This window comes from Rhinolophus hipposideros, assembly GCF_964194185.1.
Source record: "Rhinolophus hipposideros genome assembly, chromosome: 15".
Lineage (NCBI taxonomy): Eukaryota > Metazoa > Chordata > Mammalia > Chiroptera > Rhinolophidae > Rhinolophus > Rhinolophus hipposideros.
In genome coordinates this window covers 15406617-15478705 of record NC_138061.1, presented here as the reverse complement: position 1 = coordinate 15478705, position 72089 = coordinate 15406617, and the positions used below count along the sequence as shown (strand labels likewise).

General features: G+C 43.7%; 1 protein-coding gene across 4 annotated transcripts; it reads right to left on the bottom strand.

Annotated features, from left to right (window-relative positions):
• Nucleotides 1-27720: 27720 nt before the first annotated feature.
• On the bottom strand, nt 27721-61110 carry GPAM (glycerol-3-phosphate acyltransferase, mitochondrial). 4 transcript variants are annotated; one of them, XM_081075385.1, is made up of 23 exons: nt 60171-61110; nt 59797-59891; nt 59163-59329; nt 58200-58329; nt 56922-57044; nt 54752-54825; nt 52090-52203; nt 50361-50507; nt 49667-49763; nt 48884-49020; nt 46182-46281; nt 45648-45860; nt 43551-43664; nt 42038-42123; nt 40874-40989; nt 38837-38907; nt 37818-38082; nt 37098-37240; nt 35853-35930; nt 35072-35212; nt 33527-33716; nt 32244-32302; nt 27721-31558 (listed from the first exon to the last, which is right to left on the bottom strand). In XM_081075385.1, the coding sequence occupies exons 4-23, from the start codon at nt 58299-58301 to the stop codon at nt 31442-31444; spliced, it is 2487 nt and encodes an 828-aa protein (XP_080931511.1). In that variant the 5' UTR covers nt 58302-58329; nt 59163-59329; nt 59797-59891; nt 60171-61110; the 3' UTR covers nt 27721-31441. The 4 variants fall into 4 exon arrangements, with proteins under 4 accessions (XP_080931511.1, XP_080931514.1, XP_080931512.1 ...); XM_081075388.1 differs by lacking the exon at nt 59163-59329 and having other exon boundaries at nt 60171-60309; XM_081075386.1 differs by lacking the exon at nt 60171-61110 and having other exon boundaries at nt 59797-59903.
• Between the last annotated feature and the right edge of the window lie 10979 nt (nt 61111-72089).

Genomic DNA, 72089 nt, shown 5'->3' with positions numbered 1-72089 from the left:
GTGCAAAGCCAGCTGCAGGTGGTTTCTCATGGTTGCCATCAACGTTGTTAACAGGACCTGATCTTCTGTACATCTCATTTTCCCATCTGCTGCGCAGCAGCTGGGCTACTGCCGGCTGGGGGTTGATTTTTCATTACTCATTCTCTCTCTCTCTCTCTCTCTCTCTCTCTCTCTCTCTCTCTCTCTCTCTCTCTCTCTCTCTCTCCTCCCTCCCTCCCTCCCTCCCTCCCTCCCTCCCTCCCTCTCAGCATTTTTATTCCAAGTCAACTTTCTAATCAGTTCAAAACCTCATACCCCATTTTGTCCCCGTTTTCAAGCCCAACCCTGAATTTGCATCAACCAGGAATGTGAAAATTCTCCTTTCTGTCTACTTGGAGGAGTGGAAGAAGATCCGCTAATTCAGGCTCACCCTGCTTTTTCCCTGAGGTCACACAGAAGGTTCGGGAAGGCCACTGTAACGCTGAGGTTTGGTGGGGGGAGAGAGAAGGAAAGGGCATCTGGACGTCGACGTCATCTGCCCGTGCAGGTCACTCCAAGTCATCCCCACCCCAGCCCCTGAGGCCCCTGTGGGTCTCATGACCCCTCGAGAATCTTCGACTGCTCCTTTTTCATTTTAGGTTGAGGATAGACTGCGGGTATCCAGGGCACTCTTTATCAAGACTTGTTAGGAAGCCATTCTCTCCTGAGGTCCTGCTGCCTCCCTGGCAAACAGACACACGTCTCCTCTGCCCTCAGCTCCCACAGACACACCTGGCAGTGTTGCTACTTCTCCAGAGCTCAGCCTGGAGAGCAGGAAGCCAAGTCCCTCATGGGGTCTCTTCATGTCTACACCTTCCTCATCCCCTCCAAGTCACCTCCCTACCTGTAGCCCCAAGAATCTTTTTCTGGTCAGAGATAGGGATGGAAAGAATGCCTTGCTGTCATATGTCTTATTTTCTTCTAAATAGTTTTCCTCTGGTGTGAGTCCTTTCTGTGCCCCAAAGGGTCCAGGACAAAAGCCAGGACAAGAGTTCCTTTTTTCTCCTTTCTGCTATGATAGGGAGGGATAGAGAGAAAGACAGGACTCCCACTGATAAATGGAAGGGAGGGCAAAGAAGGAAAAAGAAATAACCCTTAGTATTTTCGAAATATGATCCTACTACAGGTTAAGAGACGGGCTCAGAGACGTGTGGCATCTTACCCAAAGACACAGAGTAAATGCTTATGAAAAGCACTTAAACCAGAAATTAACATCAGGAACATACGATAGGGAGAGAATCCAGACACCTTTAATCCAGTGGGTCTAGCTATGAATCAGAATCACCTGGTGTCGCACGGGAAAGCTGACTTTAGCAAGAACTACTGGAAATAAAGTAGTTAATTCTGTACTCTATGGCCCAGAAAGATGGGCCAACTAACTAACATGCCTAGTTAGTTAGTTAGTTAGTTAGTTGGTTAGTTAGTTAGTTATAACTGATAATCCACCTACTTCCAAATTAACAATTATCATGACATCAAGACTAAAACAGCACGTCTGGCTCAGGTTCCTTCTTCCAGAAACCAGCCTGTTGCCTCTTCTCCATTCTCCTGGCAAGGGAGAAGTTTTCTCCACTTTTTACTATTTGCAACCAATTCATTCCCAAAACCTATCTATGAGGTCAATAGGGTTGGGAGAGAGCTAGAAGAGCCTGTGCGCAGGTGTGACTGCCATGAGCAAAAAGTGACATAAATACGCAGTCGGCCTTCATGAGTCCCACCTGTGTCCGTGTGTTTGGGGCAAGACGTCAATGGGAATCCAAAATGCCTCGTCTGACCGGTAATGATTTACTCAGACCCACGCATGCAGGGCCTGCCTATGGGCTGTGCAAGGAGTTGGAATTGTATTCCAAATGCAACGGAAAGCGATTGACAATTTTAAGTAAAGAACTGCTATGATTTGAGAGACTTTCAGCTGAAAAGCAATGCCCCTTTTAAAACTGCTTTGTGAAGTGTGGACTCTCTGGGAGGCAAGGGTGTCCGCAAGGACCAGTAAAAAGGCTTTTTCAGGAGCCAGGTGGTGGGGGGCCTGCACTGAGGTGGTGGCCATGACGACGGAGAGCTGAGGGGCATCCAGATGCATGACAGAGACAAAGCCCAGGCTCTTGCAGATGGATTGCATGTGGAGGGAGAGAAAGGAAAGAGTCAAGGATTGCCAGGCTTCTCACCTGAGCAGGTGGGTGGGGATAGGCTCCAGGGTCCCCTTAGCTCTGAGATGCCACATTTCTGTAAATGAGGGAGACGATGATGACACAGTGGGTGAGGTAAGTCACAAAGATCATCTCAATTGCAGGCGCTCATGCCATCCCTGGCTGTTCACTACCTCAGCCATCTTAGGTAGGCACCAACTGTGTGCCCGGCACAAAGCCAGGATTTTAGGTCCCATCGGGATGGGGGAGGGGCAGTCGCATGAGCAGTCAGGACAGGGGAATGAGGTCCCAGGCCTCCTCTGTGCCCATGCAGCTCTGTGCTCCCACCACCCCCATCTATCTCAGGTCCCCAGACACTAACGAATGAAAAGGGCAGTGAAGGCAGAGGCTGCAAAAGGACAGGACTGACCTATCAGCATGGGCTACGTTGGTGGAAACGCTGGGAGGTTTTGAAAAGTTTAACTTGAAAGAAAATAGCAGTGTCACCTTTATTATCTTACGTCCTAGCTGGGCCAGATCAAGCGATGCAAGGCCAGCCGGCCGCAGAGCGTGAATGGGGTTCTCCGCTTGGGTTTACTCAGAGGAAAAGCCTCGGGCAGCCCCGCGAGGCCCGGATTCCATCCCATGCTGCCCCGGAGGGGAGGCCTGCAGTGGGCCCTAGCAAGTCACATGCCCTGTCGGGCCTCGTTGGACCTGTCTGCAAACTTGGATTTGGGGCAGGTGCTCCCCCAGGCCCTGGCGTCCTGCCTGTGCATAAATCTCCTCTGTTGGGTGACGTAATTCACCCTTGTCACTGGCCCAAAGGGTCTGTGGCTCATGTAAATGCCGTCAACGTGGTTAACAGTCTGGGACCCATAAGTCACCACAGAGAGACGAAAGGTCTTTTCTGCTCAAACCCAGGGCACTCGTCACCGGCAAGCAGAGCCAAATTCTGTCCATTTGGCGGAGGAGTCTGGCACATGGTGACAGCATGTGTCACCCGTAGTTTACAATGAAATATAGAGAAAGCTGGTACCGACCCTCCGTCATCAATCTACCCTACCCCAGGGATGGTCTTTGGGTCATTTTTCATCTCCCCCAAACTCACAGGCTTCCCCTCCTCTCCACGCCCCACTTATCCTGATTTGACCCTCTGTACTGCCTCAGCCCAGGACAGATTTTCACTCCTATATGCCGGGCTCATATATGCTGGGCTCCTAGCAAATATTTATAAAGCAACTACAAAGAGTCTCCAGACGCGGTATGAAGAGCTGGGGATACAGGACAGACAGGACAGACACATGGGCCCACCAGGAGCCCACCATCTGGTTAGGCAACAGCATCACCGCCTAGTTAAACTTGTAGTAAGTGCTATGACAGAAGTTAAAAACAGAGTGACATGGGAGAGACTGACAGGGGGGCCTAGTTTTTATTAGAGCAGGGTCAAGGGTGGAGGGCTGTTACGGGAAGGCCCCTTCGGAACCAACATGGGAGATGAGGCCTTGGGTTGATCAGGAGGACAGGTAGAAGGTGAGGCATGGAGAGGGCACAGGCTGGGATGGCAGAAGGGAGGGGGCCAGACTATGCCGGGCCTGGCGGGACATGCTAATGGTTTGGGATTCATTTCTAAGTACAATTTTGAATGCCATTTATTCAGGGCCTGTATTAGTTTCCTAGGATGGCCATAACGAAGTGCCACAAATTGAGGGGTTTCAAAACAATAAAAACATATTCTCTCACAGGGTAAAATCTGTAATGAGGTGTTGGCAGGGCCAGGCCCCCTCTGAAGGCTCCAGGGGAGAAAATGTCCATGCTTCCTCCTAGCTCCTGGCAGTCCTTGCGTTTCCTTGGGTTCTGTGCCTCCTCCCTGCCCCCATGTGCCTCTGTCTCCATGTGGCATGCTTCTTTCTATGTGTTTCTGTGTGTCCTCTCCTCTTATAAGGATACTGCCTGTGTTTCCAGGGCATCTGAGGGGACCACTGGCTGGGCGTTTGGCTGAGCTGTTGTCACTGCAGTTTTCATGTCAGTCTGCTCCATCAGCCCACCAGACCTTTGAGGCAGAGGCAGAGATCACGCCTAACTTCTCAGATTTGGCAGAGCTGGCACTGAACAATGAGAGGGAGCTGGAGGAGCGTGCTGGGTCCTCAGGAAAGACCCTAAGTCAAAACATGGGCAACAGAAGGAGGCAGCAAGAGGAAACTGGGGTGCAGACATCAAAAAGAATTCTGTCTTCTTTTTGGAAGGCTTCTTTGAGGCAGCATCCAGGGGACTGGATTTAAGAAGGTGACACTTTCTATTTGCTCCTTGCCTGCTCTTCAGCAAGTAGCCTTGACGCAGTGTTGTAACCTTGAGAGGAGCTGGTGGCCATTGGAGAGCAGTGGCTTCTGGGAATTGGTCAAAGGAGAAAGAGAATAGCCCATAGGCATATATGCACATGTGTGTGTACACATGGGCGTGCACACACACATACACACACTCACCCGTTACCCAGCAGGCTGCGTTTTGATTTTGTGCTTTAAGAATAATGGCTCTACAAAACTGAATCAGATCAAGCCTCCAGATCCAAGTTCTAGCTGACAGGAGGTTGCAGGGGACAGAGGAACGTGTCACATAGGAGGACCCTGAGGGCGCCAGAGCAAGAGCCTGGGGTGGGAAACCACAGAAGAACTGACCAGATTTCTTAAACAAATACATTGCAAGGTGAAAGAAAGGGGGGGGTGCAGAAAAACTACAGCTCAAAAGAAACTTAAAAGACTAACCACTTGCAATGTGTGACTCTTACTTGGATCCTGACTCGAATAAACCAACTGATAAAAAAAAAGCAAACAATGAGACACTTGAACATTAAACACTGACTCGAATGACAGCTGATGTGTTCGAGTGTGATAATGATATTGTGATTTTTCAAAAAGAGTCATTATTCTTTAGAGCTGCCTACTGAAATATCCCTGGACAAAATGCTACAATGCCAGGGACTTGCTTTGAAATCATCCAGAGATAGGGAGTGGAAAAGATAGAGATAAAACAGAATTGGCCCTGAGTTGGCAATTGTTGAAGCTGGATGATGGGAGCATGGGGCTTTGTTACACTATTCTCTCCACTTCTGTACGTGTTCGAAATTTTCCATGATGAACAGGAATTTAAAAAAAACAAAACAAAAAGACCTCTGGCCAGCAGACTCCTAGCTCTGCCAGACCAGCTGGGGCCCTCTGGCCCAGCGGGCTTCTGGCTGTTCCCCAGCCACAGTCTCCTCTGAGTAGGATTCCGGCCTCACAGGGACTGGTGTCTAGTAAGTCACTTATGTCAGTTATTTCTGTTATTTGTTTGTTTGTTAGTGTTTACTGTCTGTTTCTTTTGGGACATTCTCAACAGGGCATCGAATTACTGGATTGTCCTCCAAGAAGGGCTCACTTCCTCTAAGAAGTCTTGTTCGACCCCCAATCAGCCAAAATGAGTCCCTCCTCTGAGTCACCTCGACACTCTGCAAGGGCTCACTATCCTTATGTCATAACAGCCTCTTATCTGCATCCCCCATTAGACTCTGAACTACCCTCAGCACTCAGTAAAGATTATTTGACCAAATTTATAAATGAACTCTGAGCCGCCAACCCTGCAGTGTCCCATTTTGCAGAAAGAATCCTGAAAATCGTGATGCAGAATTCTGTCTTCTCAGCCTTGCTCTGTCTCTACTGTGTGACCCTGGGCAAGAATCTCAACCTCTCTGAGACTTTTCCTCCTCTATAAATCCATGCTTCAGCCACACTGCAACACAGAATGGATGGAAATCTGGCTGTTGCCCACAGCCTCCTGGTTTCTGATGAACCTGCATTTACAACACAACCCATCTATCCATCCTTGCCTTCAGAGGCATCAATTGCCACCTTCAACCCACCAGTCTCCCCCTCCATGAGACTCCCTCATGTTCCACACAGGCTCTGCATGAGTTCTCAGGCTCTGGACAATTTCCATCACTAAGGCTTTTGTGATGATGGAAATCATCCACAAGTGACATTGCACCATGCTCCTAAGGTCACCAGTTCGATTCCCACATGGGCCAGTGAGCTGAGAGCCCTCTACAGCTAAGATTGTGAACAACAGCTCTCCCTGGAGCCGGGCTGCTGCCGGCTGCTGAGTGCAGCTACGGGCGACCATGTACCACCATGATCGGCCAGTATGAGTGTCCAGCAGCCATTGTGAGTGGCCAACTGACAACCAGCAACCGACTGCCTCAGCCGGGGGGAGCACAAGGCTCATAACACTAGCATAGGCCAGGGAGCTGTGTCCTACACAACTAGACTGAGAAACAACGGCTTGAACAACGGCTTCAACCGGAGTGGGGGGTGGGTGAAGGAGGAGGGTGAGGAGGGAGGCCAGCAGGAGGGAGGCTAAAGAAGGGAGGAAAAAAAAAAAGCCAAATATATTAACACTCAGACAAGCCCCTTACACAACAAACCGAATGTGAGATTATTTCATACAAAAATGGCTGCTGCTGACCAGCAAACAAGCAGTGGCCTCGGGGACAGAATGGCAGCTGAATCTGCTGAGAGGAGAAAATGCAGCAATGTGCGCTTATACCCATGTCACTGAGGCGGAAAAGCCACACCGGGACTGCACAGAGCCCTGGGCCCAGGTTGGTAGTGTTCAGAGATGCTGGTAGCATTCAAAGATGCAAACTAACGGAAACCATGCAGACAGGACCCCCTGTGCCTGCAGCTGTGGGGGCCTCTATGGACCCTGGGGACACACAGGCCCCCCACAGCCCAGATGGCAGGTCTCCCTGGCTCCTCCAGAGAGCTTGGCCCCAAGGCTGAAGGTCAGGGCAGAATGAGGAAAACCTTCACCATTGGTTCCCTGGCCTGGAGAAGCCTAGAGGACAGGGCGGTAGAAGCCGGGAGCAGAACTGGCAGCCTGGGCTGGTTTCCTGGTTCTAGAGCAGTAGCAGGCCCAGGTGGCCATTGGGCCAAACCTTCTGCCTGTCCAAATCCTCCTCGGTGCTTCCAAGAGCAGCTCACTGCCCTCCTCCTCCTCCTCCCCTTCCTCCTCCTCCTCCTCCCCTTCCTCCTCCTCCTGCTGGCCTCCCTCCTCGCCCTCCTCCCTCACGCAGTATCCCCAGATTGAGCCCGGTCTACACCGCCTTCTCACCCACTCATTGTTTCCCAGGGCACCACCACCACCACCCGATCTGCAGCTCAGCGAGAGCCGATACCCAGTAGGCACACAGGTCCCGTGGATGTCCCGTGGATGTGATGAGCTCCCGTGAGTGCGGGATCCAGCTAGGCCCTGATTCATGCCAAAGACAGATTCTCTTTCCCAGGAAACTCACCGTCTAGGGAGGAGGCCGTAGGTACCACAGGCTCCTCTGCAGGCGACCGGACTACACACCCTGGGGCCAGCTCAGGGAGACCCCCTGATGTTCATCCATCCCAGCAGCCCAAAGCCCCTGGGCCCACTCCCCCCTCCCCAGGGTCACGCCTGCAGTGGCGGCGCCAGAGCTGATCTGTGAGATGCCCAAGAAAACAGCCGCCACATTTGGGGAGGGGGTCCAGGGTGTGTGAGGCAGCAGTTCCAGCAGTTCCTGAGACACCCCAAATCTCTCCCACTATCAGCTCCTTTGAAACCGGCACCAGCAAATCCAGGCCGCCCAGGAGGGTGCGGGCGCCCTCTAGCGGGCGGAAGGGTCTTTGGTCTTAGTCTCCACGTGGAGCCTTCAGCGTTAGGACCTTCTTCCTCCCGGAGCCCCCTAGGACTCTTAGTCCCCAGAGAGGCGCTGCCCCTCCTAAGCGGTTCCCCATTTCCCCCTAGATCCCAGACGCAGTTATATGTTCTCCCTACCGCCCTGCCCAGCTTGCTCTGTGGATCTCAGCTTTACTGAGGCGCAAATTTTACACTGTGAACAAGACTTACTGTGGTAGCCTTATCAGAGGGAAGTCAGTTTACAGCTGATAAAGCCTTTGTTAGGAGTGACGTTCACTACGATTCAGGCGTACAGGGGGCATTTCCGGGTGATGTGGGAGGCCCTCACTCTCCCCTCCTGCGAGGCAAGCTGAACTAGAGGACTCCTGAAACTATGAGCACCCCACTTTTCAGAGGTGAAGCAGTACACAGGTAGACCACAAAGGGCAGTAAGAGGGACCCAGCACTGACTGCTTCAGCAGTAGCAGTGAGGGCCAAGTGGGCCTCCAGTCCCGGGGCACAGAGCAAAGGACAAAGGCGGTGGCCTGCCCTGGCCTTACCGCCCTCGGCAGCCACTGCAAGCATTCCTAAGGGCTCCTCGGACAGCAGGTGGCAGCAAGAGGCTGCTTCAGTATCTCTGGCACCACATTTCCAACAGCATCAAATCTTTATGCTTGTTTGGCCAAAGGGAGCCGCCCAGGAAATCCTTTTTAGGGACACAATTAATCAAGCACAGTCCCTGCCCTCAAGGAGTTTTGAGTCCATTAAGCAAATCTAAAACAAATTATCCAGGCCACACTGCCCCTCCTGTGCCCACGGGGCTGGCTGCTCAGTCACAGCACTCTTTACCTCTCCGACTGCACTAGGACTTGAACCCCACCCCCACAGCACTCCAGGAGACAGTGACCCCACTCCCACCCCACCCAGAGCTATTGGAGTTGGTAGTCAACTGGAGACTTTGCGGCAGAGAAGGCCTGCCCATCCATCTCTATAACATACGTAAGTCCACCCACTGCCCCACGCCCTCAAGCTGTCCCAGACACCACCCTTTCTCTCTGCACTGCGGTTCCTTTTCTTCCCCTCCCCAGAGCACTGTACACAGATCGGCAACAACACCCGTTAAAAGGCTGAGACCTTGACGAGGTCCCGTCCATGGCTCCCTGCCTTGTGCACTGACACCCACTCAGCTCCATCTCTGCATTGCAGCCTCCTTGCAGCTTCTCTACCGTCCAGTCTCTTCCCTGTCGTAAGTCAATTCTCATGCTGTTCCCTCTGCTGGAACGCCCCATTCCCAGGCACCCACTCGCCAAGCTGGCTCTTCTCAGCCTAAGGCTCTCCGCTTCAGAGAAGCCTCCCCCAGCCCACACGCCTCAGTCACCCTCTCCCACAGCTCCCCATGGTTTCAGTCACTGCGCTCATGGCAGTTAGTCCTCTGTTGATGCTCCTGTTTGCTCCCTTTAGACCCATCTCACCAACCAGCATGTGAGCTGCATGAGCAGCGGGACATCATTCGTCACTGTATCTCCAGCATACATCATTGTATCTGCTGCGCACAGTAGGTGCGCAATGAATACTGGAAGGAAGGAATGACCGGGTCCAGGGTCATAAGAGAGATGAAATGAGACTTTATAAAACAGAACAATCACTTCCAGATGACTCAAGGCCAAAAAATCATACGATTTGGACATGCGGAGGTGGGGACAGAGACTGAGAAGCAAAGTCTCAGAGGGGGGAGAGGAGGGTGTATCTGGGGAAACCTGGGCTGGTCAGGTCTGACCGTAGTGAAGAGTGACGGCAAATAAAGAAGGTATCTCAGGGGCCTCTGGCTGCAATGAACAGAGGAGCAGAAAGACTGGTGGAAGGAGGACTGCAGCCAGAGGTGAATGGGGGACTGGAGAGGAGTTAATATCGTCATCCCAGAGAGTGTGACAGGGTGGCCAGAGCCTGGATCAGCACAAGTGCGATGGGCAGGACAAGGCCACAGAAATGAGACCCGGAGAGAGGCAGAACTGTGCTCTCAATTCACATCCTTGTCCCACCAGGACGGAAGACGGGAAATGGAGACCACGACGATGGAGACAGGAGACCTGGAGCTTCACTGCTCCCCCTAGTATTCCATCCTCCCCACTTTTGTCTCTTCTCTTCCCTTCCCCCACTTGGATGATCCAACCTGAGGTCTTCTGTGTCAGCGAGAGGCCCCGTTGCTAAGGAGCACCCCAAGGCCCTCCTAGGAAGCACACAATGTAGTCCTCTGGTCTGAGCGTGGCCACTTTTTCCAGCCTTGGGTCTAGGAGCCCTAGATGGAGTTCTAGCGCCACCTCGTGGACAAAGCTGGAATGCGCGGCGTGGCCACACCCTGCAGGTGGGGCCGGATTGAAGCCAGCCTGTCTGAGCAACTTCCTGACCTCAGGCAGGCTGAGCAGGCTGGGGAAGCACAAAGCCCTAATCCTGAACACCGCTGCCCCTGTCTACACGGTGGCTTGCAGAACGTCGGTCAGAATATTCCAGAAACCCAGGCCCAGGGACCAAGCGGACAGGTGGGGGCATAAAAAGCAGAGCTTCCTGCGAAAGTTTTCTGAGTCACCAGAAAAGGGCAAACCTTAACAGAGCTAACATTTATAACGCATTTACTATGTGCCAAGCTTAGTGCTAAATCTTTCCTGAACATTCATTACTTCACTGTATCCCCTATTAGGTGGTAGAGATGGTTAATCAAGAAACAGAGGCACAAGATCGCTTAGCTCGCGAGTGCCAAGCTGGGATTTGAACCCAGGCTGCCTCGGCCAGATTCTAGGCACTTAATCACAAAGCAACAAACACCTCGGCTGCAGTCATGTCACAAAGACAGTTAACCCAGAAGCCCCCAGACTCCTGCATAGGACCCTACCTGTTTAAAACTCTCGTGTGTTGAGTTTGGGGCTCTATACCCAAAGAAAACTGCATAAATGGACGTACCCCTGACTTCTGGGCATGGCCTCCGTTTCTTCATCCAGAAGCCCAGCCATGGGATTGGCCCATCCATCACGCTCAACGTCAGCCCTCTCTTCCCCTCTTGTAACAGGTGTGGCCTCTTCGTCCGGATTGGGCTGATTTATCTCCTGAGACAGATACGTGGGGCCTGGGAGGCAGGCTTTAAATGATGGGGGTAATCATAAAGCCCCAATTCCTAGGACATCACCCCCTTTCTCCCTCCCTCCACCTTCAGTCCTATTTCCCCCAAATTGGTGACGATGGAGAGACTTAACCACCTAGATCATGAAATCCAAGCACTCAGGAAGAAGCCAAGGAAACCCGCGGGTCCAGAGCACCAGGCTGACCATGCTTTCCTTAAGAAACTTGAGGCATTTCCCAAGCCTTTCACACCTCCGCTCCCTCATCTGTGAAATGGGGAGTGGCTGGTTGTGCCTGCAAAGCTCTTAGCTCAGTGGCTAGCAATTAGTTCACACTCCATATGTGCAATTTTATTCTCCCCTGAAACAGCAAATTGCCCATCTGCAGACGCAAATCGCCCCCCCCCCGATTTTAAACAAAGACATGCATTTAGAAACATTGCTTTCTATTTTGATTAAAAAGCACAAAAACAAAAAAACATGAAACAATAAGACTATGTGCGCCCAATGTTTCAATGACCCTCTTGACCCTTAGCCTTGGTGCAAGGGGACAACAAGGCAGGGAACACCATAGCAAACTTAAAGGCCCACGCCCCATCTAAATGGCCTGTTCTTTTTTTTACACTTTTTTAATTATTATTTTTTATTAGTTTCAGGTGTCCAAAACAATGTAATAGTTAGACATTTATCATTTATATCCCTCACACAGTGTAACACCCCTCCCCCATCCACTACCCCTCTGACATCGCACACAGCCATTACATTTCCACTGTCTCTATTCCTAATGCTGTACTCCGCTTCTTATAACTGTATATATATATATATATATATATATATATATATATATATATATATATATAATATATATATATATAAACTTGTAGTTGACATTCATTATTGTTCAGCTTCAGCTCAATCCATTTTTCCTTGTGGAATACAGACCCAGTGCTGCCAGCTCTTCTAATGGTTTTTAACTAAAGCTAGAATTTTACTAGAACTGCAGATTTTAGAAACACCTTCTGACATCTTAAGCACTGACTTCACTTCTTTGATCATTCAAAGTTACCAAAAGAGGCAGGTCTGTGGGCAGAGTTAAGCTAATGGATCACCAGTGTGCACAGCTCTGGCACATGAGCCCTTGATAGTTTAGTCAAATTTAATTATCAGGTGAAATTTTGAAGGGAGTACACAAGCTGGTTCTCACCCCCCGCCTCCAGATCCAGTGAAAGGCCGGCTCTGCCTTGCGTCCCCTCCTTCACCACCAGGAGCTTCCACAAGGAGTTCTGCCTTTGCCTCCACCAACTACAATCTAATTAGATGGCTTTTCTGGGGTAAAATCCTGTGTCCCCTAGGAGACAGCCAGCTGCCCCAGGACGACCACCATGCTTTCCCCTTTGTCTCCTCTCCCCTGCCTCACCGCAGCCCCTGTCAGTTGCTTACTGATAACAGGAACACTCCCTGCACTTCTACCATCCTGAATTCTAATCTCTCGAGCCATCCTGTTTATCTTTCTCACTGGCAACCAGCAAAGGAGACAAGGTTTTCCGATCATTCCTCATCACCATCTTTACATGTGGATCTCAAACTGGGAATTAGAAATGCCAGGTTTTCTCTCTCTTTCTCTCTAATTGTTCGGCCACTTGGTATGACAGTGCATTGGTAAGTCTAACTTAACAGTCTTTGACAACACTCAGTAGTTCAATGAGTAGTCAAGAAGACTGTCTTAGTGTGGGTTCCACGAAAAGCAGCTCCTAAGACAAGAATTTGGCTACAAGTCAGGGGTGTGTGAAATGATCCCAGGAAGCAGCAGTAAGGGATAGGCAAAGGGAGCCATAGAAGGGGACAATCCAAGGAAAGGGTGAAAGGGTGGTCTTATTTTACTATAATATAAGACCGGTCTCAATCTAACATAAGGCCAGGTCTTATATTAATTTTTGCTCCAAAAGACGCATGACAGCTGATTGTCCGGCTAGGTCTTATTTTCAGGGAAACATGGTTGTTCCAATGAGGGGCAAAGAAACCAGGTTGTTTATCTTCCAGTTTCCACCTCTCACTGGTTCAAGGTCATCCCTGGGGCCTTATCTCCCCAGCACTTCTGGCATGCTCTGGAGACCCACCTGCTCCCAAGTCAGAGAACGCCCTCAGCAGGGAGGTCCAGACAGACAAGCAAGCGGTGCAGGCACACCCTCGGGTGACCCCCAGGGGGGAAAGGGGATATAGTCAGGATCTTACAGTATCTTCTGCAAGAACTCTGCCCCCGGAAAACCCAGTACCGTGACAGAAACCTGTCTTGACGCTTAGAGAATAAATTACACTTTCAAAGCACCGCCCACTGGCTCAGTTCAGGTTTCCCAACAGTCCTGTGATAGACATGGGGTCCTTATTCTTTGTCCTAATTTACAAATGGGGGACATGAAGTGTTTGCCCAAAGTCATATAACTTCATGAACTTCGTATTACCAAAGACCTTGCCCCAGGGGCTTACTTTCATTAACAAAGCATGTCTTCCTTTAAAAGTACTTTATACTTTTCAAAGTTGATTTCCGTATGTCTTCTCAGGCATTCATCTGGTTCTTGGTGTTGCCTGTCTGTGCGTTGGTGTGGTCGGCTTTGCTGCAGTGACCCCATGGTCAGTGGCTGCCACCTCCTGGCCCCTCACAGTGTCGTGATGCCCAAATGCCCCTTCTGACAATTCCTCCTCTTTCAACCTCTACATTTCACCCTTTTTATTTTTAATGTGAAATTATTTTCTGGGCACTGAGAAGATTTTATTGTTAATAAAAATCAAATTAAAACAGCAACCATGGACACACCATTTAAACTGACCCTCCCGGTTCAATAGATCGAGAAACACAATGAATCTTCATGGAGAATGACCTCAAGGCAAGGTTGTTGCCAATAAACATAAGTTGTATCCTGATCAAAGATAATGGCTGGGTTCCAGTACCCATTTTAGACATACTTTCCAAATTAATCTACTTGCTCTGAGCCTGCACAGAGAGGAAACTTCTGTGAGGAAATGTTGAGGAGGCTGGAAGGCGCCAACAGAACAGATTCTGTAAGAATTCCCCATCCAGACATGGAACAAACTTTCTCTACAAAATGACTTGAAGTTCAGAGCCTTGAAGCAGAATGTAGCTGTGGCCCTGTTAGTACCTTATGGTTCCAGGCTTATGATTTAGAAGTGCTTTATTCCGTGCCTTGGAGGGGATGGGATCCCTCCTGACCCCAGTGGGAGGGGGGGCTTGGACCACAGCCTGAGTGTGGGAGGACCGGGAACAAGGTGGTGTCTCTCTTCCCTCTGCACAAGAGGCAGACTTTCCAACCCAGTGAATACAATAGGAGAATTCAAAGCAAGCCCGACTGAAGCCTGCCTTGTGCTCAAACCGCCTCCCAAATAAATGCCATCTGCAGATTCTGTTTCAGGGTTATTTGTTCTCTCTTCCAGACACGAACCCACCGGGGATGCTGAGTGCCTCCACGGAGCATTTGTGAAACAGAGTGTTGGAGATCAAGTCTAAACGCCAGCCCTACAGCTTGCCAGCAACGTGACCTTGAGTAATTGCTTAACTTCAGGTTTCTCTTAGGGTCTTTAGGACCACCGCCAAGTGGTTAGCATGGGGCCTGGCACATACAATAATAAAAATATGACCATATTGCTGGGTCTGAAGCTGGCCCTCAGATAATATGGAGAGCAAAGAGAGAAAGAAGCAAGCAGTAGCCCGCTGCAGATGGGAGGCGGCAGTCTGAATAAGCAAGGGGCTTAATGAGCAAGGGGCGTGACCTGGGCAGCCACAAGATGAGCTGATCTTCACACGCACCTACTAGAACCTTAAAAGTTTATAGAGAGGCCTTAACTGGGTTCAGTCACTACACAGTCCAGATAGATGGTCTCAGCAACACCTTACTCTCTCAAGGCTATGTTTTCGGAACAGCTGCTAGTGCAGAAATAGTAGCCAGGATGAAAGACTACGTTGCAAGGGCAGGGAGGGGGTGAGGTACTTCCCGTTGCAGGATCCAGCTCTCCAGTCAACCGGTAGTCTCGTCCTTTCCATGACTTCCTTCAACACATATGCTAACCACTGCTGAGTTTTGGCTCTGTACTTAACATGCAATAAATGGTAGCAAATTCTAGCCACCTTCAACCTCTGAGGCTCTCCTGCTCAACCCTGTGCAAAGAGAACAGTCTAAGAGGAATTCTGTGAAATCCTTTGAGCTTGACATAGCGCCTCAACGACCGTGGTTGTCCTCTATATTCTACGCGGACAGCCTCACAATGGATTCTTGAAGAAGAAAACAGGTGGAATGAAGGGAAAGAATCCTTACATTCTTCTGCCCGTCCTGACGAGACATACTGCTTTCTGCCCTATTCCCCCATGCCTCTGTCAATTGTTCCAGGAAGAAGGCAGAGTGTGCAAACCGCAGGAAGAAGGGTGTCACCATGGTCAGGAGCAAGTCTGACCTTTGCCTTGGCAGAAGTCTTCAGCAAATGACTTCACCCTGAGCCTGTTTCATCATTGGTAGGACGGGGCTAACAGCAGCTACCCCGTAGGACTGATATGAGGCCTATAAAGTGCTTAGCACAGTGCCTGACTCTATACACACAAATACGCTCGTACATCCCAGGTATGAGTATGTCTCGCACGTCGTTTTTGCTGGAGCCAATTAACTTCCTTCCAGTTTCACATCACTATGTAATTTTCCACATCAAACGTACGGATTATCTCTACTTCACTGGCTGAGAGCATCATTCTGCTTACTTGTTCACATTCCATTTGGCTGGTGGTCATGGGACTGAAAATCAAAGGATCATACTTCTGTCCTAGACTATTATCCCCTTCCTGTGCAAGCACGGGTGATTTTCTCTTCTGCGAAACCTGAGGACAGAATACTAGGTGTCTCCTAATTTTCCTTTCAATTTTCTGTCCTAAATAGGAAACAGAGAAAACCGAATGCTGCACAGTTGCAACTCTTTCGAGCTTACAAAATACATTCATTCCACCTAATTTCTCCTCAGAAACCCACGGTGAGGCTGTCCCCATACAGGACAAAGGACAGCCATGTGCACTGAGCTGATGTGACCAGCTCAGACTTCCTAAACACACACACGAGAGCTGGACTCAATCCTAGGTGTACCGCTCCCCAACCCCATGCTCTATCTGTTTTATTCCTTTTATTAAAAATAATAAAAACTGGTTTGAAAGGCTCTATAACACCCACAGAACACATCTTGTGCAAGCCCTCCTTTTCATAGATGAAGGACTGAGATGACAAGTGACACCATGCAGGAGCTGTGGCATCATCTACAGAGATGTCTCAGCAATGACAAGGCTCAGGACTACCATTTCCCAATGGAGAAGCATCTCAACATGCATAGAGGGCCCAAGCACCATTATCTTCAAGACCACTTCGGTCACGTTACCCTGATGGCTTTAATACTTCTCTGGGAGGAAGCCATTTTGGAAAGGGTGTTTATTACCCTCCGTGCTCCCTTGTTTTCCTGAATACACTGTGCAGAACTGTGAAACTCCAATTTTTGCCAAGGCAATGTGTCTAGAGCAGGGGTTCTCAAACTTTATATGCACTAGAATCGCTAGGGGCTTATTAACACACTGGGCATCGAGGTGAGGCCCAAAGTATTTGCTTTACCAACAAGTTCCCAGATAGCACTGAAGCTGCTGGGCTGGCAATCACACTTGAGAGCCACTGGCTACAGATAGTAGCCATGTTCAATCCGTCCCTGAAGTCTTGTTCTCCTTTCTTTTTATGAGGTGAAGGGAGACAGGTGGCTCTCTTTCCCACCACGCACACCCAGAATCCTACAAATAGAAGTGGGGGTGTGTTGCTCGCCATCTCAACAGGGAAATAATGAAGCATGTGAATCTGGCCTCAAATCATCCACAAGTAACAGAAGTGAGCTTTGTGGGATACTGAAAGGCTAAGACAGATTACATGGGGGTCCTCTGAGGGTTTCTCTGCTGTCTTCTCCTAAATGGTGCAAGAAGCAGCACTTAGATATTTATAAAACTTTTTCACAAGTAAATTTGAAGATGGTGAAAGTTTCAGGTAATAAACACCAGAACATATGAATTAGCTTCTTGGTCAACTCCAGGAAGACGCTCCCTGTCCCCAGTAGCTTCATTCCTCCCTGAATACAGTGACCACATAACCTATGATCCAAACCTAGGCTCTTCTGATAGTCCAAGGGGGCGTTATTAATTATGAAGGGATGGTTGCAGGCAAACGGGGGTCTAGGCATAGGGTCACCCCACCAACAAAGACGCCAGAAAGAAGCAAGGAGAAAGGTTATCTACATCGCTCTTGCCTTATGCAGCCACCTCAAGTCTACCAAGTTCTGTACCTTAGCTTTGTAAGCGGAGGACTTTCAGCAGGCATTTGAGGGGCTGTCTGTCTGTATGAGGTCTTTTCCTTCTAATTTTCAACCAACCTGCAATATAAAATGGCAAGATGTGTTCCCATGAGGCTGGGCATTGACTTTGCTCCCTCGTTTATTCCAATCGCTTCATGTCACAAGTAGCTTTTACATTAGTATCAAGCCACTGACAGCAATGCTGGCTTGTTTTGCTATATGCTTTCCTTAATACGGCTATGGCAATGAAGCTGACATCCAAGGCTGCCTCAGATGCCCATTGCCCCACGGTCCTCATCAAAGCCTTGCTTCAAGATTTCATCCGGGCTTAACTCAGAGAACCATGGTCAACCTTCTCCCCACAATGCGGTGCCTCTGGCTCCAGGAAAGGAACAGGTCCTTTCATTACCTTCTTTTTCCTCGGTCAGAACACATGAACTAGAGGCTAAGACAGAAATGGCCCAGAGAGGCAGTTGTCGGAAGCCATAGAAATCCCCAGGCCTTGCCTAGGCAGAACTTCCTGGTCACAAAACCCAAAGCCCGCGCGCGCCAAACCCAGAGCCCGCGCGCGCCAAACCCAGAGCCTGCCCATTTCCTTGTACCTCATATGGCATCGCCCTGTCCTAGCCTATCAGCCCGCGACAAGTACCTCGCCACCCTATGACATAGCATATCCCACCCCCATCTGACATAGCTATATATATAACCCGCCATCGTAATAAAATTTTGAGGCTTGATCAGATCCCTGTCTTGCCTCCATTCTTCGCGTCTCCTGTCTCCCCCTTTTTTTTCATCCTCAACAGGTTTCTTCCCCTCGTCCCACGTTGCATTGTCCTGCCGGTCGGGACATTTTGGCGCCCAACGTGGGGCCCGAGGTACGAAGATTCTATGAGGACACCTACTCTGGAAACCGCCGCGGCCCCCCCCCCTCCCTGAGCCTCCACGGGCTGGCTTCTTTCGAGCCCACGCAGTTTTCACTCGTGGGACAAGACTCGAGGGCCTCCCCGGCGCGAGTGTGGCTTGTTTCGAGCCCGTAAGGGACAAGACTCGACAGCCCCCTCGGCAGTAAAAAGGCTCGTTTGGAGTTCACGAGGTATTCACCCGTAAGAAAAGACTCCAAGTTTGCCCGACGTTGGAGTAGCCGCCCAGCGAAGGACGAGAGATTGGTGAGTAGGTGATTGACATGGGACAGGAGTTGAGTTCACATGAACTCTTCCTTAAGGGTATTAAGGAATCTCTCAAGATGCGGAGAGTTAAGGCTAGAAAAAAAGATTTACGTGAGTTTTTCAGTTTTGTCTCTGATATCTGCCCCTGGTTCCCCCAAGAAGGAACGATTGATCAAAAATATTGGAAGAGAGTTGGAGACTGTTTTAATGATTACTATCGGGTTTTTGGACCCAACAAGGTCCCTGTATCGGCATTCTCATATTGGAATCTGATTAATGATATCCTAAAAATACATTCCTCAGACCCAGATGTTAGAGAGATCTTACAGACAGGGGAAACAGTCCTAAAAGAGAGTTCCCGCCCCCCTTCTGTCTGCCAATCTGTTTCAATAGACATGCCAGAGGAACCTAAAAAACAAACTGATAATCAGGAAGCCTCTGCCTTAGAGAATCACCCATTAAAAGACCCCCCTAAAATCTACCCTTCCCTTTTGGCCTTTAATAATCAGGACCAGCTCTCCCCAAGAGACCAGATAGATTTAGAGGAACAAGCTGCCCGCTATAATAAAAAAGAAGATCCCTGGGGCCTTGCCGCGCCAACCTTGCGCGCCCCTTCACAAAAAATACATACCCCTCCCCCTTATGTCCCCCCTCAGGAACTCCCAACATTCTATAACCCAGTCTTAAACCCAAACCCACCCCTATTCCCTCAAGACACCCTAGTTCAAAACACCCCATCCTTAACCGATCCCATTAGGCAGGCAAAAATATCTTTAACCCAAGAAATTTCTTCTCTTAGAGAGACACTCCAACAAAAACGCGAACATATGCAACTCCTAAAGGAGCTGCATGCCCTTGAAAAAGAACTTAAAACCTTAATGCCTAACCAAAACCCTGAAAAACCTCAAAAAGGCCCAATACTTAATAAAAAGACCCTAATGACCTTTCCAGTTACCCGCAGCCAAAACCGTGGCCCACCCTCTCAAGAGGATACAATGGAAGAGACTGACAATGAACCCCCCGACTCTCATAATCCCCCCTCGGCCGATGAGGCCTCTGACACAGAAGACCCAGAAGATAACACTCCCAACTCCAATGATCCCACTGGCCAAAAATATCACCGGCTAGGCATCAAACATATTAAAGATTTAAAAGGTGCAGTAAGCTCTTATGGCCCGACAGCGCCCTACACCTTGGCAATTCTTGAAGGTCTCAGTGACCGTTGGCTCACACCCAATGATTGGTTTAAATTAGCTCGTGCCACCCTTTCTGGGGGGGACCACGTCCTCTGGCACACAGAGTTTAAAGAAAACTGCCGAGAGATAGCACAGCGCAATAGTGAAAATAGAACAACAAGATCATGGACTCGGGATAAATTACTAGGAGAAAAACCCTATCATACCAATGAAATCCAGGCAACTTTTCCCCCGGGGCTGTTAGCTCAAATTCAGAACGCTGGTCTCAAGGCGTGGCGCCGCCTACCTCCAAGAGGCTCCGCTACCACCTCCCTGGCAAAGATTCGTCAGGGCCCCGAGGAGCCATATTGTGAGTTTATCAGCAGACTCACCGACGCCGCCGAACGGTTGGTCGGAGAAGGCGAGAACGACAGCGCCTTTGTTAAACATTTAGCCTATGAAAATGCTAACCCCACTTGCCAGGCAACCATTCGCCCCCACCGTGGAGGCAACCTTGCTGACTACATTAAACTATGCTCAGGGGTTGGAGCCTCCCATACCTTGGGACTCGCTATCGGAGCCGCCCTCCGAGACTTTGCCTCAAACAAGCCTCCTAATCAACAATCTAGGTTATGTTTCTCCTGTAAACAACCTGGACACTTTAGTCGAGATTGCCCAATAAAAAATAGAGGTCCACAACCCCAAAATTCATCACAGCCCCCACCGACACCCTCCAGACCAATGCCTTCCACCGTGTGCCCAAGATGTCGACGGGGCAAACATTGGGCCTCTGATTGTTATTCTAAAACAGATATTGAAGGTATCCCCCTTTCCAGGAAACCGGGAAACCCCAGTCGGGGCCAGCCCCTGGCCCCTCCATCGGGACACAACCTAGGGGCTGTCAGGTTTGTTCCCCAACAACCAAGTCCTCAGATCCTCCCAGCTCAAGTGTCGGTTCCCTCCACCGGGCTACCCCCGGAAGCGCAGGACTGGACCTCTGTGCCGCCGCCGACTCGATACTAACCCCAGACCAAGGGGTCCAACTCGTTCCCACCACCACGACGGGACCTATGCCCCCGGAAACATTTGGACTTATATTGGGACGGGGCAGCTCTTCCCTCGCCGGCCTGAATATAATCCCAGGAGTCATAGATAATGATTATACAGGACTCATACAACTCTTAGCCTCGGCCCCTCTGGGCCCTGTATCCATAGTAAAAGGCCAAAGGATAGCACAGCTTGTGCTTCTCCCATTAGACACCTCTAATAAACAATATCTGACACCAAAGAGACGGGAGTCCGCCTTCGGCTCCTCAGATGCCTATTGGATACAACAGGTCACTTTAGAGAGGCCACTTTTAACCCTGTACTTAGATGGAAAAAAATTTCAAGGTTTAATAGACACGGGAGCGGACGCAACAGTCATCTCAGATAGATACTGGCCTTCAACATGGCCCTCTAAAGCCTCATATACCCATCTACAGGGCATAGGACAATCAGCCAATCCCAGACAAAGCTCTAAAATACTCTCATGGGAAGACGAAGAGGGCAATACTGGTAAGGTCCAGCCATATATTATTTCTGGAATTCCCATTAATCTGTGGGGCCGTGATATCCTATCACAACTCAAACTTATCATGTGCAGCCCCAACGAAATAGTTACTCAACAGATGCTTAACCAAGGCTATCTCCCTGGACAGGGACTGGGAAAAGCTGGTCAAGGGATAAAAAATCCCCTCTCTATAAAGCCCAACCCTAACCGACAAGGATTAGGCAGTCAGGATTTTTCCTAGCGGCCATTGATCCTCCTGCACCCCATGCGGAGAAGATAAAATGGAAAGATAATTCCCCCGTTTGGGTGGACCAATGGCCACTACCTGAGGAAAAGTTGTCCGCAGCTTCTCGGTTAGTGCAGGAACAATTAGCGGCAGGACATATAGAACCAACTACTTCGCCATGGAATACACCCATTTTTGTTATTAAAAAGAAGTCTGGGTCTTGGCGCCTCCTTCAGGATCTCAGAGAAATTAATAAAACCATGTTCTCCATGGGAGCCCTCCAACCAGGCCTCCCTTCCCCGACAGCTATCCCAGCTAACTATCACAAGATTATTATAGACCTTAAAGATTGTTTCTTTACCATTCCTTTACACCCCCTGGACAGAGAGCGTTTCGCATTTAGCCTGCCTGTAACCAACTTCAAGGGTCCTATGCAGCGCTTTCAGTGGAAAGTCCTCCCACAAGGCATGGCCAATAGTCCCACCCTATGCCAAAAATTTGTGGCACAAGCTGTGGATCCTGTTAGAACACAATGGCCCACTATTTATATTATTCATTATATGGACGATATCCTTCTAGCAGGAAAGACCACCACAGAGGTACTCCAATGCTGCCAACACTTAACTCACAATCTTACCACTTATGGACTCCAACTTGCCCCCAATAAGATCCAGCTCAAAGACCCCTACTACTATCTGGGATTTGAGCTACATAATCAGTCCATAACCACCCAAAAAGTCCAACTTAAAACTAGTCATTTATACACTTTACATGACTTTCAAAAATTTTTGGGAGATATTAACTGGCTTCGACCATACTTAAGGCTCACTACAGGAGACCTCAAGCCCCTCTTTGATATTCTTCAGGGAGACTCAGACCCTCTCTCCCCTCGAGAGCTGTCGCCTGAGGCAAAGGGCTCTCTTCAATTACTAGAAAAGGCAATTCAACAACAACAAGTCACCTTTCTATCATACAAACAGCCCTTCTCCCTCATTATTTGTGCAACCCCTCATACACCTACTGGGGTCTTATGGCAAGATAATCCCCTCTTCTGGGTTCATTTACCCTCCTCCCCGTCTAAGGTCCTAGTCACATACCCATCCCTGGTAGTCAAACTTATTAAGATAGGAAGAGAAAAAAGCCGACAACACTTTGGCAGGGACCCTGATCAGCTCATTCTCCCCTACACTAAAGAACAGCTTAATTGGCTAACCCAAAATAACGATGACTGGATCATTTCCCTTACATCATTTCAGGGCAAGATAGATAATCATTATCCCCCTAATAAACTCCTACAGTTCTCCAGACTACATCCCTTTGTTTTTCCAAAGATAACAGCCACTAAACCATTACAAAATGCCGCCTTGGTTTTCACGGATGGGTCTTCTTCTGGCGTAGCAACATATGTCATTAACTCACAAAGATTTCAGGTGCAGTCTCCATTTCAGTCTGCCCAACTTGTTAAACTTTATGCCGTTATAAAAGTGTTTAAAAAACTACAGGAGTCACCCTTTAACTTGTACACTGATAGTGCCTATATCGCCCTGTCTGTGCCCCAACTAGAAACAGTGCCATATATCAAGCCCTCTACCAGCGCTGCCAAACTTTTTCAACAACTACAACATCTCATACTACAAAGACAGACCCCATTTTTCCTTAGTCATCTTCGGGCTCATACTGACCTCCCTGGACCCCTTTCACAGGGCAATGCTATAGCAGACAATCATACCCGCTTAGTATGTCCCTTAACCTTAGATCCTATAACGCGAGCCACCCAATTCCACAACTTACATCATGTCAATGCCCACACACTTCGCTTGTTATTCAAAATTACCCGAGATCAGGCTAGACACATTGTTAAAAGTTGCTCAGGGTGCATAACCTTTCTGCCTCTTCCTCACCTAGGAGTTAACCCAAGGGGCTTACTCCCTGGACAAATCTGGCAGATGGACATTACACATATTCCTAAATTCGGCCATTTAAAGTATGTACACGTAACTATAGATACCTTCAGCGGCTTCATGGTTGCCACCCTTCATGGGGGCGAGGCTACAAAAAACATCATAGCCCATACCCTCCAATGCCTTACCACACTAGGAAAACCTCAAACTATAAAAACAGACAATGGACCAGGGTATACCTCCCAGGCATTTCAAGCCTTTTGTGCTCAATTCCAAATCAAACACGTCACTGGCATCCCTTACAATCCCCAAGGCCAGGGCATTGTAGAGCGAGCCCACCAGACACTCAAAAACACCATCAACAAGTTAAAAACCACCACTGCCTATCCGACCAAAGGATCTCCTCGTAATGTTCTCAGCCATGCATTGTTTACCCTTAATTTCCTACAACTTGACGCTCAGAGAAAATCGGCTGCCGATCGCTTCTGGCACCAAGAAACAAAAAATCAATATGCTACAGTTATGTGGAAAGATCCATTAACCTCCAAATGGAACGGCCCCGATCCAGTCCTCATTTGGGGACGTGGGTCAGCCTGCATTTATGATTCTCAGGAAGGCGGCGCGCGATGGCTGCCAGAGCGTCTCGTTAAGCCTGTCAACACCCCAAATCCAAATAACACATAAAGACTCCAGGGATATCTTCCCTGAGAAAATCTCTCTCTCTTTTCACAGGACATAAAGTTCTTCATGGAGTCCTTCACTTTGACACTCTTCACATTCCTCATCATCCCCGTTTACGGAGGGTTTGGGCCCCCCGTAAGCCGCGAGCAGCTATACAGACAGCTCTATGGCAACCCATGTGACTGCCCGGGAGGCACAGTGCCCAGTGGATACCTCCGTGCCCACACCGAGGAGCCAGCCCCACAAGGACAGGTAGATTTAGCATACTTAGCATCCACTGATTGCGGTAATAAAGTAGCCTACCTCGCCTATAATCCTAATATAAAGGGGGGATTCGGACTAGGAATAGATGAAACACAATGGACCTGTACCAATAAGCCCCGCATTATTCCCCCCATTGCAGGACTACCACCGCCCTGCCCCAGCGAATGCAGCTATTTTGATCAAATGCATTCTTCCTGCTACACAACCACCCAAATTTGTACTGGCTCAGACAACCAAACTTATCTCACAGCCATGTTATTGAGACGTAGGTCCGCCACATTCGGAGGCGATTGGGACTCCACCTCCCTCTCTGACAATAACAAATATAGTCAGGCGGGCTGCAGTGGTACAATTGGAAATAAAGTCTGTTGGCCAACTAAAATGCCTGTCCACATTTCAGATGGCGGAGGGCCAAATGACATATTAAAAGAGACTCTTGTCACTGAGCACATTCAAAAAATACTCCACCACCTATTCCCCCCTTTAACTTACCACCCCTTGGCTCTCCCAAAATCCCGGGATATGGATTTAGACACACAAACCAACAACATTCTCGAATCCACCTTCTGGGCCTTAAATCATTCCAACCCTTCTCTTGCCCAGGACTGCTGGCTTTGCATGACTATGGGAACTCCCATACCTACTGCAATCCCCTCCAATATCACAGTAAACACACAAATCTCTAACTGTTCCCGTCTCTCCCTTCCTCTTAGAGTTCAACCTGTAGGATTTAATACCTCCCCCTGCTATCAGGGACAATTTCAAAACAACACTTTTGATGTAGATCTAGGGTTTGTCACTTTTACTAACTGTTCTGACATCATTCAAGTTAACGGAACCTTGTGTTCTAGCCCTGGACAAGTTTTCATATGTGGGAACAGCCTCGCTTACACCACGTTACCCACCAACTGGACTGGACTTTGTGTCTCAGCTAGTCTCCTCCCTGATATCTCTATTATCCCAGGAGACACACCTGTCCCTCTCCCCAGCCTAGAATTTGCCACCGGGCGCCACAAGCGTGCTATTACAGTCATTCCCTTACTCGTAGGGCTAGGAATTACTGCTGGAATAGCCTCGGGTACCGCGGGAGTAGGTGTTGCAGTCCAGTCCTACAATAAACTATCACGCCAGCTGATAGATGATGTCCAAACACTTTCTGGGACCATCAATGATCTCCAAGATCAGATTGACTCTTTAGCTGAAGTAGTCTTACAAAACCGTCGAGGCCTAGATCTTCTCACTGCAGAACAGGGAGGTATCTGCTTAGCTTTACAGGAACGCTGCTGCTTCTATGCTAACAAGTCTGGGATCGTCCGAGACAAGATCAAAAAACTACAAGAGGACCTAGTAAAAAGACGCAAAGAACTCTTCGAAAACCCACTCTGGACGGGTCTCAACGGACTTCTCCCCTACCTGCTCCCCACCCTTGGCCCCCTCCTATGCATCCTTCTCTTAATAGCCTTCGGGCCATGGGCTTTTAGGCGCATTACTGACCTCATTAAAAACCAAATCGATGCTGTTTTGGCCAAACCAATCCAAATCCATTATCAGCGGCTAGCAACAGGGGACGGCCTCGAAGAAGGCTATCTTGGCTTCCTCCCCACGGGGACGACATAATACTAAGGGTATGTCTACTCCCCCCACGAGTTGGGGAGGGGTATGGGCACCGAGGTGAGTGCAAAGCAAAGCATTTGCAAGGAAAGGGCTCGACTCACAACGGTCGGCTCCCTTTAACTTTCCTGAGAACATACCTGGTTTGCATAGAGGTTGGTATCAAAAAATCTCTACCTCTCCTCCACAAAAGATACCCAAAACCATCCAATAACGAGCTCCGCTCGTTGGAGGAACCAGGCCTCTGTTCCCTCACTCGGTCAAGGCCCACCTCCTTAAAACAAACAAAAAGGGAGGAGATGTCGGAAGCCATAGAAATCCCCAGGCCTTGCCTAGGCAGAACTTCCTGGTCACAAAACCCAAAGCCCGCGCGCGCCAAACCCAGAGCCCGCGCGCGCCAAACCCAGAGCCTGCCCATTTCCTTGTACCTCATATGGCATCGCCCTGTCCTAGCCTATCAGCCCGCGACAAGTACCTCGCCACCCTATGACATAGCATATCCCACCCCCATCTGACATAGCTATATATATAACCCGCCATCGTAATAAAATTTTGAGGCTTGATCAGATCCCTGTCTTGCCTCCATTCTTCGCGTCTCCTGTCTCCCCCTTTTTTTTCATCCTCAACAGGTTTCTTCCCCTCGTCCCACGTTGCATTGTCCTGCCGGTCGGGACAGGCAGTTTATACGATCCATAGTTTGTTGTCCCAACATGTGAAAATTGGATGTTTTCATACAAAAATTATTTCAGACAAAAATTGACATTTTTGTTTTTCAATCAGAGGATCCGACACTTGTGCATAAAGGCCTGCCCGTGCGTAAAGGAAGGGAGGCAAGGAAGAATTGGAGAACGGAGTCATGAAGGACAGAAGAGGAGCCAGGTCGGCTGTGGGAACTAAAGGTGCTGCAGCAGCATCTCCAGTGAGGCCAGGCTGTGGTGCAGACATCACGGAAGTTGTGGCCAAGTTACGAAAATATCTGGGTTTTTTTTTCAAACAAGTACGTTAGAATTTTACTAGATGTACATGTAGAAGACAGACTGCAAGTCTTAAAAAAGGGAATGAATAGGACTAAAATTAGGGAGTACAGGACTAAGCATTAAGAGATTAGGCTTCAAAAGCAATACCCACTTAAAGAGAGTGTCTATAAAAGTTTGAATTTTGCTGTGGTGAGGTTAGGTCATGTGTGGGGGCAGCAAGAGAGCTGCTCAAGCAAAAGAAAGGATGAATGGCATGGTCATGGCAACAACATCCCAGAGATCAGAGCGGTTAGAGCAGAGAACCAATGGGACGGTCTTGGGTGCCAGGTTCACAGCCAGTTCGTGCACACAAAAGGCACGGACGGCATCGCCAGGCACGTGTTTACCACCCTTTCCAGAGAGCACGCCCTTGCGAGAAAGCTGCACTGGGACGCTTTTGCAGGACACAAAAAATAGTGCTCTCATCATATACTTGTCTTACTGCTCAACAAAGTAAACGAATATTTCTTGAGCAATTATTATGAACTAGTAGGAAAAACCCAACACTTCAGTACATACTTTTATAAACTTAAATATATAAAAATATGACAGAAGCTCCAAGTTTGAAGGGGCCCAAAGAATATGACTAACGTTAATATTTACTAAGAACAATAGCTAAGATAGAGATATCTACATCTCCAAATGTTTGAACAAAGTTGAAGAGCTCTGAGTCAATAATAAAATCATGCACTGCAGGTTCATAAATTTAGGTAAGACTATTTCTTATATGCATTTTAATAATGTTCTATGGAAAGTCAAGCACGCACAATTATTTGTGTAATGAATTATGTAGGGAACTTTTAACTACAAATGCAAGACATCAAAAAACATATTCATTTTTTGGTTTATTAAAACAAAACTACACTTCTGTGCTTCTTACAATACATTAACAGGCATAAAAATCAATCAATGTTTCCAAAGAAGTGTCACTCACAAAATCACACAGTGTTATTTCACAGTACTTTATACTAATTCTTCTTACAACAATTTAATGTTTCTTTGTACAACGGGCAAATAGTTTAACACCTTCCATCAAGACATTTCAGAGGTTTAGGTGTTTCGAAATCAAATCACAAGTCTCTTTCAAATGCAATCATTAGTTTGTATTAAACTAAAATGCCAAATGCCAAGTCTCAAGTTTCCAAAAAAAGTGTTTTAAAAAACAGACTTACATCCCAGTTAAGTCTTAACAATCTTCAATGATCAGTCCTGTCATTTCTAAACACTAGAACTATCTGTGGATAAAAATCTACATTCAATTGTGCAAACTTTTTCTTCTAGATTGGAATTAAAATCTTAATTATTTACCCCAGTTAATCTTTGTGTTAATTTTGCTACTTTAAGTGAAAAACCCAGGATCGTTGACAGCTGACCTTTCCATCAATGGAAAGAGCTCTGACCACCTATATTACAGTTTTCTGTGCTTAATGTCTCCTGGGGAGAAAATATACATCCATTGAATATAACATTTGATTGTATAAAATGCATACAAATTTTGCCTCAATGCCATCTGTTATTGTTTTGTTCCCTTAAAGAACTACCTAGTGTTTCCCAAAATGTACTTTATGGGATACTACTATGAGAGGTTCATAGATGTCCCAAAGGGGAAAAGGTCCCCGGGTCACATGTTTGGAAATGCTGGGTTAAACGACCTTAGTACTGAATCCTTACTGACCTAAAGTGCACTGTGAGTTTCTAGGAAAGAGGATCCACGTCCAAATTTACTTCGCCAGCAAGTAAAGTACAAAACACCTATGAACATCTCACAGAGCACTCCGATTACTTGGAGAACTATGGGAAATGCTTTTCCCCTTCGAGTGACTGGAAATCCCGCCTCGGAGCTTACATTTATTGCAATCCCTCAAGTATTTTCTCCACTCACGCCCATGACTTCAAGAGCCTTAAGAGCTGAGAAGGAAGACTCACAGTACTTTCTCCATTACTAGTTCTACACATTTCACACTAGGTCTTTTTCCCCTTTGTTTTTCTTAAAATTTAAAAGAGCGAAAATCCCTTCCCCTCTTCTGAATCACTTCGGACATTCTCATTTTGAAAGTGTGCAGTTTCATATTGCTTATTATTGGGTTTTTTGTTTGTTTGTTTAACTTGATTCACAGTCTCTCCCTGGAGGGCATGCACTTCAGTTTTAGAGAAATGCAATAGAGTAAACTGTAATAAATTATTTACAAGCACCTAGTTTGTTTAATCTTACATGGAAGCCATTCGCTTTTGGAAAACAATGAGAATAAATCTTTAAGTAAAACAGTGCTATCTGGAAGCTTTATTGTGATGACGTATGTTGTTTTCAGCAACGAGGCACTAAAGAAAGAGTTATGTTAGAATGAACTCCAGGGTCAGCTTGTCCGGATGAGCATAACTTTGGTTGAGATTTTCCTTCCTTAAAAAAGGTTTTCAAAGCACCAGATAATTACAAAAAGCATGCATATTTATTCTCACAGTGAGTTAAGTGGCGAGAGAGCTCATGAACCATACATTGCATTCCTCAAAGCATCTGATTAGATTTCTAGCAAACAAACCAACGGAAAGGAAAATAAAGCCAGCGCAGCCACTGCTCCCTGCTCAGGCTGGCAAAGCAGCAGCTCAGCAGAAGTCGTGAGCCGGGCGGCAGTCCCCACTAGGACGGCAGCTCCACCTTCACGTTCCAGATCACTACACAGAGCCGGAGTAATCCTTGACCTTTCATTTAGAGGATGCACAAAAGAGACTGGTGAAATGTTTGCTGGCCTAGATAAGGAACGACAAGGGGGAAAATGAGCCTCCCAAACAGAGCTGCAGCCAGAAGAAGCAAAGTTCTTCCACCCGAGTTAGTAAAAAGAACCGCTCCAAGGTGAGGGTCCCACTGAACCTCGGAGCCACTCCAACACAGACAATGGCTTAATGGTGCCTGAGTTCCTGGGAAGAGAGAATGTATTTCCAATGGGGAAGTTGAGGAGTGGGAAACCACCACTGCATAGCATCTCTGCTCTGAGTTTCCAACGAGATGTTTCATAGCTTCTTACAATGTAAAATATCAATCAGTAGCCTTCCCTCTCCGAACACACAGAGTAGTCATGAGATACTATTAGTGTTTAAAATCCGAGCTTATGAAAGTACAAACTTAATTCTCAGTACTTGTATATTAAATTCAGGGATTATTGCAATATTCATCAGGAAAAATTCCTCATTCCATAATATCATGGAGAGAAGGAACAATGAGCTGTTAGAAAAATGTTTTAATATTACATGATCTGTAAGAAATCACAATTATCACAATTAACTAACACGTATGCTCCCTGCTCACAAAAAGGCACCTACCCATTATGGACAGACAAGTTTTCATAATTATTTGCTGCTACATAGCATCAGGGTTTAGGCATATCACCCATGAAATTTGTAAAGAACCATGTTTTTCCCTCAAAGCTAAATATCCATAAATGCCTCCGACCATTTACCAGTCAGTAGGGCCACCACAGGTATTGCACAGGTTGTACACTGCACAACTCAAGTGGGTACCAGTCACCTGGACTAGGTGCAGTGCACAACCTGGATGCAGTACACGACACCCTGCAGCCAGAGCACTTTCTGCTAACAGTCTAAGGCCAAGCGAACCAAGCTAGGACAGTGGCTATTTGGTTAGAGGATCTCCAAGAAACAGCTGTACCTGTGAGAGGCAGGTACCACACAAGGGGTGGGGAGAGGTACAGACATAAAACAGAAGTTGTTTTTAAGTACTTGCCGGTCATTTAAAACTCAATGGCACTTTTTTGTATGAGCAAACTGTTTCAAAGTCGGTTTTCTGGCCAAGTTTAGCTTGAGTTCTGCCAGCCAAATTTACGTCCTGGTGTTAGCTGTTTGATCCCATTATCTCTATTCCTGACCTAAACTAATGTTGTGTTTGCATGTAGCGCTTAACACGCTTTCCAAGTCAGACTTGAAAGGACAGCACAGTGATACCTGGCCGTGATGCACCAGCCCATTGTTTTGTAAAGCACTTTGGGATGAAAGGTGTTCCTTTTAAAAGTTAAAAGTTAGCTACTATTGACAAAGATAAAACTGGAAGAAAAAAAAAACAAATAAAAAAACACAGCAAATGGATGACTCAATTATTTTTAAAGGAAGCATTAACTGTTAATCAGAACACATACCAATGAATTCCCGACTGCACTAAGTACACTATACAAGATTCAGTTCCGGAATACAACTAATGACATTTCTGTGTCCTTCACAGTAATTAGTCCTTAACAGTTATACTTAAAAGGTAAATCTTTAATAAACTCAAAAATAATTGTGTGCGATTTCATTTTGTAATCTATTGATTCGGCATTGCAAATGGAGGCAGAGGTCCCCCCACAGGGTTCCTGTAGGCTGCTGTGTCACCTCAGAGTTGGGATGAACACAGATCCATGGAGGGGAGAAGGCACTTGTCTTCCAGGAGGTCACATCAGGACAGGTCTGGCCTGACCACACAACGGCACCTTCAACTCTCGAGCCTGAGGATGGCCCCCGAGGGACCCGTCCCGTGCCCTTCAGTTGCCAGACGTGCCACACGTCACCTACAGCACCACAAAACTCAGAATATATTCTAGGAGTTTTTGCCGGTTGCACTGAGGTAGGAAAGTGCTGCTGAGCTCTAAAACAGACACTCGCTTTTGTTTGGTCTCTTTGAAAACCTAGAGAGAAAGTTTAGATTAAATTAAATACAAAGCAGAAAAAAAGGGACATTTCTGTCTCCAACCCTGACCTGTGTCCTAGACCCCAAGAAGCAGTAAGGCATATAAAACCATAGCGTGGCTTTAAGTGCATATCCATGTGGGAGTCTGAGTGCAGCGTGGTGGAGAAATTATGGGTGCAGGTGTGGGGTTTCTCAGGGTGGACTTCAACCAGTAAACTACACATTAAAATTTATGTTAGTATAAAGTTACAAATAGTCCAGTAAAAAGACCACTAGTACCTCCTTGGAAGTCATGTCCCACATGATACATGAAAGTAAAGGGTACCTGAAGACACTTCTAACAATATCGGTAAAAACACAAGAAAATAACTGAAAATCATATGGCATAATTAATATCCCTGCCAAACCGTAGCAGCAACTTGAAACACATTGACACCTATTATATATAAACAGTTTTGGAATGAAGATGAATACCAGGAAAATTCTGGAACATTCAAGTAAATCTATTCAGATGGGCCTCACCTTCAACATGCCCACCCACCCCCAGAAATGTGTTCACGATTAATCCAGCAGAAACTGCTTCTCTCGAGGTCCACCCCAACACAAAGGTGGCTCAGGTAGACTAGATCTAAACAGAAAGAGAACAGAAGTGAACGTTTATACCACAAGTAGTAGACACTTACCCCAATATCCTTAAACATTTTCACAGCATTCTTCACAAGGCAGTACGTGGCACTCTCAGCTGCAGAGAAAGAATAAGACCCTGTCAAGAGTTTAGACCTAGCAAAGCCCCAATATCCCCAGTAAGGGAGTGTGGACACTGAGAAGAGAATTAGAGCACGTCAGCAGACTGGGGTCGAGCTCAATTTCTGGTGACCCATGAGGTGTGAAATGATTTGCTGTTTCTTTAAACCTACTTTGTTATCTTTTATGAAAACAGAAAAAAAAAGGAAGAGTAGACAGGGATAAGGAGAGAGATAGAAAGGGGGTTGGGGGGAGAGAGAGGGGACAATACTTAAAACATCCATCTTGAAGGGTTTTCGTGAGAATCAAATGGCAGCGTGTGTAAAAAATTCTTTTAAACCACAGAGTGAAGCACACAAGATTTCTACAGCAGTGGAAGCAGAAAGAGCACAAGTCTAGAGGCCAGAAAAGAAGAGTTCTAAACCCAGGTTTGTCCAATAACTAGCTATGTGACCTGGGACAGCTTCCTCATCTATAGAGTGAGATGACGTTACCTCTAGGCATCAATCTAGAGCAGATCTGTGTACATCTCTAGAGGGAGGTCATCTCTAGATCCCTTACGTAGGTCAAAATTATTGATTCAAAGTAGTTTCAGACCTAAATCATAACTGTATAAAATGCCACTCCCGCCCCAATCACACTCTTACGCGTAAAGAACAGATAACACCAAGTGCCAGCCAGGATGTGGACACTGACGCTGCAAGTGGGAATGGATCACTTAGGAAACACTTGGCAGTGCCTACCGAAGCCGCATGTACCATGCCTGTGACCGGGCAATTCTCTAACAGGTGTACACCCAACATGATGAGTACAGGTGTTCACCCAAAGACATATCCAAAGTGTTCACAGCAGCACTATTCATAGGAGCTCTGAACTGCAAACAACCCAAATATCCATCAACAGCAGGACAAATAAATAAAATGCGGTAAATATTTATACAATGGATGATGACCAAGCAGCAAGGATAAACAAACAGCTACATACAACGTGGATGATTCTCACAAATCATGGTAAATGAAAAAAGCCAAATATAAGAGTATTTTGCTGTATCACTCAATTTATGTAACATACAAACACAGGTAATAGTAGGAATCTACAGAGTGAGAGGTGGTCTGGATAATTTTGCAATTTTCTCCGCCCCCCGATTTTCTACAATTAGCAGATTCCTGCAACCGAAAGAGTCATAGCTTTTCAAAGAAGCCAAACTAGTGACATGACGTACCATACACTGCAACACTTCTTTCTGTCCTGCTTATTAGGTATTTGTGCAGCTTCTGCAGGTATTCCGGCTCCGGAACAGGGCCACTGAAGTTGTGGATGAAGATGGCAGCAGAGCTATAGGCCTCCAGCAAAGGGCCCAGGAGCCTCTGCAAGAAGGTGATGAACTGCTGGTGCTCCTTGGATTGGCTCACCTGGGAGAGCAAGAGCGGGAGGCAAAATCACGGAGAAGGGCCAGAAGAAACAACATGCTGACAGAGGAACTTCCTGGGGAAACAGGAACTTGAGAAGATGGCCTCCCACTGACTGTCACTACTCAGGAGCAGCCTACAGCTCTATGTGCACAGAATCTCTGTTGAAAATGACTGTTGGTTTTAAAATGCATTCTTTACTGTAATCACTGGCTTGTACAGTATTTGAGGTGTGCGTTCATCGAGCAGCTGCCTAGAAGAAACTGTCGTACTGGAATGGCATAATTAGGACATGTTGTCATCACTGAAAATAGCTGGTCCCGAGGTTAGACCCTCCAGGGTTTGAAGGCTGGCTCAAAGCACTCAAGTGTGCAAAGAAGTCACATGGCAAGTCCTTCCCAGGCCTCATTTCCTGCCACCCTACGTGGCCTTCTGCCCACAGTCCGGCAGAGTACGGAGTGATGGTGGTAGTGATGGAGAGCTTTGTGGCAGGGGCTCTCACTGTACCCACTCAAAACACACATATTCAGATAAGCCCCTGTGCACAGTGGAAAAAAAGATCACTGCCCCATCTCGAAACCAGTAATACCCAAAATAGAAACACTTCGAAATGTCATTTGGAATCTCCAGAAGCTATACCTCCTGACTCTGTGTGTGTATGTGTGTGTGTGTGTAAACTCAGCATGTTATCCCACTGCAGAGAAAATAATCCACTTAGGGCATTCAGAAAAAATGGGTCATTATTACTAACTTGTAAAATTACAAATTAGACAAAACTGATTTTTCTAAATCAGGGACATTCAAACTTTTAAAAACCCAAATTTTCCCCTGTGCTAGGATTTGTTGTAATTGAAGGCAAAGAATTCTCAATGTATGAAATTTGGGGAGGGATGGCAAGACTGAGAGCGACTCAAAAAGAGCAACCAGGCCAATGACAGCTCAATATTAATTTCTCTGCCATAGCTCGTGTGCTACTGCCTTGCTTTGGTGATGACCGAACAAAAATCCTGCCCCATTTAGGCATGAGTGCAGGTGTGGGCAAACAGGTTCGTAGCTGTGCATTCTGATGAGGGTCACACAGGGTGTCACCCAGAACACTCACCTTCCTCAAGCCTCAGACTCTTGTTTCCTGTTCTATTCATTTACACTCAAGTCTGAACAATTTAAGGTGCTAATTCAGCTCAGACAGTGTGTCATTATTCACAAGGTAGAAAGCACCACAGCTGGTTTGTGGGCGCTTCAGATATGACTACGTCACCAGAGAACCAGCTTAGCAGAACCTCATTAACCTCATCTCTGTGGCAACATAAACCTCCGCTCATCACTGTAATGTCCACCGGAATTCTTCACCAAAGTACCTTCAGGTAGCAATCTCGCTGCTCCTCACCAAAATCACTGTCTTCATCTTCTTCATCACTTCTCCAAGACAAAGGTTCAGGAAGCTTCTTGTCCCACTGCTGCTCAGCAAGACCAGGACTAATATCTTCCTGATCATCTTGCTATGCCAAGGAGATGACCAACAGTAAACAAATATGCACAGGTACACAAACCCTGCCAGCTGGACCCCAGCCAGGGCAGTTTTCTTTCCTTCCCTTCCCCACTCTTCTCTGTCTAGCCATTTACAACGTCAATCCATTTCCTTTTCCAAACTCAAAATCACTCAGGAGACAGCAGGGAAGGAAAGAAGGAAAGAAAAGGGTGAGAGGAGAAGAGCTACCAGACACATCAAATAAAAATATCTTCCCTCAACTCCCCTAAATTGATATCTGCTTTCCCAGGCCGTACCCTCTATACAAAAATCTACCAAATTTAAAACAAAATCTCTAAAGTGAGAAGTGCATGTGTGCAAGCTCCAAGCACACTGAGAGGTAAAACATCTCATCTTAGAAGGCCTACTTCCAGATGCCATGGAATTAAGTCCAGCTATGTTTTAGAGAACACCTGCTACACGAAAGGAACCTGAATATTAAACCATCCCAAAAGATGTTTACTCTCCCCACTCTGATTTTTCTCGTCTCTTCATTTGGACTTGACTATATATCAAATGTAATTATTGGTTAAAACAATTGGCAGAAAACATAAGGAAATGAAGAGCAAGAAACTAAACAAAGGCAAATAAAGGAGATCTATTCCTCTTACCTCTGCCACTATGAGAATGCCATACTGGATAAACCTTCCTACAGTTTCATGGCAAATTTGGTAAAATGTCTGGCAGGGCTGAAAAGACAAGACATTTAAAAGTCAGTGTCACTATCCTACACTTCTTTTTTAACAAACAGAAAACACGGTACACGGTAGCTACCAAATACCTCCATAATATCACCCACCTCACTCCACTGGATACGTCCTACAATTTCCTGTGCCCACCCTCTTGATAAGTATGCATAGTCATGGGCACAGCCGTAGACGAGACCTTGTTTACCTGACTGGCAGAACCACCTGCAAAGGGTACTCCTGAGCTCAGTCATACCCTCAGTGGAGCAAGGCCTCGGAAAGGCTGCCTGTCAGGCCCCACCACCTGTTTCTTTCTCTCTATAAGACAATTTCTCCGTAAAAGTTATTGTATAGTAAATATTGTACATGAACGTGGTGAATGAGGAAACACAATATTCAAATAACTCAATAAAGACCCAGGAAATGAAAAAGGGCAATCTTGGGAGCCTTATCTGCCCTATCCCCTCCCACTCTGAACCCCAAGATTCATGCAAAACAGATTCCCCAGCAGAGCCACCAACACACCATCTACAAAGAGCTCCATGGAGGAGGGCTGTGCTCACAATACATGTGCTCATAAATGTCCTGGGACACAGTCATGTAAGTGGAAGGGAATACTAGACTTGAAATATGAATTCGATTCATTGATGATTTTGAGACTAAAACATCTTTCTACTGCTTTATATGCCTTATTATAAATGTCTACAAATACTTGAATATAACATAAATGCTCATTAGTACTGCTGGACCTTAGTTTCCCTGTTTATAAAGTGAGAAAGGTTGAGCAGATGATTTTTAAGACCATTTCTGACCCTTATCTTCTGTGGTTCTATCATCCATGAGTGGGCGTGTCAGTAATTTACAAACTTCTGACCCAGTGACTTATGTGCCATAAGAGTTCCATAACCTTGGATCTGACTCAAGGAGAACATTGAGCAATCTGTCCTAGAACACCTCTCAGTTGCATGAAGGGTTCACTGGAGCAGTGACTCTGACAGGAAACCCAGAGAGTAAGCAACATATTGGTTTGGGGGTCACTGAGACCCAGGAGCAGAATGTAAAGCTTCAACAATGGACCAAAAACTCTCTAAGAGAAAAACAAAGGTGGTTTGTTTTCGTAACAATGCTCAAGAAAAAGAGAACAGGCAACACCAAAGAGTTGTTACTTACGAGGGAAATGATACCTTCGTTGGAGAGTAGATAGCACAGGCTAGCAGCCTTTCGCACCAGCTGCTCCTGGCTGATGAAGCTGGGGGACACGCCGGCAGGCCCCCCAGCACCCCTCTTGTTTAGAACTGCATAAAGGCTGCAGGCTGAGGAAATAAAAGCACCAATGAAGTTGGCAGCCTCAGACCTCCAATAAAAACATCCACTGGCTCAGATAACTTGGGTTACCTTAACAGATTGTTAATACATCAAAAATAATTATGTGCATTCACTGGAGAATTTAAGTGAACCCCTCAGGATTCACTTCTCATGAGGCCATGTGATCCCAGTTCCATCAAACACCTTCCTCAGGGGCTCCAGTGCCCTCTGCTCCTTCTCCTCTGTTCCTTCTTGATCACAAATGAGCCCCCTCCACTCACTTCACTGCGATGTGTACGTCTCGTCTCACTTAGATTTTCAGCTCCTGGATAGCAACACAGTTCACCTTCCTCCTTAGTCATAAGTGTAATACTGTGCATACAGTAATTCAGTAACTACTTGTTGAATTACTGATGTAAAAATAAGCTATAAACAATGATACAGCAGATTATATTTCCATTTGAAAACTAAAAATGTAGCAACACATTCCCTTAAACAATGGCCTGTCATCCAACCTGAAGTAGACACCACTATATGTTTTAGGCCCCTTTATTTTCTATGGAAATATTTCAGGGCCCAACATACCTATGATGGCCTCCATGATAAAAACATGGAGTACCCCATTGCTGTAGAAGTTAAGTTCAAAGACTGATGGGACAGTTGTGCTGGGAGTAATAAAAAACTCGTCATTCCTGCTGGTGTGGGTGATTGTGACGCAATTTCCCAGCAGCTGTATGGCATGCATGACTACATCTTCTGAATTTCCCGAGAAACCCAGGTCAAAATCGCGAGCCAGGACTTCCTCCTTCATCACAAAGAAGTCCTCCACCAATGTAGAGAGATCAATTCCCTAGAGAAAGACAGAAATGGTCTTGTGACAATGGAAAACTTACTTCCCAAAGGCCCAGAGGCCAGTCCAAGGACTTTTTTTTTCCCCCTGGCTTTCCTGCAGCTCCCTGTCAACACATAAAGAAAAAGGGGCAGAACGCCAATGAAGAGAAAGTGAAAAAAATGGTTAAAAAGCTGGTCCCCCAGGAATGTCAAGATACTGATATTCCACATTCAGAGGAGACTGTAGCTTTAACACGTGATATGAGCATGTAAGATCACAAAGGGAAGAAGCCACCAACTTAAACTAAGAAGCATCTATTTTTAGCAAGAATTTCTCTCCTATAATATTTATCTGACAAATATTTACTGGCACTGTTTGGTGTTGAGAATATGGCTGTGGGTGAGACAGACCTGGCGTCTCCCATCATAGCACTTAGACAAGTGCATTGTGGGAAGGTGGAATGTGGTCCTAAATACAAGTCAAATAGCTTAGGAACCATTAGCTATCAGAATACATACTGTATGTCAATGAAATACGTCTTATTTATGTTAACTATATTACTCAAGGAATGCCTTATTATTATACATATTAAGGTCTCTGAGGTATTTTTTTCCACATAGATATCTCCTGTGCTCAGTGTTTAGCTTATATTACTGTTTATCTCACAGTACTAGCCAGGAGTGGGCCAAATCTCTCAGTGAGTAAGTATCGAACCAGCTGACAAAGCATTTTCATGCTTACTATTTAACTCCAGGTGACACTGTAGACATACCTGCCTGTGTCTGTAGAGGAGTAGGCAGGCCACGATGTGTGTTGACATAATGGCACAGGATTTACTAGCAGCTGAAAGGCAAACACAAATCTTTAGTTGTACATTTTGAAAATATAGCTGAAACTTTTAAAGTACCTAAATCGTAAATAGGAGTACTTAAAACTATAAAAGTCCTCTATGTTTCCCATAACTGTGATTTATCAAAAGGAAGTCCCAACATTATACCACGTTCTGGGCCAGTGGAACCTCATTAGAGATCACTGTTCATCATATAACAGAATTCATTCTATGATAGGTCCACCTTCAATCTGGGCCAATGGAATTTAGTTACTGAATGACCAAGAGACACCTTTCTGGAACAACCAAGCCCTACAGTCTGAGCCTGTTCTACATGCTCTACAGGGTGACCCACTGTGTTTCTTCACTTGTTCCTGGTTGCAGTGTACTGTAACTGCACATTCTATGCTCCTCCCACAGCTATTCCCCAAGTTAAAACAAAGCCGCAGAGAGTAGGAAGGAGTGGTTTCCAAGTCAGAAAATCGGGGCTCAAAATCCAACTTCTGCATGGATTAATTTCATGACTTGGAGGAAATTACTTAAATTCCCAAGCCTCAGCTTCCTCACTGGTAAAATGAGAATACTGCCTATGGTAGTTTATTGGGCTATGTGAAAATGAAATGGATTAGCCTGCCACAGGACCCATCGTGATGGTACTCAATATATTTTTATTTCCTCTTTTCAACTTGGCCCAGAGGTAGGTCAGATGTAAAAAGGAAGGGGACAGAAATGCATTTGAGAACGACTATGGTCCATAACCCAGTACTCTGAATTTGTCGAAAATTATAATCATATAAATAAAACATGAGAACATCTATGAAATAATCTGGAATAAAGGCACCATGTGAGTTTTCTGAGATGATAGTGAATTCATGAATACTTCATTCACAAGTGATGTTGTCTCCAGTGTTTAAAAAACAACAGTACCCAGTACCATATATGTAGTCACTAAAAAGAAAATGTATAGAGTCTTTTAAAAACATGAATAAATATGTGTGTTACCAATGGAAAACAGCAGGATATAAAACTGTAAAAATTATTTTTAAGACTAGACAGCAACACTCCTGGTTACTTGGGTAATGGGTTTTATCTTTATTTTTCAACTTTTCAACATCAAGGATGTATTATTTTTAGCATCCAGAAGTGAAGCATGAACGAGAGACACAATCAGATGTGCTGAAGAAAGAATGTTCTGGCCCAGAGGCAAGCAGGAGTAGAAGCAGCTGGAGTGGAAGGAGTGAGAAGAGCTGAGGAAATCCCACAACAGTGTCAGCAGGAAGTGCTGAGACCTGACTGGGGATGGGGCACAGGGAACGGCGAGGTGATCCCAGCGTCTCGTGCACCCAGGGACTCCGCTGCTGCCATGGCATGATGAAGGGGCCTCCACAACAACACAACACTGCAATCTGGAACTTAAGGAAGGCTAATGCTGCCCTCAACTCACGTGGCTCTGGGTCATGCCCACTGAAATGATGTATCCCTACCCTTCATCCCTACCCTTATCCCTGAGAAGAGCGTGAGCTCTAGTGCAGAACCATTGGCTAATACGTACTGCCCACAGCTAAAACAAAGCTTTACATATAATAGCCTTTCAGTGTTTGCTGAGTGAAAGTAATCATGGCGTCAGAGGGGAAAGGAACATGCAACTATAAACCTAAGTGCTGTACCGTAAGTTAGTTCAAGGAAACAAATTCATGAGCAAAAGAGGCAACAAAGCCCTTGAGCAATACTAATTTTTTCAAAGCGTAAGAACTATCACATGAGCATGTGCTGATTATCGGGCACGGTGTGAAATGTTTTCCTCAATTACCTCAGACCCCCACAGCCTCGCCTGCTTGCTACAAGCTGACGTGTCACCACCTGCGGATCAGGTAATACAGAAGACGGGCTGGGCTACAGCAGATTCCAAAACCTGTACGGCTGGCATGGCACCGGGCCAAGCCTGAACCGGGAAGCTAGAAAGTTCGCTGCTCTACTTACTGAAGAGAATGTGCTCAGCCAGATTTGCAATCAGTCTTCTTCGGAAAGACTCATCTGTTACATTTGTGGACTCATTGGTGGACGTGTCTGTACCTTCACCGGCCGCATCACTGGGTCTGAAAAGTTGGTTTTTAAATTAGACTTCTACAACCCCACTCTCTTACAAAGCAAACTACCACGTTTCCTCGAAAATGAGACCTAGCCGGACCATCAGCTCTTGCATCTTTGGGAGCAAAAATTAATATAAGACCTCATCTTATTTTAATATAAGACCAGGTATAATATAATATAATGATATAATATAATATATAATGTAATATAAAATATAATGTAATATAAAATATAATATAATATACCGGGTATAATATAGTATAATACTGGGTCTAATATAATACAATACCGGGTCTAATATTATATAAGACCCGGTCTTATATTAATTTTTGCTCCAAAAGACGCATGAGAACTGATGGACCGGCTAGGTCTTATTTTCAAGAAAACATGGTATATGGGCCTAAGGTATAAATATAGTAGATACTTTATATGACTACATATTCTAAATTTAAACCACAAATAGATTATTTCTATTGGTTGTTTTCCTCCATAATACACTTTATTATGTTTAATACACTCTCCTGGCCAAAATGTGAAAATGTGTTATTTAGTTATAACTAAATAGTCTGTTGGTACATCACTGCCAAAACCCACTGGCCGAAAAAATGCATAAAGCAAGATACCTCATTTTAAAACATTCATGAAAATATGACACTTGAACCCATTAAAGAAGGACTTACTATTCAATTTGCTAAGTTACAATTTGAATTCTGAACAATTCACACAGAAAAACTCTTTTATACATTACATTTATGTACAACATGCATAACCTAAGCTACTATCAAGAATAATTCAGTTCAAACATTCAAAAGCATAAATCAAATAAGAACTCCTAAATGATTCACAAAATCAAAGAGAATTTATAATTCAAATAATCAAAAACCTCCGAAACTATGAAAACACATCACTTCAAGACCAAGAGAAAAGTTACTCGTGTGAGAAAGTGAAAACAAGAACACGCACGTTCTTCTTAAAGTGAACCTATTTACGCAATATACGAAACAATAGATATCCAGTTGTTTAGCTAGTCTAAGAAAGTTCCACAGATCTTACCGTGAAGGAAGTATAGCTGGTAACAGTGCTTGCTCCATAGAAAGGGGAGCAGACACAGGCTTCTGACTTTGACTTTCTAAATATTCCTAGAAAAAAAAAAAAAACAGAAAACAATCATTCACTCCTATTGTCTCACTTACATAAACATATATAAAATATACTTGATCTTCAAAAAGTGCAAAGGGAGTTGTTTTATAAAATGAGCCAGGCTACAGAGCATGAGAAGTGCTTCGTATACCTAGTCTAGCTTCAGAAGTCTGCAATGACTCATAGAATGTTGTCAGGCATGAAATCTAAGAACTAAAAATGCAAAGAGCAGGACGATGCTTAAGCAAAATCATGTAAAAATTAAAGAAAAATATTTAACTTTTGTCACACCTTCACGAAATTATCTGACATTCCCAATATTATTATTAGTGATAATTGACATCACCCTGCTTTTTAAAGGAAATCTGACAACCTGAGGGTCACATAGTATTCAAAAAATCTCAATCCAACAGCAGACCATAACAAGATAGAAAAGTGTCCAATATTTTGAGGGTATTTTTTGTTTTGTTTTTTTAAGAAAAAAATGACAAGGTTCCTAAAAGTTGAAAGCACTTATGACCAGAAAGCATCTAGCACAGCAGTTAGAATCTTTTAAAGTAAAACCAAAAAATGGAACAGAAGGAGAAGCAGGACCTCAATTCCATATCCCTAGGTTCCTGACGCCCTTGTCCATCCTTCCTTTTCTCCTTTACCAATTCGAAAATCTTAGGGATTTAAAACTGCCAAGACCTCAGGGACCCACCAGTCCCAGGCTTCTCCAGGAGGATGTCACTGGCTGTTGGAATATGTGGGTCCTGGATTCCACTCAGTAGGCCAGAGTATCATCCTAGGTTGTCATTTTTTTTTCTCTTTAGGGTACACCCAGTTTTATTTAATTCTTCCACTCCCCGCAGGCCCCGCCCCTTACAGTACACCAAAGCCTCGCCTCTCCCACTGTCCCACTTCCTGCCCCAACCTCCCACCTGAGGTATTCTCCCAGGTCCCCACAGCTTCCAGGCACCTAACGCTGTACCCTGAACTGCCATGACTTTGAGAAGCATGCTGAAGCCCTCTCTGTCAGCTTTTCCAGGGGCTGACCTCTCCTTCCCTAGGTCGTCAATTTTACCCGGCTCTTAGGGGTCATGTTTGGAAAAAACTCCCCTAAAGGCAATTTTAATACGTAAGATAAAATACCAATACATAGGATAAAGCAACATGAAAAAAATCTCATGAACTAAAAAATAGCAATAAATGTTGAACCTGCTATCTCCCAAAGTTAGACATTTATTGTCCTTTTTCAACAGGCAAACTTTGGTAGGACAAATGCAGGAAATGCCATTCGTGACTTAGTCCTCATTTTACGAGAGAGGAAAGTGATGCCCCAGTCACATGAAGAGGAGCAGACAGAGACAGGACTGGAGCCCAGATCTTCTGGTACTGAACTACACTAACACTTTAATACAGCTTCATTCCAACAGACACTCACCTTTAAGGAAAATGGTTGTGCAAAGTCCACTCTGACACACCCATAGTTTTTTCGTAACATCCTGATAACGCCTCTAGCTACGCTCCAAAGGCTCTCATTCTTCTTAGGTTTTCCCTAAATTACAATTTTGAAAGAATAACATTGTAAGAAATAAAGCTGACACATGAAAATATTTTGTGATCCAAAGAATAAAGTTTTTTTGTTAGTTTTTGGTTCTTATGGAAACTAGAGGTTTGCATTGAAAAAGACAATGAGTGAAGAAGGAAAGGAAATATTCATGGACCTGTCAGAAAATGTTTAGCTTTCAAAGATTCTAACAGATGTAATCATGTCCTCGGGAGAGATAATTTGGTCAATGAAAAACAGAACCTTCAACACTAATTCACTTAGTACCCTGTTTACATCATTCACAAAAATACAAATGTAAACTAATGAAGAATAAACATGACAAAACAGGCTGAGAAACTGGTCTGCAGTTCTTGGATAAAAATAAGATGTCAAAGAGGCCACTTACCTGGGGTCCAATGATCACCAGAGTCCAAATATCTAACATAAGGCAACTGAATGTCCAATCCAGCCCCACAGTGGCCTTTAAGCTGATTATTCATTTAGTAAGCATTGACTGAATATGTAACATACATAAGGCATGACAATGGCCATATAATGGACACAAGACTCACATCTGACAGTGACAATCAGGGCAAGTGGGGCACACCTTTAGGGCAGACACATACAACACAAGGAGGAGTCTCCTAAGGGACATACAGGTAAGAATCCAGGCCATCACTTAATTTTTAAAGCTTCTAGTTATCACGTGTCCTTGAGCTTCTGATGTGTTTTAGGCAGGAGGCTTAAAGCAAGTAATTCATCCAAGACTTCCACACTAACTAAGAACAAAAATGAATTCCTCTGGAAATCTTATAATACCGGTAGAAACTGTAAGTCAGTAAAAGCATTTTGGAAAACTGTCAGTATTTACTAAAGCTGACCCAACAATTTCATTCTTAGGTATACCCAACAGAATACATACATTTGGTCATTAACTGAAATATACCAGAATGATTATAGTCAAGAACTAGAAACCAAACTGTTTCTCCACATTAGAATAAATTGTGGTATCTTCATATATTGGAATACTATGCAGCTGTGAAAATGAACAAATTCTAACTAAATGCAACAACATGGGTGAATCTCACAGACACCTAACCGAGCAAAGGAAACCAGAAGCAAAAGGACCACACTCGACATAATTCCATTTATGCAGAGTTGAAAATTAGGCAAAACTACTGTTCTGTCAGAAGTGAAGAGAAAGGGTGCACGATGATGAGAGCGGCACAAGGTAGGTTCCTAGGGTCATGATTATATTGTTCCTTGATCTGGGTGCTGGTTACATGTGTGAAATTCAAACACCATGCCTATGAGATGTGCATTCTTCTATAACTATTATACTTACTTCAATAAAGAGCTTACAAAAGATATGACTGCCGCTTCTCAAATTAATTTATAGTTGCTTTGTCAACATTGATCCCACCAGTTCTTCAGGCTTAACTTAAAATCTGCACATAAACAGTAAGCCCTGGGGAGAACAAACCACACAACCACCCTCTCCCCACAGTAGAGATGGCAATTCAGTGCCAAGGGTTTTTTCATTTCCCAATCCTATGGCCAAGGCCAACACTGATAAATCTAATCATGTCACTTCCTCCAGATGCAGGGAAGCACCCATGAGCACTACCAATCAGGCAGACATAGGAGATGATAGCTACTTACCATGCCCACCCTACCATGTTTCCTACAATTTAAAATTAGGGAGTACAAAAAATATCCCTCACTATATAGTCCACAATATTGCAATAACGATGTATGGGCCCAGTGGGGTACTAGACTTACTGGGGGGTAAATTATATAAATGTCTAACCACTATGCTGTACACCTGAAATTAATATAAAATAATATCCAATGTCAACTGTAATTTAAAAAGAAAAGAAAAAAACAAACGAGTAAAAACAAATATATATTCCTAATTAATTCCCAAATCGCTTATCTAGAAGCAAAAGACTTGACAGTGAAGCAGACCGTCGGGCGGGGTCCTCTTACCAGCTGTTCGCCATTGTAGTGACCTTCGATGATACGGTCATAGGAGATTCCCACAGGTATGATCAAGATGTCTGGGATGGTGTTGGTAGACAGAGTATCGACCACAACCGACAGAAGTCCCGCCCGAGCGCAGGAGGTTTTCCCGCTCCTGGAGCGTGTGCCCTCCAGAAAAATCTCCAAGAACTGCTGCTGTCGAAGTAGTTCAACTATATGCTGGGATACAAGGAGAAAGTAAAACATCAATTCAAGAGCACCCAATTTATAAAAAGCTCAGCATAAAAAAAAAAAAAAAAAAAAAAAAAAAAAAAAAAAAGCCCCCAAGCCTATAACTTCACTACTGACAAAGTATTTTACTCACCTAAATCACAACAAGACAGCTATATTTGGGGGATGACAAAAAATTGTCATCAAACCCATACCAAAGCAATGATCACTCAAATATTTACTCAGACAACAGTGTTTTAAAAACCTCTTTGTCCTTCTACAGTGATAAGTGCCATCAGGGCTCTAAGGATTATTAGAGACAACACACACCCCGTGGAGCAGAGCTCGGTAGAGGATATCCTTCCGTCCGTCTGGAGTTTCGTCCAGCCTCCGTCGTATGAAAAAGCCTCCAAGTTTATGGATCAGGGTACTATAAATTCAGGAATGCATTCATCAGTTATAAAGACAAGTGTAAAAAGAATACTCAAATGCCAAGTCACTTCAAAACATCTGCCATGTGAATACAAACCACAAGTGCTGTTAGAGCTGCTGACAGTGAGGATGTGGACATTTTCCCATTTTCCATATTATTGACATTTCACTCATTTACATTATTCATTAGCTGTTATAGCAGCACCTCATATTCTGAAGTTCTCTTACACCTGTTCCAAAAGCAGTCTGCATGATATATTTCCCTGCAAAGGCGATGCTACAGATTTAAAACCCTTTCCAGGGTCTCAAGACACTGATGGTCAGACATCCCGAAATTTGCCTCGGGCACATTTACTGCAAAATGATGTGATGTTACAAAAGCTCATTTGGAGAAAGTTTCTCAAACAAGTATTGCTCAGAGAGTGTCTCTGTGAGACAAGGATAATCTTATCAGACTGAAACCAAGCATAACCATCTGTCCAAAACATGACACAAGCATTTGCTGCAGGTGCCTACACATAGGGATAAAACAATTCTTTTCACAACCCCAGGGTTCTTTCTACAACATTGATGGATTTTGATATGAACTTGAAATTTTCTAATAGTTAAGTCACCCTTTCCAAACGCAGAGTCTCCTCCTATTCTTTTCAAACAGAGTGATATTAATATAAAGATAAGCAATACATATTTCCGGTAGCTTCTATCGTCAGTATAAAGAGACAACAGTTAAGATGTCCCCAGAGCTTATTACTCTTTGAGAGTAAAACTCTGCAGAATATGTTCATAATGAATGAGACGAACCACCCACAAAAGTAACCCACCTTGAAAAGTGGTTTGTGAATGTGTAGACTGGCATGTAACCAAAAAAAAAAAAAAAAAGCTGCAAATAAACAGGCCAGGTTGTCTACAGTCTGTCATGTCTGAAGGAATGGGGAAGCTAAGCAACGACTGGCATGGATTCATGAAAAGGACAGTTGAGTTATGAGATAAGATCCATGTTTATCAAGCACTTCCAACCGGTCCAAGTGAGAACGTAAAGGCAATGAGTACATGAGTTTTTTCTGATTACAAAAGAGGCTTCTCTAGAGCCCATGCTTTGCTCTAAGTCTATGCCTACCATCAGCTTTCTGACGACTTTCTAATTCAGCTTCCCAGGTTCTGTGATACTGGGAAGAGGCACCCAGAAGAGTAAACAAAGGTATTCTCATCCCTGGAAAAGCGCACCTTCCCTAGAGGGTCATATCACACAGCTTGTCTGTATTCCCGAGTAGATGCTGAACTATTTGAAGGCAAGGTCACTCTAGTCTACCGCAGAGCTGGGTAAGCAGCAGCTGACTGCAGGAATGAATGGCTTCTCTTCAGTCATTCACAGGAGCCTGGTGAGCCACAGCACTGTGCACCAAGCGATTAGAAAGCAGCTCCTGGGACTGTGAGGCTGAGGCTCAGACTTCACAGCACTCAAAGGTGGTGACTGCCCCTTTGTGAGCTGCTACCTGCACAGCCTGCCAGCCTCTGGCCTTCCAGTCACTGTAAATCCATCCTCCTCTTACTCTACCACTGAGCTGACCTTAGAGGTGCTTTATGCTTTGAAGTTTGAAACTGCAATTTCCCCAACCGACTAAATGTAGTCCTCCCCAATTCCCCACAGGTGATCCACCCAGTTCCTGGTGGTAAACAACGGAGTCTTCCTACTTCCTCTCCGCCTCTCCCTCTCTGTGGAGCCCCACACCTGGGCTACCGTTTGGTCTTGTAAATCCAACTTACAATACTCTTTTCAAATCTGTGCCCTCCTCTTCCAAGAGCACGACTATGCTTTTAATTTAAGCCTTCATTATCTTTTGGCTGAACTATTGCAATGGAGCCAGAATTGTTTTAACTCCCTCTCCTCCAGAATGACTTTTCCAAATGCAAATCTGACCGTGTCATTCCTCAAGTACAGGACACATTCTGAAGTCTGGGCTTAGGAAGTGTTGTGATCGAGCTCTCACTACGTATGCAGTCACCACCTCCAGCCTTGAGCCCTTCCCAGTGCATCCGACAGTCTAACCCTACTGAATTATCTGCCGTTCCCCGACCAAACCATGCTTTCTAATCTGTCTTTTCACATACTATTGCCTTTGCATGGAATGCACTGCATTCTCCTGAAAACCTCTAAAATACACACCTTCTAGTTGTACTGTAATTGTTACAGGTTTCTAGCTCTTCTAAATTAGGAGATCAAAGTAAACAAGCATGATTCTTTTTATTATCTTTACACCCTATCGCTCCACCCCCACCTCCCTACTGCAAAGCCTGATACAGTAATTTGCTATCCTGTCTTTCTAACTGCCTTTTATCCATTTGGTAAGTATTGCCCATAAAGATGAGGTATTCACAGTTCACCAAGTATCCCATAAAAGATACAGAAATTATGGCGATAGTCTTAATGCTTTTTTGTACTTTTCAAATTTTCCACAAGGAACATGCATTACTTTTATAATGGAAGTAAAAAGGCTGACATCCTCTTTACAATAACACATGTCAAAAGGTATAATGGAAAAAAAAAAGGTTCCAAATATAATCTGTTTCATGCCTCCCACTTCCAAATAAGCTGATTTTACCTGAAGATGGGGATGTTGAGATTATTGCCTGACGCGATGTATGGTGCTTTGATGTTATGGCAGAAGAGAATGAAAGTGAGCAGCAGATAGTCAATGTGTGATCTATGAACCGGCAGAAATAAAAGTGGCAAGTTCGTCTAGGAAAAGGAAACACGCCCAATTGAAAATTCAAATGTCAAGTTCAATCACACTTTGCAACTTCACATTTAGTGAGTCACTCAATCATTGGCTCATCAGTGACTCATTCTTTAAAAACATTTTCAAGTGATATGAACTTCTCTCAGTTTAATATTTATCTAGCTGAAAACAACTACCACCACCGAAAATAACCAGGGAAAAGGAAGAGTACTCAAGAGTTCACGTGGAGCCTATGTATCTCCCGAGCGGCAGCCCTGATCAATCATGTAAGCAGAATCAGAAGTTTTGGAGTCAACCCTGGTTTGGTTGGACATCCTGAGCAAGTCACTTATTAGCCATGACTTGGAAACATGTCTTAATCTATCTGAGCCTTGATTTCCTCATTTATAAAATCGGGATTGTTCTGGCTGATTTTCAGTTGTTACAAGGTAACTCACTAAAGGAATCCTGCGTGCTGCTGGGGGGTTCCTCCTCAACCCCACCGGCCCTCCCTACACAGGAATCTGCAGTCATCTCACATGGGGAACTCTTCCAATGGGTGGGAATAATATACACAATAGTATACACAAGAACATTCCCAGAAGAACTCTAAGTTCACTCTCCAAACGTGGGGAGAAAGGAATGACAGGGTCACATATTTCTTGCCTCAGTTGCAGCTTTGACCATCTCAAGTTGACCCTTGTGGATCTGAATGTTCCAAAAGAAGCTGTTGAACAGTTTTAGGAGCACCCACCCGGTCAGTCTGAAAGTAAAAAAAAAAAAAAAAAAAAAAAAGGAAATATGCATACATGTATATACACACACGTATATATTTGACCACTGTCTACTTATATTTCTGAACCGACAACCCAGCAATGTGTGTGCATATGTATGTGTATGTCCCTGAACTGTGGAATTCAACAGCTAACTTTACATATATACTTCTTACAGAAGTATTCATTTATTACGGACCAAAATCTTACATTTCACTCTAATAGTACAATTTACACTTTAGAAGCAAAAGACCAAGAGAACGTTTAGGTGAGCAGAATGACAGAAAACCACTCCCTGTAAGACATGGGTGTGAAACCCGGCTCACAACTAGTCCAGACAGCAAATATCAGCAGTAACCCAATAGCTGCTGTCAATTAACAGAGATGAAGGTGGCTTAAGGCTACCACGGTGCCACTCCCCATGGAAGCTGAACGTAAAGAATATAAAGTGGAATTGGTTTTAACATCAGAATATGTTACGATATCTTTGGACCACAAGCACTGTGCTAGGAAAGTCCAATGGTTCTGTCCTGTTTGCTCAAAACAGGACGGCACTGGGGAAAAACTCTTTGTCTCGCCTTTTATACCTGATCATTGCTGGTGAGACGGTGGCAACCATTTCTTGAAGGATCCTTTTGGCTTTCTTTCTCACTTTACTGATGGCTTTCGATTGCTGCTGAGCAGAACCATCAGGGTTTAATTCAGCAGCCACTTCTGCAATTGCCTCTTGCACTCTGATTTGAAAATGAAAAAATAGACAATGTAACTGGTTCTGTGCTATATTCTGTATTCAGCATTTTCTAAAGCATAGCTATAAATCACAAAATAAAATGTACTTTCTCATGTGATAACATGAGAGAATAAACTCAACTGAGAAGTGCTTTCTTTGGTTGTTCATTAAATATAAAGGATATCACACCCCTAACGCAATGAACCCCTGAGGACTCTGGGAGGTTGACTAAGGAATTTAATTCAAACTCACTGTGTAACAACTATGTGAATTTGAAATGTTCCAGTTATGCTGTGAGGCACACAAAGCTGCACGTTAGCAGAGGAGAGAAAAGGAAAGATTATAATTTAGGCACATAATTCAGAGGTATCCAAAGCCCACTGCCAAAGTAAAGTCTGATTTTCCTTTCGAAGACCGAGTTATTCACTTATATTATAACTCTATTAAAACTGTATATAAAACTCCCTGAGAGGCATGAAACGGGGACATAAATATTTACACGTGTTTTCAAATCAATCCAGTTATTTTTAAAAAGGCAGCTCAAGATTATAACAGTGCAGAACGATAAGCGGTGAGGTAAAAGGGAAGATTCAATCCAGTTTTGTTAAGTCTTCCATGTGATTTAGGGAAGAACGCAGGAGGTTAAACATCCTCAAATCACTTCTAACATTCTAGCTACCAGTCAAAATATCTGGATAGAATGAAACATACTTGAAGGTTTTTTTTTTTACCTACAAAATAGAATATATAATAATCCAAGGAAGTTTAAAATAATTGTGTTTTCTCCTACTGATTTTACAGTGGTGTATGGCAAAACTCCACACAGCCCCATAATTAATACAAAAAGACCAATCCCACAGGACATTGATGTATCCTAAATCTATTCTTTGAATAGCATTTATTTCAATCTGGCCAGGAATGTTTTCACAAGTAATTGACATGATATTACATTTCCATTATCAACTATTCATTCATTCAGTAAGTAAGTATTTATTAAGTTCCTATTATGTGCCACCACTGTCCAGGCCTTAACAATCCCACAACAGGGCCGGCGTTTCTAAGCATCTTTTAATCCACCCCAATCTCTGGCTCCCCAAATCCAGGTAGTTGTCAAACATGGGCTACACCAAGGAGTTGGAACAGAGACCAACCTTCACCCAAACTCCTGTATTCTAATGCCTAAACTTCAAAATGACTCAATAAGTATTACAGTAATTATTTGACAGAAATAATCAAACTTGCTTCTCTTTTGGCTATAAAATAGAAGATGTAATGTCCCAAATATTCATCTTACAGAATATTTGTGCCATCTCTGACTCCAACTTGCCTGTCATGTACTAGAAAACCGTTCATTTGTTCACCCATAAAACGAGACTTTTATTCCCACAGGGCACTGCTCACCAAAACCCTATGTTCTCCTGCCTTTCCCTGGCTTCCCTTGAAACTTAACCTTCAACTTGGAAATGCAAATGCCCCTGGAGAAAGAGTCCCAGAGAAACTCCGGTTAATAAAGGAACTCACTTCCTCACTCCATGCCCACCACCCATCCCTGCCTCTCCCCTTTACAACAGTATTCCCACCCTTACCTACTGCTGTTCAGTACATTTTCAGTCACATGGGTGGCAAACATGCCTTTATGGACATCTCGTTCTTGAATAAAAAGCACATAAGAAAGACGGCGTGCAAGCCATCCTCGGTGCCTGCAATGAGAAAATCATTTAGCAGAGAAGTACTCCAGGCATACCTAGAACAAGTTGCTCCAATTGTACAGTGGTTTCTTTCCTGTGAACACAAGGCCTCATTTCATCTATTCCTGAGATCGGGGTTCTCCTATAGCAAATTCTCCTTAGTTCAGGATGCTATGCAGACAATTCCATTCCTAATTTCTTTCATGTACTCTCAGCTAAAATTTAAGCTTGCAATTTGTGTATTAATGCTTAAATAGTGTTACTCTGCCAATAATAACTCAAATATAAAACCAAAAGAAATAAAACATCTTTATCAATACCATAAAAAGACACATACATGTTGAATGCTATATACAGAGGGTGCCAAAAAAAATGTATACACATTTTAAGAAAGGAAAACTGTATTACAATTGTAATAATATATACCAATAACAAAAGATGAATACAAGTCACGTTTGACTTCTGCAATTACAAGAGGTGCTCAAAGTGGTTACCATAATGTCCAGACACTTCTGATTACGGCGAACTACTGCTTGAGCAACGTTAACCAAAGTGTCCACTTTGTATGTATTTTTTGGCACCCCTGGTGTGTGTGTGTGTGTGTATATATATATATATATATATATATACATATACACATAGCTTATAAGCTATGGCTATGGGCTATAAAAGATAATTTGGAAGTCTTTTCCTACCATAAAGGGCTAATTTTTTTTCTTTTTTTGATTATAGTAATTATTCTAACGTTTTACTCTGGGCTCAAGAAGCCAGAAGCTTTTACTCTTTTTTTTTAATACATTCAACGTACCTACTGGATAGGACATATTCCTATTATTCACAATGACTATGTGTTATTTGAACGGAGTGGGCGGTGGGGACAGGGAATCTCAGAATAAGAATACTACAAACTTTCATTATGCATTAATTGGAACCCATTTGTAATGATTATATAATGCCCTATTATCATTTCCTCAATAATGATATTCATATAAACAGTAGAAGATTTCAATTATAAATTCACTAATTCTGAAAATATCCCAAAAGCCCTCGATGGAGCAAAAGTAATTTGAGGAAGCATTGTGTGAATCACATGTTCCTTCATCTCTCCTGCCTGACATTCTCTTTTACTTCCTCCTTTCCTTTGTCTCAATTCTCTGAAAAATTGGCCCACTATGTTAAGTGTTTAATTCCAAACACTTCCTTCAACGAAAATTTTCAGAATTATTACTGGAATGTACAAAATTTCAAACTCTCTATGAAATCCCTTTCCAGTTGACTGAAAGCTGTGTGTGTGTGTGTGTGTGTGAGAGAGAGAGAGAGAGAGAGAGAGAATGTTTCGGCTTTGCTTCATTAACAACAGAAGAGCTAAAGAGCCAACTCAACTGCACAGCTTATTACACTGAATAGTTTCATAGTGCCTCATCAATATAGCATATGCTTTATGTTTTTCTTAACTGCCTCCAACTGAGGACAACAAATGGACCCTTTGGCTTTATAAATGGAATGTCTACTTACATAAAGAAGAGACTCTAGGAGATCTCTTTTCTTAGGATCTTAAATGTTAACCAAGAAAAAGAAAAAATAAAATAAAATAATGGACCAGCATCTCTCCTTTAAAATTAAGAGGGTGAGCAGGGAGAAATGAGGAAGTATAGCTTGGGAATGCGAAAAAATAGTCCCTTGACTTCAGTTCTATTTAAAAAAAAAAAAGAAAGTTAACTAACACTTGTATATATGCAGGTATTGTCATGTTCATTTATGATCTCATCATCAAAATATGAGACGTATCATCAGAAAGACTTAAAATTTAAGTATTTGACTTGTTGGATCAATTTTTCATAGAAATTCAAGTATTTCTCATCACCTGAGCTTACTGCTTACCTACTCCAGGTATTTACTCTTAGAATTATAAGAACTGGATATCATTTTTGGCTGCCTTTTCTCTCATGTCTCAAAGACATTCACACAACCTTCCAAGCTTCCTTCCTTATCCGCAGCCTAGATTCTCAAAAAAAACAAAGCCTCTTTTTTCTCACTCTGATACCTAATAATAGCCTATCCCCATATTGCCTGAAATTTGGAGATAAGAATTCTAAGAAAAGTCTTAAGCTAATAATAAATCAAAAAACATTTATTCAGTACAGAAAAAACACGTTCTAAAATTCTATAGATTAGGCACATTTCACTCAGTTGTACTTTTTAAAATCTAAAACAGTCATAACTGATCATAGGGCATTCAAACACGTCTCCTCAGAAAAATCTTCATCACAATTTGGAACACTTCGGATGCAAAATCAATGTGTGCATAAGTTAGAGAAAGCTCTAAGTAATACCTACACTCTCAAGAAAATATTTATTATATAATTAAATACAGCAGCAATCAGAGTAACAGGTCTCTCAGGTGGCTGTACTGTTTCCAATTTTTAGACAAAGCCTCTTGTGTCAGAAGCTCATATTCCATGAACTCTCAAAAACATAGTGAGATTCATCTTAAAGTACATTAATTAATTATTCTGGAGTTTTTCTTTTGAGATTAGAAATATAAGAAATTTCTTTTTACCTTGTGTGAGTTTCATTGATATAAATAACATTCCGCAAACCCAAAGACGGGATACTGGGGTTGAAAAATTTATCCTACATAAGACAAAATAAGCATAGACATAAATATACAACTGGCTTGCTGGTGAAGTGTTTGCATTACTAGTACTCAAAAGACAACTTCTAAAATTCAAGCATAAAGTTAGGCATTGCTTCAAAAATCGAAGTGATGAAGAAAATTTATGTTTCATTAGAAAGTACTTTTTGGCCTTTCAGGTTACAAACTCAAAATTAATCCTTAATACCTTGCCTCTGCTTTTCCTGCCCCATCCCAAAAGAACTGAAGCTCCGATGGCTTTAGTCATTGACAGAAATACCGGAGATTTCAGAGTTCCCAAAATACAAAAATATTATACTAAATACCATGTAGTTATTGTTAGATTACTAAATTTCTCAATAATCCCGATACATAAGTATTATTGTCCCCATTTTATAGACAGGAAAATTGAGGCTGGCAGAAGTTTAGGATTCAATTCCAGATCGTATTCCAAAGAGTATGGTCTTTCTATCCCCTGAAATGACTGTTCCACTTAATGAGAGAATGTATGCTTAAAGGTCATCCTCTTTACAGGTAACCTTGAAAGATAATCCAGAAATAACTACTGAATAGAAGAAGTCTATAATATAATACATTATAATTTTATCAATGTGGACGAAAGGTATGCTTTGCACAAATAAATGCTGACAAAGCAGAAGGTACCCCAACAAAAGATGTAAAAATACTTAATTTGAAATCTCTTTAGAGAAAACGAAAATACGATTTCAGAAAAAAAGGTAGCAAATATCAAAAAATTACCATAGAATATTGTCAAACAAAAACTATTTTAAATAAACATACCATGGAAGAATTTTAAGATCAAGTTTGGCTCTATCAGGTACTATATTTAAGCAAAAATTATTCTTTGTTATATTACTCACCTATCCCCCCCACTCCAAACCATTGCCACTACCAAATAATTGCCTATACTCTCTTTTGACTTTACAACAGATTAGAGTTAAGGTATTGTTTTGGCCTTTTAAGCATTCAAAATTAGATGAGACACCAGATCTAAAAAGAAAAGCCACATGATCTTCTATTTAAATCTTTATTTCTATTGGCCTATTAATCTGAACTGGCTTTATTTCTGGACTAGAAGTTGTCATAATCCTTCAGAGCTATCAAATTCATGCAACATGGCACTTGTGATGTAAAAGGAACAATATTACTTCAAGACATTCTTGAGCAGACCTGAATAACATAAACTGCTTGGGTCCCACACAAATCTCTCCCAGGTTAGTAAATCCCTTTATACCAGACTTCGAATTCTATTTCCTGCCAAGCCAACCCTGAGTAGAAAATACACACAACACAGTTGCTTATTCACAGAGGATATAAACAATCTCAATAAATGACAGGCACTTAAATACCAGAATTGTTATGTCCTGATAGGTGGCCCTTCCCAGAGAGAGCGTACCATCCAGGTATACCTGTAATAGCTAACTCTCCTGCTTTAGAACACAGCCACCTTAGATTAACAGTACTGTGCTAAGTCATCCCTCTGGCAAATGCTGCACCAGAAGCATACCTCTTATGCAATAGACTCTCCTCAAATACAGACTCCAACACCGTAATGTGGAAGATTTTGCATGGCGTGTTTTTTTCACCAAAATACAAACAAGCACACACACACTCTTTTTTAAATCTTCACCTAACCTTTTAGTGGCCATTCTTCACTATCACAGTCAACAGACACCCTTCCCCCATCACCCCTGAAATAGAAATTTAGCAAGAGTAGAGCAAAGCCACAGTACTGAAATTCAACATCAAGAAGTTACACGAACGTTCTCACCGACTTCTTTGGAAGACTTAACTGAAAGTGAGACCTACTCTCCCCCCTAAAGTCATACTAAAACTACTAAAAAATCAAAATCTTGCCTAGCATCAGCCATTGGACCAACATTTACTGAATAACTGAAGGGAAATAAAAATTGAGTCAACATCTTTACTTGGAATATTTGGTTTATAAACATGGCTCTAAATTCTAAAAATGAATCAAGTCTACTAAGGCTACTCAATACCAAAGTCACACAAAGTTGGAAATCTGTGTCACATAGCCCACGTGTGTAAGGTCAACAAGCAGTAACATTCTTACCCAGCTCTGGGGAGTACAGGCATAACAACATCTTCCAACAAATGGCCTTTTTCGGCTCAGTAGGCTTTCCTTCCATTTTAAGGTTGCAGATCTGAAGACAGTAGGTCTGAAACCACACTCACCCTAATAAATATTAAGGAAAAAATGGTCACTGAGAGGAAGAGAATTAACACTTGTCCACATGATCTCTAAAACTAAGATATTTCAGATAGAAGGGAAACAGATGACATATTTTTCTTTTGGTAGTATTATGTTTTTCCGAGTGATATTCATTTACAGTACTCCCTCCATGATCAACACTGGGAACATGAGCAAAAGCTGAGCACCTAAGAATAGCAATAGCTGGCAAAGACTACTGCACACTCAAAGCAGCATTCAAGGTTTAAAAACAAAGTTGCAAAAGGTCAAACAGCCTCTGACTGGAGCAGGATGAATAGAATCAGACTACTATGCCAACAGTTCATCTTACTCCCTCTTAAATCACTCCCACAAAAGAGCTACCAAGGCCTTACATAGTAAGCAAGTTTATACAATACAGCTTAAAATATTTTACTTTAAACGAAAAACAAGGCACACTTACATAACATTCCTTCATCCTAACAAGAGAGTTTAAAGGCTGGAACATGAAATTGTAGCTGTACTATACAATTAGGGTCAAACTCTGCTGTTCTATTCTAAACAGTTTTCTCTCAAATTTGGGTTCTTCAGTTGCTCAAATCCCACTGATACAACATTCTCAAAAATAAACAACAACAAAAAAACACTCCATCATCATTTCTATATAAAATAGTGTTAAAGAAATATCTTAAACATTCCATGTTACACTGAAATAGGGAATACAAAATAATGCATGACCTTTGGATTGGGTCATACTAAAATTTATTTCCTATTTTTAATTTTTCAAATAAACTTTATTTCCATCACAAAATTTATAATTAGATATAAGTAGGGAAAACAGATTTTTAAAAATTTCAATTTATAATTACATCACCCAAAACAACTACTAGGTTTTTTTCTATGCAAAAGTGTTTGGCTTTTTAACACAACTACTGTCCTTAAATTTCTTACCAATATTTTCTTCCCAGTCAACATGATACCATAAGAATTCTTAAACATTAGTCTTCATACACATACCTGCTAATAGCTGGAGGCCGTTTCTGTGGCTATTGTATTACCCTCTATTTGATATTAAGTTGGCGCCAGCATTTCCACCTTCGTAAACAATATTGAAATGAACATCTTTAAGTCGAATGTTTTGAATTTGTATCTTAAACTTACCCATTCCTCGTTCGCATGCTTACATTGGCCAACACTGTATTCTGATGAATTTGGCAGATAAGAAACATCTATCGTGCCAAGGGTCAGTGCAGATTCGTCCATGTCACAAAGCGTAACTCCAAATCATGTACTGTAAAATATATATACCATTTAAGTTACTGAGGACTCCAGAGAGTAAATACCAGAACTCAAAATTCTGACTTCTACATGATCTACGTAATAGGAGGTCAAATGAACTTCCACCATGTTCAAAGTACAGAAACAGACTTTGGTGTGTTTATCTGAAGTCAGGCAGCCTTGATTTGTTTAAAAAAAAAAAAAAATCAACCTTTGTGTCTTTAGACTTCCTAAACAAAATAGCTATGAATTTGCAAGCATAAATAGAAGCTTATTTCAGGTCCAAGACCAATAATTATTTCATTTGTGTTAATATTCGGTTGGTGCAAAAGTAACTGCGATTTAAAAGGTTAAAAATTGCAAAAAAAACGCAATTACTTTTGCACCAACCTGACAACTGAATAGTTCCTGGGAGGACAAAGGCATGTGTTTATTTAGTTAAATATAAGTTAGATGTATGCACTCAGTAGATCATTTTTTTTAATTATGCGCTGGGAAGTTTTGGTCATACCTAATAGGCAATGTAAAATGGGTGCTGGTAATGAGAGAACCTCTGAAGCTTCACACCTGAACTGAATTAAGCTCTTAATTTTCTTGTGATGCCTTAAATGAAATTACATCTGCCCTTTCAGTACACCTACAAAGCTCTAAAACAAAACCACTCTATTTAAAGTATCTGTTTTGTAAGTTTTCATCCTTGTCAACATGCCTTTTCCCCGCCCTAAGGGAAAGTGTTCACTAACAGTGAACTGCTGCAGAAAATTGGTCGGCATTCACCTAACACATGAAAACTTTCTAACATGATTCTGACATTATTTCGAAATAGAGCGTTTGGCTATTTCTCACCTGGCCTTAAATTGTTCCTTGAGAACCTTGACAGGTCAATTCCAGGTTAACAGTGTTCCTTGGAGGACACACTCTGATTTCTTTAGGACGGCCACGTGGGTTTGCTGCGGTAACTGTTACGCTCAGCATGAACTCCACCTCCTTAACAATGTCAGGTAAGTAGCAATCTAACACAACAGGCGAGAGGAGAGACTAGGAAAGCACCTGGTAGGAAAGCTCTTCGGTATTAAAACACTAGCTGTCAGTTTCAGGTGCAGAAAGTAGCTGCAACCGGGGGAGCCGGTGGCCGCCTGAGACAATGAAGACGCGGCTGCCCCCGGGGACCAGGAGAGGAGGGGAGGCAGACAGAGTCCGGCGCCAGGAAGAATCCACGCTGCGCCCCTCCCTCCGCACAGCCTACATCCAAGGTGGCGAGGTTTACCAAAACGATAATCCGGAGGTGCCAGACTACGGGCGGAGGGGACCCAACGGTGGGTTCTGAAAGGGACAGAGGCAGGGAGGCCAGCTCTGAAGCCAAACACACCCGAGTTCAAATCCCCCACGGCTTCCCCGCTGGGGGACTCTGGACAAGTTGGTTAACTTCTATGCCTTGGTTTCCCCATCTGGAAAATGGGCATACTACGATCGCTCTTACCTCCTCGCGCTCTGGGAGGACGGGGAAATACATACAAAGCGCCCGGCACAGTACAGGGTGACACGCAGGGAGCGCTCAGTCCAATCAGTGGTCACCTGTCATCGGAACGTCCCCATCACCAGCTCCGCTCAGAGCACGCCTGCTGTCCCCACGCCCAAGCCAGTGCCCGCCACGTCCCACTCAGTCCGTAGCGGAAACCCGGCCTGAACCTGGTCCCTCGGGGAGAGCCCACGCCCGACCCCCACCACGGCACGAGCCGGAACCCATTTCTCAGGGGGAACCTCGGCGCTCGGGGGCGGGGACCAGGGGGGCACAGACCGCCCCGGAAACTTGCAGGAGCCGCGCGGGCTCCCGCGCAGAGGGTGACCACGCACCTGTCCCGGCGCTCCAGGACGGAGCAGCCTCCCGCAGCCCGCTCCCGCCCGGGCGGCTCGCACCGCAGCTCAGCGGGCTTCCGGAGCTGGGCTGCCGGCACTTCAAGGCTCCGCCGGTCCCTGCTCCACGTCGCGCCCCGATGACGCAACGGGCGCCTGGGAGTGACGGCGCCGCCACGCGTCCGCCCGCTGCTGGCAGCACGTGGCTTCGCGCGGTGTGTGGGTCTCGGGGTAGAATGTGTACACACGTGTGTGTCTCTGTGGCCGAGCAGGGTGTGTGAGTGCCTACACGAAAGGGCGTTCTGCCTAGGGGCTGAGGAGAGAGAGAGAGAGAGAAGGAGGGAGGAAGGGAGGGAGGGAGAGGGAGCACCTAGGTCTGCGCTGTCAACTCTCACCTGGACCATTAAGCAGCATTAAGTATGGACTAGCAGCTGAGAATACAAAGATGATTAAGATACAGTCCCTGCCCTCACTCCTCGGCCACCAGCCCTCATCTCTGCACACATTAACCCTAATCCTCTCTTCCAAACACCTTTTTGTCCCTGTCTACCTATCAAAAGCCATCCTTAGCGCCCCACAGTCCAAATGCCTGAGCCTGGCACTTGAGGCATCCACAGATAAACCTCCACTCTCCCCACTGTGCTCCAGCAGGAGCCCTTACTGCAACCTCTCCTATTGTCCCTAGCCACACCGTGGACACTCAGACTCGTAGCTGGACCATGCCACTCTCCCCTAAATCTTATCGCTCCTTCCTGAACTAAACCCCCAAGCCTTCCCTAACCTCTCCAGCCCTCAGTAATCATACCCTCCCGTGAAATCTCACAGACTGATTGTGGTACCACACCTTGGGTCTTTATAAATTGTGTCATTCTTCCACAAGATAATAAGCTCATCATCAATGTCAGTGACTTGCCTCAGTTTCTGAGGTAGTCCTATAGTGCTTTGTTATATTAAACGTTCAAATAAATACCTGTTGAAGCTGAGGAACAAGAAGAAAAACAAGAATTTCTTCTCTTGAACTTTTCTACTCTTGTTTATAAATCCATCCCAAAACACAGGTGTGCCCCCCTTTTAAAACAATCCAAAACAGTAGGAGTGGTTATTCTATTAAATTTTTTTTAAAGCTTCTTGAAGTTAAAGACACTTTTTATCAAGCCTACAGACACTTTACCTCCAAGCACACACCTAAATACTCAAGGATTATGTTGACTAGAATAAGAAATTCTAATCCCAAAACATGACATTTTATGGACAGATTACTGGTCTCTGACCAAAAAAAAGAAAAAGAAAAAACGGGGTGGGGGTAGAAAAAAGAGGAAAGCCTTGTGGTTTGAATCACTGGTAAAGAGAAAGTAAGGAGAAATGAAGCAGAGAAAACATCACAGGACTTAAAAGGTAAACCAGGGGGAAAACTAGATTGTCATACATCAAGTTCGTTTGTAGGCAACTCTTTTGTAACACCCATTGCACAAGAGTTACTGTACTTGCAGGAGATGTACATTGCACATCTAAGGGTTACCTAATGAGAATTATTTTGGAAACAAGTGACACCCTTAGCAATCTGTTTTATCAACAGTAACACAATAACTTAAAGTAATCCAGTCTAGGCAGCCAAAATGGAGGAACAAGGACTGAATTTTCTCTCCTGCTACAACTGAAATAAATAAACAACCAGACCAGGCAAAATGAATGAAACAAGCAGCCGTGCAGGACACTCGTCCATAAGGGGAGAAAACAAATGAGGTCAGCACTATGATTGGTTCACCTTACTGTCCAGAGAGAATGGCCAGGCTACTGTAAAGAGCGGGGGAATCCAGGAAGAACTAGGCAGACTCCCCTGAGCTGAGGAGATAAAACTGGGAAACCAGAAAGGCCAAAGCAGCTGAAGCTGGGAGTAGAGTACCAGAGAAAGGAGAGAGAGACAGAGAAAGAGGGAGCTCTGGACACCTGCAGAAGCTCTTGCGCCAGTCTTTAGCTGAGTAGGACGTGAGTGTGAGTAAAGTACCCAAGGCCAGGGAAAGAACCACACATACAAAGCTTGCATAGGGCAGGGAATTTATCCTGTTGGCACAAGCCAGAGTGGAAAGTACTGGACAGAGTGGAAGTACAGAATGATCATACAAGACCAGGAATAGGGCCTGATCCAGGCACCCAGATTGCAAAGCCTCATAATTCATAACTCAAAAGGTCCTGTTTCAGGAGTGGTGTACAATTAACCCTAGAGTAAATGCTGCTTTGGTTCTACCTAACAAATCTTAAAGCTAGCCCCAAAGGGATCAAACTGTTTTCAAGAACAAAGTGTCACGAAACAAAACACAAGGAAATCAAAAATATCCAGCACCCAACAAGGTGAAATTCACAATGTCTGACATCCAATCAAAAATTATCAGGCATGCAAAAAAAGAAGCAGGAAAGAATGACCCCTAACGAGGAGAATAATCAATCAATTGAAAGAGAAATGATAGAATTAGTAAACGAGGACATTAAGAAAATAATTATAGTTATATTCTATGTGTTCAAGAAAGTAAAGATTGAGCATATTAAGTAGAGATGTGGAAAATCTTTAAAAAGAGATTATAAAAGCCATCATCTGAGATTGTTTTAACACACACAAACTCCACTTGTATGTGACTAACAAGAGATTAAACATTACTGGGAAAAAGATTTAAAAACTTGAACATATTGCAGTAGAAAAAATCCAAAATGAAACACAGAGGGAATAGAAAGAATGAAAATAAAAATAAACAGAGTATCAGTGAGCTAATATACATGCAATTGGAGTCCCTGAAGGAAAGGAGAAATATGAAGAGGGGTCAGGCAGGACCGAAAAAAATATTTCAAGAAATAATGGCTGAAAACTTTCCAAATTTTATAAAAATTATAAACTCACAAATCCAAGAATCTCAATAAACTCTAACTAGAAACATGAAGAAACCTACACCAAAAAATATCACAATTAAATTCCTTAAAACCAGTGATAATGTGAAAATCTTAAAAGCAGTCAGAGAGAGAAAAAAAAAGACACATTGCTGTGCAAAGAAATAAAGATGAGAATGACAGCCAACTTCTCGTCAGAAACTTGCCAACAAGAAGACAGGAAAGTGGCATCTTTAAAGTACTGAAAAAAAATACTGTCAATCTGAATTCTTTCCCCAAATATACATATTTCAAAAACCAGACAAAATAATGACATGTTCTGACATTAAAAAAAAAAAACTGAAAGAATTCATCACCAGCAAACACTTACTATAAGAAATATTAAAAGAAAATCCTTCAGGTAGAAAGAAAATACAATCAAATGGAAATGTGGATACACACAAAGGAATTAACATCTCAAGAAATCATAAGTAGGTAAACAAAGGTTTTCTGTCTTAAAAATCCCTTTTGAAAAATGATTGCTTCATGCAAAAATAAAAACATTATTTTGTGGGGTTTATAATATATGTAGAAATAAAATATATGACAACAGCACAATGTCCAGAAAGGGGAAAGTACTCTGTTGGAATCTTCTCATGCCAAGCATAAAATGGTGTAATATACTGGAAGGTAAACTGTGATAAGTCAAGATGTATACTCTAACTTCTAAAGCAGCTACTGTAAAAGCAAAACAGTTATTGCTAACAGAAAAACAAAGAAAATAAAGTGGAATTATTTTTTAAAACACTCAGTGAATCTAAAAAGAAGGCAGTAAATGAAGACAAAGGAAAAAAAGAATAGATAACATAGAGAAAAAACACATAGCAAGATGGTAGATTGAAATTCAAGCAGGTAAGTGATCACCACAACTAAAGGCAGATTGTCAGAGTAGAGAAAAAATCATGAACCAACTACATGCCACTTATAAGAAGATCACCTTAAAGATAAAAACAAATAAAAGTCAAAGACTGAAAAACACTGTACCAGGCTAATGCTCATCAAAAGAAATACAGGTGGTTATATTACTATCAGACAAAGTATATTTCAATACAACAATATTACCAGAAATAAAAAGGAGCATTTCATAATGATAGAGGTCAATCTTAGAGGAAAATCAATTCTAAACATCTGTGCATCTAATACAGAACTTCCATATATATGAAGCAAAAACATAGTATTACAAGAAACAATAGAAAAATCCACGATTATAAACAGCAATTTCCACACCCCCAGCTCAATAACTGACAGAGTAGGTAGACAGAGAATCAGCAAATGTCTACAAGGGTTGTAAACTACCATCAACCAAATTGGCCTAATTGACATTAAGAACACTACACCATACACTCTGCACGCCGCCTTATAAGAATGCTACACCCAACAACAGGAGAATGTGTTTCTTTTCAAGTGCACACAGAACATTTTCCAACACAGACCATATTCTGGGCCATAACACAGGTCTCAGTAGATTTATAAGAATTCAAATCATATGAAACATATAATCTGACCACAACAGAATTAGAAATCAATAACTTACAGGTGTCTGGGAAATCCCAAAATATTTGGAAACTAACATGCTTCTAAAATTACCACAGTTTAAAGGAGAAATAAAAATGGAAATTAGAAAGTACTTTGAATGGAAGGATAATGAAAACACATGTCATAAATTGAGGGATATAGCTAAAGCTGTACTCAGTGAGAAATGCATAACAACGAAACACCTATATTAGAAAAGAAGAAAGGCCTCAAATCATTGATCTCAGCTTCAACCTTAAGAAGGAAGAGCAAATTAAACCCAAAGTAGGCAAAACAAAAATAAGAAATAATGAAGGACAGAAATCAATGACACAGAAAACAGAAAAATGGCAGAGAAAAATCATTGAAACTGAAAGCTGGTTCTCTGAAAAGATCAGTAAAATTGATAAACTTCTAGACAAATCGACAAGATTTTAAAAAAAGAGAAGACAAACATTACCCATAACGGGGATGAAAAAAGTGACATCACTACAAGTTCTGCATATGTAGTAATCCAGTCTTTCCATTGCCGAAACTAGTTGCCTTTTTTTTATTCAGGGTGGATTTTCAAGATGGCAGAGTCCCCACCTTCATAAGGGGTGTCTGATTAGATCTCATAAAAAGCTGTTCCCACCGACTGTACCAGGACAGGCTGTCCCCATCTGGCACTTGTGACAGTGATGTACATCTATCTGCATGCACCCTGCATTTTGTTCTGTTTGGTCCATTTTCCACTTTTCAGTCATTCAAGGTATTTTTACATTTTTTTTCTGCCACCCGACATACCTGCTAACATCTTAACATGACTCATTCCCATGATGATCCTTCAAGATGCTATGATCTTCAGTTTATAGATAAGAAACATGAGGCTCAGAGAAATTAAGTAAGTTGCCATTAAGTAAGGTAGAAAGTAGCAGAGGAGGGATTTGAACCTAGGCCTTTCTCTTCCTAAAACCTCTTTTCTGGCTAATAACTCACACTGCCTCCTTACTCGTCCCTGATCAACAGGCTTCCCTCCACACTGACCCAGATTCGTTGATCAAAACTTACCTGGATACATTGCTACACATCCACCCACGCACAGAAGAATTTCTCTACAAGCATATTACTCATAGGAGGAACATTGTCAACTGAATGGCTGAAATGCAATGATAAACTATGACAAGTCCTGATCTCAAATATAACAATTATTCTATCAAAAACTTTTAAAGGAAATAAAGTAAGTTTGGCCAGAATTATTCTGATTGAATCCATGCTGTTTTCATCATCTACTTCCCTCCAGATTCCTTTTGTTCATTCATCTGTTCAATAAATACGTATAGAACACCTACTGAGTGCCAGGCACCTTACTGTAGATACATGTACAGTGATCATGAAGCCAGCATAGTACCTCCTCTCTTAGAGCTTACAGTCTCGGAGACTCACACAACTCCTGTTTAATAATTGTTTGCTCCAGTCTGTTGACCCTCCTTTACTTTATCTCAATATTCCAGTTGCTGGCTCTATTTCCTTATTAGCTTGTTTTCTTTCCCAAGTAATAATCTTATAGCTCTATTTATTATGCCTTTCTAATAAACCTCATCCTAATATGAATCAAAGCATCTACTCTGTCCTAATATTGGAAAGGCAGAGCTTGGGTGAATTAATAAACTTAATAATTAGGTAATAGTAATTAGGTCATAAAGACTTACTAAGGGTAGATTCAGGCCTTAAATTCATCACTGGCTTGATTCTCCCTACTGCCAAACATTTGCAGAGAGGAAGAGGGGGAGAAACCAGAAAAACAGGGTTTTGGGACAATCTTAAGGTTAGACTTCTCTAAAAAAAACAAACAAACAAACAAAAAAAAAACAGGTGACTTTTGCTTTGTTCTCACAACAAAAACTTCCTTTTGTCCTCCAAAGATTATAAATAAGTTGGTAAAACATGCATTAATAACCACAAATTGATGCAGCATAACTTGAAATTAGTGTTTTGGTCTTATCCTCACCAGTTCTTCTGTATTAAATTCACCAATTTAAGTAGCTGCCATATCTAAGATGGGTTCCTCCCACTGACTTACTTCTTTAAAATAATAACAATAATAATAGTAACAATTGTTCACAAAAAGTTCCAAAACTCATCATCAAGTTCAACAACATATAACTTCTAGAATTCACTTAGCTGATTTGGGGCAGGCACTGAGAACTGCCTGTCCCATATCTATTCCCACCCACTTCTGGCTATCAGGAGCCTGGTTTTGTTTAGGTGTTCTTTTGCCCAGCCCTGGAAAAAAGAATGAATCCAATATCTAAGCTAATTATGATCATCTTGTTCTCTAATATTCTAACTGTTCCTGCATCCAAAGTGGTCAGTATGACCTAACTCTAGGCCATCAGACCCAAGAGAAAGTCAAACAAGGATTTCTGGAGAAGTTTTTCCTTCCTAGTAAAAGGAAGCAGACACAGCTGTTGTGGCTTCTTTTCACTTTTTTTTTTCTTCTATGTGTTCTGTAACTTAATTTCCAAACCCAACACCACCAGTCATATAACTCTGGATTTTGTCCAATCACTGTATTTAAACCACTCTAATCTTGTTTTCTGCTATTCTCAGGCAAACGCATTTAATTTTGAGCACAGTTCTGGCCTCTAGAGTAACATAAACATATTGGGGGGGAAAAGAGAGAGAGTTGAGAAATAGTCCCTGCCAGTGTGTCATGCTGGGGGATTGGAGGTGGAAGTGACCTTAGAGCCTACCATTTAGAAAGTAGCTTAGGCAAGAAGAGAATGGAATCCCTCTGACTCACTTTTACTACATTTGTGGCAGAACAAGGACTTCAGTTTGACTGAAAACTACTTTATCAATAGATTAAGCTAGAAATCTCAAATAATCCCAGCAGGAGACAGTCAGGCTTCTGGGGGGATCCTGTGGGAGGGGCTACGTGACAAGGCTCCACCCCCTTACTCCTCAGCCCCACTCCACCAAGGAAGGCCCGCAGGAGCTAGGAAGGGTTCCAGACTTCCAGCCACTGGTTCTAGAGGAGAACTGGGGCACCAGGTCGGATATCTGGTAGAGCTGGGTCATTAAGAAATCGGCTTAAGTCAATATATTTTATTTTTACAATTGTTAATTCATTCTTAAGAAATAAAGGATGTTTGTAGGGTGTTTTGTTTTTGTTTTGTTTTGCCACTTCTCCCAGGAGTACAGCCGGGTTCTGTGGTTTAAGTGCTGAGCTTGCCTTAGCCCTTAAGGGAGGCTGAGTCATTGCAGTTAATAGCCTTTTGGTTACTGAAAGCAGACAGAGAGAGAGAGACAGCGAGAGAAACTGTTGACTGAGGTTGGTTGCCAAGAAGACAAAACCTACACAGGCCTTCATTTTTGGCGTGAACACCAGCTGGACTGTGCAGGAAGAGGTTGCCTGAGAAGGGGGTAGAGGCCAGAACAGCCCAGGCACCAAGAAGGGGCTACAGGTGAGGGTTCTGATCCTGGGCCTGATTGAGATTCCTCCCATGCAGACCCTTGGAGGTGGCAAGTCTTCAGAAGGAGTGGGGAGAAGGAGCACTGTGAAGTCTAGAATCTTGGGAGCCTCCGTGAACATCCCACTGGCTGAGCGTGTTGTGGAGGGAATGGAGCTCCAAAGCCATGCGGGGCCTGGACAAGGAGCAATGATAAAGGAGACCAGCCTGAACCGAGTCAGGGCCTCTGCTTTCAGGCTTCCTGCACAGCATAAGTGCCAGGATAAAGGAGAGGAAGGGAACCCCAAAAATGATCACCATTGGACTTCTAGGGACCCTTGACATGAGCTGCTTAGAGAGATTAGTTGAACATCCATTCATTCAGAACACATTGATTGACAGCCCGTTTTGTGCCAAGCATCTTTGTTAGACACTAAGAATACACAGAGGAAGATATCACTCATAGATCCTGCACTTGTGGAATGAAGAGTCTCGTGGCCTGTGGCGTGTTGGGAGGGAGACAGTAGGGAAAAAGTAACAGACAAGTAAACACAGACAAATCAAATGAAATCACAACACATTGTGGAAAGCACAATGAAAATCCAAAGAGCATGTGTCACAGAGAATAGCAGCGGTGACCATCATTAGATAAGGTAGGGAGGAGGACCTCACTACGGGAGAAGCAGCTACCCTGATGCTGGGGTGTGAGAAGGACCTGGCATGGAAAACGCCCAGAAAAGACCTTTCTAAGAAGAAGAAACGATACCTGCTAAAGCCCTGAAGGAGACCAGAGCTTGGCAGAGAGAACCGAGCAGTGTGGGCTGGAGAGGAAGAAGGGGGAACGTGGCAGAGAGAGGGGTTGGGAAGCCAGAGGGGCCAGATAGAGCAGGGCTTTTGAAACCATAGTAAGTTTATCAAATTAAAAATAAAATTGTGACATGGAGGAAAAAAATGTCATGGAGGAATTTGCATGCCCTTCACCCTACAAGTATTAGAGAAGGATGAATGAAAACAAAAACCCAGGTCTGTGGAGTTAGTGGGGAGGAGGAATGGGCAGTGATTCAGGAGCTGAGGTAGGCAGGAACCTGCCTGGGACAAATTGGCAGCAGAGAATCTCGGTAAGAGGAAAGTAAGCCATTTTGTAAACTACCATTTATTGAGCATATGTTATATGCCCAGCACTGTTCTAAATACTTCATAGACATTATCTCAAGCAATCTTCTCTGTATCAGCACTGGCACAATCTGGAAAACACAGTCAATGCCAGATAGCTGCTAGTGGGACTTTAATACTGAGACCTACTTAGAAAGGTCTTGGAAGAGCTGAAAGGACGAAAGGGCATGGTGAGGCAGCCCAGAGATTAGCAACAAGAGACGATCACTACCCTTCCTAGAGCGGGAGTGACAAATCATGTTGTGAACAGAGCCAGGAGCCAGAGCCACCTCGGTGACAGCTGGGACCAAGCAGAGAGGGGCTTTTTAAAACTGTCACTGCTGGAGATGTCACCTGAAGAAGAAGGAGATATCCTCCTTAGCTTTTTCCATCTTTCTGCCCTCCCATCATCTGCCAACCCCTTTGATTGGCTGAAGCAAACAGCAAGATAGCCTAAAGAATGAGTTAGGCCACCCCCGCTCCCATCTCAAGACATAGAGTAGAATAGGAAAGGATGGGAGTGGATCTGAGGGTGAACAGACAAAAGAAGGGCCCATTCTCCCAATAGCCCCATGAACTAGGGACTATTATTATCCCATTTTTCATATGGGAAAACTGAGGCATGGGGATAGGCACTGGTAGGGGAGAGGCAGAACCCCAATTTGAATTCAGATCTATCTGACTCTACAGTCCAAACACAAAACAGATATATTTTTCAGCCAGTTTAAGTGAAAGCCTGGTAGTTAGGACTGGGCCACCAGATCCTGGGTACGAAAAGCATATCTTAATGTTAAACCCCACTCTATAAAGATACTCCAATTGGTTGGCTTCAAAACTGAGCTGCTCATGAGGACATCAGTGGATAATCCTGAGTCCTTCTAGCAGAATGTCTGAGGGCTCTGCAAGGGGTCTGGAGCCAAACAACCTGGGTTCTAATCTTGTTCTGTCACATTCTAGCTGTGTGACCCTGGACAAATTATTTAACCTCTCTGAGCCCTAATTCTCTCATTTTTAAAGTGGATGTTGTAATGTTCACTTACTTATTGCATTATTTTAGGTGAAATGGAATAATGTATACAAAATAATTAGCACAGTGCCTGCAACATGTTAAGATTTACTAAATGGTAGCTATTATTATATGGTTGTTAGTCTCTTCTTGCAGTGACTCTGGGGACAAAAAAAGAGATCCTACACCTTTGAGCTTGAATCCTGGTGAAGTATTTGTCCTAACATCTTTGGAACTCATATGAATCCTTAAAGTTGCTTTGCTCTGGGAAGAGTGTTTCTGCATCAGTCAGATGGGCCAGGCTGTAATACAGTAACAAATGTCACTTTGTCTTAAAATAATAAAGTTTTTTTCTTGCCTGTGCTGCATGTAAAATGCAGGTTATTCTAAGATCTCTGCTCATAAAGCTCACTGATGGAGGTTCCATCATATCCTGTCTTTCTTCCTTGCTGAGGCTGGGAACACAGGGTAGGAAACCATGGACTGGCTCCTAACCTGTACATCAGCTCCACTCCCATTTCATTAGCTAAAGCATCATATGAAACAAATGGGCGAAGAAGTATAATCATATCATGTGCCCCAACAAGATAACTAAACATTTATGAACAACCCTCAATGACTACCAGAACCTCAGTGAACCTTCTGGTTCAGCTGGATAAAGCAAAGGCCCCAATCTGGAATGAAGAGATTTAGTTGCTTCCAATGATGCCTTATGTGGCATCATTAAAGTTGGTTGTGCCCAGAGTTGCATGTCTGAAGACAACATATCTTTTAGGAAAAACTTTTGTTCCTAAATTTTGCTTAAGACCACTTCCCTGAAAATCACTGTTGGTTCTTGGAAGATAATGTCCAAGATGGTTTATGGAGCTGTGATGCTGGCTGGAAACAAAGCACCTTGTCTTCTAGAAGAGGGAGCCTAAGGTGGACTAGATTGTGCAAGCCCAGACTTACCCAGAGCATTTCCACTGTTGTATAACCTGATGTCAGATTGTTGGGTTCTGGTGGCTTGTTGAGCAAGTTTAAGCTCTAAGTGTAAGGCACGAGGCCCTTTCTTGGCTTTCGCAAGCCCATGCCCTCCTGCATTTCTTTCCACCTACCTGGATGTTTTCCTCTTGACATCTTTTGCTGGCTCAAGGTCCTCTTTCATTCTTGCTCCATGCTCTCTCCTTAGTAGACCAGGAACCTAGGGGTAATTCTTAACTTCTTCCCACTTCCAATCCAACACCAACTTCTAGCAATTTTACCTTCTAAGTAGCTTTAAACCCATCAACCTTTTATCTCCCTCTCTGCCTGAAGTATCCTAATCCAGGCCGCCACCATCTTCCCTAGGAAGTATTAACAATTTACTACCTGGACTCTTCATGTTTGCTGCCCACCCACCACTCTCCCAAGCATCCCACACATTGCCCAGAATGAACATTTGAAAATGTAACACTGAGTATGTCAAACACCCCTATTTCTCTGCCTGATCCCCACTCCGATTGATTAAAATCCTTTCAATTATTCCTTACAGTTTTTAGGACAAAGACTAACATCTTTAACATGGCCCCTAATGCCTGGCACAGTCCTTCCTTGATAACTTCACTACCCTCATCTCCCTCCCACTTGCCCTTTCTCTCTCTGACTTTGGCCACCCTAGCTTTCTTTCAGTTCCTCAAGGAAGACAGACTCTACTCTTCCCTTACACTAAATGCTTCTTCTGCTGGCAGTGGTCTCTCACCCAATCCTCTCTTTCTTTCCAGTCATGCTTCATAATTAAATCTCACCTCCTCATAAAAACCTTTACTGACCTTGAGCCTAAGTCAGGCCCCTTGTCATATGTTTCTCCCTCATGGGACTTATCACAGTTATAATTAAATACTTAATTATAGAATTATCATTAACTATCTATTAATATCT

Bases quoted from the DNA above. Each gene is read 5' to 3' on its own strand.
- GPAM (XM_081075385.1), bottom strand. From the start codon at position 58,301: ATGGACGAATCTGCACTGACCCTTGGCACGATAGATGTTTCTTATCTG. The intron at 45,861-46,181 runs GTGTGTGTTGTC...CTTGTATCCCAG, and splicing joins ACCGAGCTCTGCTCCACGGG to CATATAGTTGAACTACTTCG. The intron at 37,241-37,817 runs GTATGTTGGGCC...TTATTTCCTCAG, and splicing joins TATCATGGAGGCCATCATAG to CCTGCAGCCTTTATGCAGTT.